The 62,520-nt window shown below is 45.4% G+C and overlaps 1 protein-coding gene across 1 annotated transcript; it reads right to left on the minus strand.

Moving 5' to 3' along the window:
• Positions 1–5,268: 5,268 nt before the first annotated feature.
• On the minus strand, positions 5,269–35,941 carry LOC141154971 (cytochrome P450 2C20-like). Its single transcript, XM_073641552.1, has 10 exons — positions 35,812–35,941; positions 24,246–24,438; positions 22,616–22,778; positions 21,789–21,938; positions 8,556–8,716; positions 8,241–8,417; positions 8,016–8,157; positions 6,574–6,761; positions 6,158–6,299; positions 5,269–5,520 (listed from the first exon to the last, which is right to left on the minus strand). The coding sequence occupies exons 2-10, from the start codon at positions 24,423–24,425 to the stop codon at positions 5,339–5,341; spliced, it is 1,485 nt and encodes a 494-aa protein (XP_073497653.1). The 5' UTR covers positions 24,426–24,438; positions 35,812–35,941; the 3' UTR covers positions 5,269–5,338.
• Between the last annotated feature and the right edge of the window lie 26,579 nt (positions 35,942–62,520).

Below are 62,520 nucleotides of genomic sequence, written 5' to 3' on the forward strand. Positions count from 1 at the left end.
CCCCACAAGTGACCCCATTTTGGAAACTAGACCCCCCAAGGCACCTATATAGATGCATAGTGAGCACTTGGAACCCCCAGGTGCTTCACAAATTGATTCGTAAAAATGAAAAAGTGTTTTTTTTTCCACTTTTTCATTTTTACAAATCAATTTGTGAAGCACCTGGGGGTTCCAAGTGCTCACTATGCATCTAGATAGGTGCTTTGGGGGGTCTAGTTTCGAAAATGGGGTCACTTGTGGGGGAGCTCCAATATTTAGACACACAGGGGCTCTCTAAACGCGACATGGTGTCCGCTAACAAAGTTGAACCATGTTGCGTTTGGAGAGCCCCTGTGTGCCTAAACATTGGAGCTCCCCCACAAGTGACCCCATTTTGGAAACTAGACCACCCAAGGCACCTATCTAGATGCATAGTGAGCACTTCACAAATTGATTCGTAAAAATGAAAAAGTGTTTTTTTTCCACTTTTTCATTTTTACGAATCAATTTGTGAAGCACCTGGGGGTTTCAAGTGCTCACTATGCATCTAGATAGGTGCCTTTGGGGGTCTAGTTTCCAAAATGGGGTCACTTGTGGGGGAGCTCCAATATTTAGACACACAGGGGCTCTCCAATCGCGACAAGGTGTCCGCTAACAAAGTTGAACTATGTTGCGTTTGAAGAGCCCCTGTGTGCCTAAACATTGGAGCTCCCCCACAAGTGTCCCCATTTTGGAAACTAGACCACCCAAGGCACCTATCTAGATGCATAGTGAGCACTTCACAAATTGATAAGTAAAAATGAAAAAGTAAAAAAAAAACACTTTTTCATTTTTACGAATCAATTTGTGAAGCACCTGGGGGTTCCAAGTGCTCACTATGCATCCAGATAGGTGCCTTGGGGGGTCTACTTTCCAAAATGAGGTCAATTGTGGGGGAGCTCCAATGTTTAGGCACACAGGGGCTCTCCAAACGCAACATGGTGTCCGCTAACAATTTGAGCCGACTTTCCATTCAATTTGTTAGCGGACATTATGTTTCATTTGGAGAGTCCCTGTGTGCCTAAACATTGGAGCTCCCCCACAAGTGACCCCATTTTGGAAACTAGACCCCCCAAGGCACCTATCTAGATGCATAGCGAGCACTTGGAACCCCCAGATGCTTCACAAATTGATAAGTAAAAATGAAAAAGTGAAAAAATAACACTTTTTCATTTTTACGAATCAATTTGTGAAGCACCTGGGGGTTCCAAGAGCTCACTATGCATCTAGATAGGTGCCTTGGGGGGTCTAGTTTCCAAAACGGGATCACTTGTGGGGGAGCTGCAATGTTTAGACACACAGGGCATCTCCAAACGCAACATGGTGTCCGCTAACAATTTGAGCCGATTTTCCATTCAATTTTTTAGCAGACACCATGTTGCATTTGGAGAGTCCCTGTATGCCTAAACATTGGAGCTCCCCTACAAGTGACCCCATTTTGGAAACTAGACCCCCCCAAGGCACCTATCTATATGCATAGTGAGCACTTGGAACCCCCAGGTGCTTCACAAATTGAGTCGTAAAAATGAAAAAGTGGAAAAAAAAATACTTTTTCATTTTTACGAATCAATTTGTGAAGCACCTGGGGGTTCCAAGTGCTCACTATGCATCTAGATAGGTGCCTTGGGGTGTCTAGTTTCCGAAATGAGGTCACTTGTGGGGGAGCTCCAATGTTTAGGCTCATCAGGGACTCTCCAAACGCGACATGGCATCCGCATCAAGCAAATTTTACAATCAAAAAGTCAAAGGGCGCTCTTTCCCTTCCGAGCCCTGCCGTGCGCCCAAACAGTGGTTTTTCCCCACATATGGGGTATCTGCGTGCCCAGGGGAAATTGCACAACAAATTTTGGGGTCCATTTTTTCTTTGTACCCCTGTGAAAATAAGAAAAATTGGGTCTAAAGTAACATTTTTGTGAAAAAAGTTAAATGTTCATTTTTTTCTTCCACATTCCAAAAATTCCTATGAAGCACCCGAAGGGTTAATAAAGTTCTTGAATGTGGTTTTGAGCACCATGAGGGGTGCAGTTTTTATAATGGTGTCACTTTTGGGTATTTTCTGTCATAAAGACCTCTCAAAGTGACTTCAAATGTGATGTGGTCCCTAAAAAAATGGTTTTGTAAATTTTGTTGGAAAAATGAGAAATCGCTGGTCAACTTTTAACCCTTATAGCTCCCTAACAAAAAAAAATTTTGGTTCCAAAATTGTGGTGATGTAAAGTAAACATGTGGGAAATGTTATTTATTAAGTATTTTGTGTGACATATCTCTCTGATTTAAGGGCATAAAAATTCAAATTTTGAAAATTGCAAAATTTTCAAAATTTTTGCCAAATTTCCATTTTTTCACAAATAAACGCAAGTGATATCGAAGAAATTTTACCAAAATCATGAAGTACAATATGTCACGAAAAAACAATCTCAGAATCAGGGGGATCCATTGAAGTGTTCCAGAGTAATTACCTCATAAAATGACAGTGGTCAGAATTGTAAAAATTGGCCTGGTCATTAACGTGCAAACCACCCTCGGGGGTTAAGGGGTTAAACAGATATATTGGTGTCTGACCAGTCAGGGAGACACTATTACAATTTTTTTTATGGCATTTGACCCGTGGAACTGCAAAACCACAGTTATATTTTTCTGGCCTACACCAGACTCTTTTAAACAGATATATTGGTGTCTGAACAGTCACAGACACACTCAATTTTTTTTTGGAGGGGGGGGGGAATACGAAAAGGTTAATAAGACGCGTATTTGGACAGTCTGACTGAGGAAAAAAAAAATACAGGATTTAGATGAAAAAAAATAAAATTTTCCTGGCCCCTGAGACCGGGGGATAAGTCTAGCAATTTGACCAACAGGAGCACACGGGACTGTAATGCAGCGTTTGATGGTATAACCACTGCGTCTCCTATACAGCCTGCCTGCCTGATATCTGGGATGGATATTAGTCCTGAGAAGGACTGTTTGTTTGATTTGGCAGTCTTTAGAGACCCTACACTAACTATTTCAGAGTATAAATCTCTCCTTACTCAGCAGCACTGACCCTACACTGGCTGATCCGGAGTGACTGTGTCCAAAATGGCGGCGCCCGGTTTTAAATACTCGAGGTGACGCTGTGCAGCCAGCCAATCACTGTAATGGCCACAAACAACATGGCTGCAGCATTACAGTGACTGGCTGGCAATCCCTGCATGTTCATTGGCTCTGTAAAGAGCGCCAAACGTTCAGGGCGGAGTCCCGAGCTCCCGCCCGAGTAACCCGGAAATGCTCGGTACTCGCCAAACATCCCGAGTCGTGAGATGCTCGGGTGAGTACCGAGCAGTGTCAAGCATGCTCGCTCAGCACCAATTATTACTAATTATTACTAATTATTATTAGTTCTACCTTCGTCTCATCAGACCAGAGAATCTTATTTCTCATAGTCTGGGAGTCCTTCATGTGTTTTTGAGCAAGCTCTATGTGGGCTTTCATATGTCATGCACTGAGGAGAGGCTTCGGTCAGGCTGCTCTGCCATAAAGGCCCGACTGGTGGAGGACTGTAGTGATAGTTTACTTTGTGAAACTTTCTCCCTTCTCCCTACTGCATCTCTTGAGCTCAGCCATCTTGATCTTGGGGTTCTTCATTACCTCTCTCATCAAGGCTTTTCTCCCACGATTGCTCAGATAGGCTGGACGGCCAGGTCTAGGAAGACTTATGATGGTCCCAAACTTCTTCCATTTAAGGTTTATGGAGGCCACTGTGCTCTTAGGAACCTTGAGTAATGCAGAAATTCTTTTGTAACCTTGGCCAGATCTGTGTCTTGCCACATTTCTGTCTCTGAGCTCCTTGGGCAGTTCCTTTGAGCACATGATTCTCATTTGGTCTGACATGCACTGTGAGCTGTGAGGTCTTATATAGACAGGTGTGTGCCTTTCCAAATCAAGTCCTATCAGTTTAATTAAACACAGATGGACTTTAATGAATGAGTAGAATCATCTCAAGGAGGATCACAAGGAAATGGACAGCATGTGACTTATATATGAGAGTTGGAGAAAAGGGTCTGAATACTTATGACCATGTGATATTTCAGTTTTTCTTTTCGATTAAATTTGCAAAAATTTCTACATTTCTGTTTTTTTCAGTCAAGATGGGGTGCAGAGTGTACTTTAATGAGAAAAAAAATGAACTTTTTAGAATTTACCAAATGGCTGCAATGAAACAAAGATTGAGAAATGTAATGGGGTCTGAATACTTTCTATACCCACGCTATGAATTGGCCAAATTATGTGCCAAGTAATTTTTTTTTTCCCTATTTTCTAGAGCAGTAATGGAATTCAAATTTCATATATTTCATGTTTGCATGCTATAGCGCTACTTTATTTGTTAGTTATGTATGGAGAAGACTGCTCTTACTATGCACCTGTACACACCAGTTTTCTGCTTGGAAGTGACGGTCAGTTTTTTGTATAAATCCTGGAACCATGACCTGATACAGCTGAGAACCTGATGTACAAGATGTGAGTGTATGTTGCATACATTAAATAAAATTCTTTATAAATATACATGAACACTGACCTGGATAAAATAGTCCTAATCATACCCTTGGGCTTTTATCTAATTGTCCATGCAAAGAAGACAGAAGTGAAGCGAATATTCACCCCCAATATGGAGTTTATAATTGGATAGTGCGGTTGGGTCCATCAGTTTTGTTACATCGCTCACCAACAAATATATTATTTTGTCCTTATATCAGCAGACTTATTAAAGTTATGCCTAAGCTTCAGGTTGAACAGAAACACATTATAAAAGGTCAGGTATGGCCTCAACTGTACCTCTATATTCCTCCAATTCTTTACAGAGATTTTTAACAAAATCCAAGAGAAAAACATTTTCTGTCAGATTCCATAGGTATGGAGGTATCCTCCCATAGAGAAAATACTTATAAACGAGGACTTCTGTTAGGCCATGTTCTCATGTTCAGTATTTGGTCAGTATTTTCATAAGTACTGAAAAATTCTCTGTGTATCACTGTTGAGTTCTCCTAGGTGTGTATGAATCACAGAGCATTTAAATATGTGGGGACCTGCAAAATTCAATAAATTTGTTTTGAAGTCGATCCCCTGCAGATCAGTCCGCTAATCTGTGTGGCTGCCATGTGCCGTTAATCTGTGTTGGATTTCAATGAGATCACACACCAATGGGTCATACGGTAAACTTTTAACATCCAGTAGGTTTTTCATGAAAAAAAATATCCTTTTAAAACAAACATCTTTTAATCTTAATTTATTACAATGGTTAATGGAAAAGCAAATAAGGAAAGGTTTACTAGAAACACGTCTGTCATCTGGGGGTCACATACATCTGGTAGGTTCTTGGTAGTAGTCCATTTTTATTTGGTTGTGGGGTGATTTCAATATTTTCGGGATCTACTACTGATTTTAGGTTAAATCTTTGTAATATAGTAGTCAGAAAGAGAAATATTTCCATCCGTGCCAGACCCTCTCCAATGCAACTTCTTTTGCCTGTGAGAAGGGGATACATAAAAGATAAATAGCCAATCTGACATTTATTTATACATACTTTAAAGGCCTGAACCTTGCAGCGATAATTTGCATTAGAAAGTGTAATACTCCTGATAGCTTAATACCTAGTGTGAAGAAAAATTTTCACCTTGTGATACTTGCCCCAATTGCTGCTCCAGCTCCAAGGCTTTGATGATTAAAGGGGATCTATCAGGGCAAGATGATTTGTTAAACTAAGCAATTGTCATGTAGGGCAGTTTTACTCAAGAATAAATATACTTTTCTCCCCTAAATTCATTGGACTTGTGCCAAAAAAAGACTTATAAAGTGTTATGCAAATTAGGCTCTCGTTGCTTTACCCAGAGTTTGTTTGCCCAACTCTAACCCATGCCCACTTGATTGATAGTGCTGGTGTCACTTGAGTGAGCACTGTCTTGAGTGAGCACTGCTGAAATCCTGCACATAAGAGCTGTCAATCACAGACAACCTACAGTACTTTGACCACCACCATGATACTCTCTTCTCATTGAACTATTTGATCATTCCAGACAGTCAATATCATTGTGATGATGAAACTGGGGAAGCATAGAAAAACAAATGGATTATCCACTTGTGTAACAGTAATCATAAACATTACCTAATGAGAAAGGAACAAAAGCTTCGTTCTTCCGGAAGCTGCCATCATCATTCAGAAAGTTTGTGGGATCAAAATTTTCTGGGTTCTTAAAACATTTGTGATCTTTCAATACAGATGTTAACATAGGGAAGACTAGGATGTCCTGCAAACATGGATAACAAAACATGAATTTTGCATCCCAAATAAAAGAACAATTGTCAACACCAGGATCGTATAGGGTTTCCTTTCACATGATGTTCTTGTTCATTTTACTGTCAATTTGTCAGCCTATGGTTCATGGTTTTCTTACTTTGACCTTCATAAAACATTTTTCTTTGGATGTAAGTCAGACCCATGGACAAAATAAAATAAACGTTGCTAGAAAATGCCACACATCCCACACCCCACATTGTGCTCGCAGTTCTCTTGCTTCTGACCTTGGGAATGTGGTATCCTCGAAATGTTGTGTCCTCAACTGTTGACCGTACCAGTCCCAATGGTATGATGTCCGCAAACCTCAGAGTTTCATGTATAACAGCATCAGTGTAAGGCATCTGGACTCGATCTTCTACAGAAGGACATTGATTCTGGCCAATCACGTGATCCATCTCCTCATGAATCATACCTTTATGGGCACATATTAAAATTCATGGTTTAAAGGGTTAACCAAGATTTAAAAATTTTCAGAACCTATTATTGTCATGATATATTACCGTGAAACATTGTAGGATTATACTGTAGAGAACTTAGGAAATACCCAGAAATTATGAAATACACCACCCAGTCTTCCATTGTGCCGCAGTCAACAAGTACTAAACAGTTTCTGTTGATTTGAGGGTTCAACGACCATTCTCCATGGCATGGCATATGGCAATTATCGCATATGGCAATTGAATACAATATCTACCGTACTTGGATTTCAGAATATCTATGTTAACAGCATTATCATCCAAGATGATTCAGATGAAGTTAAAATAAAATTCCCTCAGTTATTCTACAAATGGAGGCTTGAATTAAAGTTCAACTAAAATAGTTTTCTGTTTGTAGAAATGAGAGATTATTGGAAAAGCTAAGGCTCAAAGTTTGGGACTTTAAGGAAATAATTTAAGACCTATATTTTTACTATAGTTTTTTAATACACATGAGTTTAATTAATTAAAATCCTAATTGTTTCAAGGGTCCCTCACTTAAGAGTAAATTGATCATAAAGTGTCACCCTGCTGGAACCTGTAGCTGTTTATGGAAGGGAGACCCTGCAGTGAGTGCTTAATTTTTGTTTGGCTCCACCACAAAGAAAATGTGCCCATTCCAATCAATGGATAGTCCAATGACAGGGTGCTCTGTTGCCGAATCATCACTTCTGATCAGAACCGGCGAGGGAGCACATTGTCACTGTGCACTGACAAGTACAGTGCATGGTGACAAGATCCTACTGAGCATAAGTCAAAATTGACAACCAAAGCATGATCACTAGAGCAGGGACCAGCCTAGCCTCTTTAAAAATTGTCACTAATAATGGTTTAATGCTTAGAGGGGGCTCCCTGATGATGAGTCATTTGAGTATCCCAACATGTACTGAATGAAGCATCATCAAAGAGGAAGTAGTAGGAAACAAAAATAAAGCAGTTTGAATAGTGTGGGAAGGATAGGGATTTTTTTAAATTAAAGATATTAGAAAAAAGATTAAACTATCACATTAAATATATAGAGACATAGCAGTAAAACTAAGTTTCAGACCATTCATTTAATGCTGGACATGACAGGTCTTAAAGGGTATGAGACTCTCTTATTAAGACCTACCTTCTCCCCTCCATAAAATTAGTGATATTCACAAAAGCTTTAACAAACCTCTGTTAAGATACTAAGATGAAGTGCTTACCTTCGACTTCTGGGTATTTGAGGAGATAAAGTAAACCATATCTCAAGACTGTACTTGTTGTATCTGTGCCACCAAAAAAGAGGTCCATGACTGTGCCAAATAAATTATCAGAGTGGAATTCAGTTTGCGGATTGTTCTTCTCCTGCAAGGTCATAGAGTATTTGTAATTATCAGTCGGTTGGCATTGTGATTGGTCATTTTTTTAAATAAAATGAAATATATCACCTCCTCCATCTTTATTAGGAAGCAGTCAATGAAATCCCGAGGACAATTTGGGTCAAGTGTCGCTTTGTGACTTTCCAAGGACTCAAAGACGAAGGCTCTCAGTTTCTCAATATGTGTGAATACCTTTTGGTGGGGCCCGGGGACATATCTGAAAGTCTTGGGGAAGAGATTTAGAAGCTAAAAAAAAGGGGGAATACAGGAGGGTCAGTAAGTTTATTTTGAATAGCTACCATTTTTGATGTTAGATATTTTGCAATTGTTTGCTACGGTAGAGCAAAGAGATGGTACCAAGAGTGTTGTCAAATATTAACTTACCATTCCCCAAGAGGAAGACATAAGAAGAAGCACTTCTTTTAGTAAGGAAATAAGTGTCTTAAATTTGACATCTTCATAGTCAAAACGTTCTCCAAACACAATGGAGCAGATAACATTGGAGACAGCCAAGGTCAGCATGTGTGTTGGGTCAAAGGGGGTGCCTGCAAGGAGATGTCCATATGTGTTGAATCAATGACCCTAGGAATGGAGATGTTTTCCTCCTTACCTTCACTTTTGGTTTGACATATACTGAGATATGTTACACAAGATAACCAGAATTAAGAAAAACAAATATCAAGGTACTCTGTCATGAATGCTTTATGTATCACCATCCAGAGATGGTGATGTGGAGTGCAGCATGTCAAGTATTTTTTTAGCATGCTACAATATTGTGTTAAACTTCCTGATATAGGAGGTACATTAACCTTATATTTTGGGTCCCGGTCTTTGTTGCAACCACTTAAATGCTGCTGTTAAACTTTGAAATTATCACAATAATGAGGCAGACGGACTCATTGTGTATTCATCTGGCCTCTGCTGGTGGTGTCCATCTTTAGGACTCCAGTTCAAAACCCTTACCATGGCACACAAGTCATCCACAATCTGTCTTCTCCATACATCTGTGTCCTAGTCTCCAGGTACTTACCTGCACACAGACTCCGATCATCACAAGATCGCTACTCACCTCTTATCTCCTCTTCCCACAATCGCATTCAAGATTTCTCCCGTACATCCCCCGTACTCTGGAATGCTCTACCTCAACACATCAGACTGTCGCCTACCGTGGATATCTTCAAAAAGAAGCTGATGACCCACCTCTTCCAACAAGTCTACAACCTGCAGTAACCACCACTCCATCATACCGCTGCACGACCAGCTCTACCCCAACCTACTGTATCCTCGCCCATCCCTTGTAGATTGTGATCCCTCACGGGCAGGGTCCTCTCTCCTCCTGTACCAGTCGCTGACTAGTATTTTTAAAAATTATTGTAATTGCTTGTGCAATTTGGGCTCACACCCTTCCGCCTCAAATAAACTCGAGCAAAATCTGAGCTCCTAAATCTAAATGTCTCTATGTCTCTCATCCATTTCTGCCCGGTGTAGATTCCAAAACAGTGTCATTTGGGCTTGTGTGTTCTGTTCTATCACCTTTGGGGGTTCTGCTAATGGTGCCCACAATCTATTCAAATAAAATCAAAATCTACATTTCAAAAGCCAAACTCACTCCTTTCTGAGCCCTGCTATGTGCCCAAATAGTAGTGTAAAACTACATATTGTAGAAAGTGCATAATAAACTGTAAATATGAAAAATTTGGGGTTGAGACAATATTTTAGTGGAACAACATAATTTTTACATTTTTTCATTCAGTTTTGCGTTAATTTTTGTGAGGGCCCTGAAGGGATAGCAAATGTCCTGACAGCAGTTTTGAATAATTTAATGGGATGATAATTCTAAAATTGTATCACTTCTGGGAGTTTCCCAATATACAGTGGGGAAAATAAGTATTTGATACACTGCCGATTTTGCAAGCCTTCCCGCCTACAAAGAATGGAGAGGTCTGCAATTTTTATCCTATGTACACATTGTATGATTTTTAAAAAATTGCATTGTATTTTATTGCATGAAATAAGTATTTGATCACCTACCAACCAGCAAGAATTCTGGTTCTCATAGATCTGTTAATTTTTCGTTAAGAAGCTCTCCTACTTTGCACTCATTACCTGTATTAATTGAAGCTGTTTGAACTTTTTACCTGTATAAAAGACACCTGTCAACATAATCAATCACAATCCTACCTCTCCATCATGGCCAAGACCAAAGAGATGTGCAAGGACACCAGGGACAAAATTGTAGACCTGCACAAGGCTGGGATGGGCTAAAGGAGTCAGACAATAGGCAAGCAGCTTGGTGAGAAGGCAACAACTGTTGGCACAATTATTAGAAAATAGAAGAAACACAAGATGACTGTCAATCTTCCTCGGTCTGGGGCTCCATGCAAGATATCTCGCCTCGTCGGATATTAATGATTCTGAGGTAGGTCAGGAATTAACCTAGAAATACATGGGAGGACCTGGTCAATGACCTGAAGAGAGCTTAGACCACAGTCTCAATCATTACCGTTAGCAACACACTACACCATCATGGATTAAAATCCTGCAGGGCATACAATGCCACCGTGCTCACACCAGCCCATTTTCAGGCCCGTTTGAAGTTTGCCAATGACCATCTGGATGATCCAAAGGAGCATGGGAGAAGGTCATGTGGTCAGATGAGATCAAAATAGAACTTTTTGGTATCAACTCCACTCGCCGTGTTTGGAGCAAGAAGAAGGATGGATACAACCCCAAAAACAAAGTCCAATTCGTGAAGCATGGTGGTGAATCATAATACTTTGTGGTGCCTTTCTTCAAAGGTGAGATGACAACTTCACCGTATTGAAGGGAGGATGGATGGAGTCATGTTTTGGGAGATTTTGACCAACAACCTGCTTCCTCCATTAAGAGCATTGAAGATGGGTCTTAGCTGGGTCTTACAGCATGACAATGACAAAAATCTCACATCCAGATCAACTATGGGTACATCCCCACGATAAGGAACCAGCATCGTTTTGAAAGCAGAGTATTTTCGCTGCGTCCAAAGCGCTGTGTTCTAATGTCGCTCTTGTTTTGTCAGTACATTTGGATCCACCTTATGTAATGACATTCAATCAATCAAAATCTGCAGCGGAGACATGAGTCTCCACTACAGAAATTGACATGCTACGGCTTGTAAACCAGAACTAGAGAAGAGCGGTGTTCGACTAGAACTGTTCGCCAATCTCAAATTCTAGCTGTTTTGGGCGGTGTTCGAGTTGTTCGACGAACCCGAACGGTTTGCAAAAAATTCGGCTGTTCGAGGTTATGTTCGATAAATGTTCGTGCACCAAAAGCGTGTCCTGCATGTCTGGCGCTATTTAGAGCACTAATCATGCAGGGATTGTCTGCTACTCACTGTAATGCCACAGCCATGGTGGTTGTGGCATTACAGTGATTGAGCAAATCGATGGGAACAGTGCTCACAGTGAAACATGAAAAGCCGGCAATTCAGCAGCGGCATACACCGGTACCCGATAATTTAGAACAGAAAGAATAGAGAATCACACATAGATTTGATAGATAGAAACATGTCAGTCACATATGTATGAAGTACAGTGACAGTGTTGCTTACTGTACTTGTCATTTAGTTTAAAAGATTTATTAAAAAACATAATAGTGTTTTCATGCACCGTCTCTTTAAAAAAGCCTTCCGGCATTTCAGCAGCGGTACCCGACAATTTAGAATAGAAGGAATAGAGAATCACACATAGATTAGATAGATAGAAACATGTCAGTCACATATATATAAAGTACAGTGACAGTGTTGATTACTGTACTTGTCATTTAGTGTTAAAATAAAGGATTTATTTAAAAAAAATTGGCGCCGGGTTCCCCATAATTTTAGGCTCTAGAGGAGGTTAAGCAGATGGCTGGGGCAGATGTTTGAAGCCTGGGAAGGGGGTAATACCCACGGAGCTTTCCAGGCTACTAATATCAGCCCCCAGCTGAATGCCTAGCCTTTACTAGCTATTAAAATGGGGGACCCCCCAAAAAAATTACGTGGGGTCCCCCCTATTTAAATAGCTAGCAAAGGCTAGGCAGACAGCTGGGGGCTGATATTAATAGCCCAGGAAGGGTGCCATGAATATTGGCCCCCTCCCAGGCTAGAAACACCAGCCGTCAGCCGCCCCAGAAATGGCGCATTCATAGGATGCGCCAATTCTGGTACTTAGCCTCGCTCTTCCCACTGCCCTGTAGCGGTGGCAGTGGGGTAATAGGGCTGGAGTTGATGTCAGCTTATAATGCCAGCTGACATCAAGCCCAGGTTAGTAATGGAGAGGCGTCTATAAGACACTCCCATTACTAACCCCATAGTCAAAGTTACAAAAAAACACAAACACCCAGAATAATGTCCTTTAATTGAAATAAAGACACAATTCTTTATTGTTCTAAATTAAACCATACTTACCATCACGCCCATTCCAGCTGAAGCCAACGATCTCTTGCAATAAAAGAAAAATAATTAAGCAACATCATCCTTACCTTTCCATGGTTCCCACGACAGCTTCAGCTCTGCAACATCAAGATGACAGGCTGGACCGCAGCAGAACGCTGCCATCCAGCTTGCCATGCCGCACACACTGAGAAGCGCAGGCATGCTTGCTCTCCTCAGTGTCTCGCTGTGACGGCATCCAGATGAGCCGAGTTCATGTCCAATGAACTCGGCTCACCTCATGCACGTCACTGACAGCGTGGGAAAATTCTCCTGCACTCAGCGCTTCAGCGTGAGAATTCTCCCACGCTGTCAGTGACGTGCATCAGGTGAGTTCATGTCCAATGAACTCAGCTCACGTCATGCACGTCACTGACAGCGTGGGAAAATTATCCTGCACTCAGCGCTTCAGCGTGAGAATTCTCCCACGCTGTCAGTGACGTGCATGAGGTGAGCCGAGTTCATTAGACATGAACTTGGCTCATCTGGATGCCGTCACAGCGAGACACTGAGGAGCGCAAGCATGCCTGCGCTTCTCAGTGTCTGTCGCATGGCAAGCTGGATGGCAGAGTTCTGCTGCGGTCCAGCCTGTCATCTCGATGTAGCAGAGCTGAAGCTGTCGTGGGAACTATGGAAAGGTAAGGATGATGTTGCTTTATTATTTTTCTTTTATTGCAGGAGATAGTTGGCTTCAGCTGGAATGGGCGTAATGGTAAGTATGGTTTAATTTAGAACAATAAAGAACTGTGTGTTTATTTCAATGAAAGGACTTTTTTCTTGGTGTTGTGTTTTTTTTAAATTCTTTACTAGAAATTCATGTTGGTCATGTCTAATATTGGCGTGACCCCATGAATTTCGGGCTTAGGGCCAGCTGATAATACCAAGCTGGCCCTAACCCCTTTATTACCCAGTGAGCCACCGCACCAGGGCCCTGGATGAGTTGGGTACAGCGCCAGTAGTGTAGGAGCAGTCAGGGGAGGGACTCTGGGCATAGGAGGAGCCCATGGTTGCATTGGTACCTGGGCTCGGGTGTCACAGGGAGTATATAAGGTGGGCACCATCTTGAGACAGGGTCGGTTCTGAGAGAGAGTTCAGCCAGAGAGGGCTGACAGGGAGCTGTGGCTCCGGCTGGGCCCAGCTCCAGAGCCAGGCCTGGAGTGAAGGCCTGAGGCAGAGAGAGGAAGGAGAAGAAGGAACAGGAACACCAAGAGAAGCCCAGAGACGCATGAGTAGAGGGAACCCTGAGATCCCACAAGAGAACAAGAACGGGTGAAGGGTTGGCAGAGAAGGGTACCGGATCCCAAGCTGGTGGAGGCAAATCATCCTTAGCCAGGAACCGGAGGTCGTGGTCAAGCTTTGGCACGACCCCTCGCCACATCCACCAGGAAAGCACGCCACATAGGGTCAGGAAAACCGGAGAGAGGTTTTGCCCCATAAGGCCCGAGGAAGCCGGACATAGGTGGGTCCCTGGTGAGGATGGCCAGTAGGAAGGAAGAGAGGGGAGCTCAGGACCACGCTCTGGAACTGCCTGGGAGTTGGCCGAGTCCCGCACCTGGTGGACGCAGCACGGCTCGGGTGGTCACTCTTGGCCGAAGTGACCGGAGCAACACCTGTGAGTAAAAGCCTTGAAACTGCACCACACGTCTCTGAGCTTCCTTGCTGCACCATCACTACCACTATCATCCACTTCTGCTGCCCTGAGGGCATACCCCTCACGTTGGGGGTTATACCATCCACGCTGCACATCCGTACCACCGGCCTCAGCGGACTGTCCTGCAGCGGCGGCTTCATAGCCGCATTCAACGGGTGGCGTAGTCGAACATTCTAACATCTACTGCTAAAGACTGCCGCTCAGTTTGACTCCCTGGGCACGGACCGGGTCACCGCCACGAGACTACTACCCCCATCTGATCCGGCTCCGGGTAAGCCCCCGTGCGCGCGATGCCGCACGACACAGCAGGCCCAGGGGCGCGTCAACTTTGGCGTAGTCGGCAGGATCTCGTGCCCGCAACCACCGGGTACTGCGTGCCTGAAAAAGACTGTTCAAACTTACCAGTGGTGAAGATTCCCGCCATCCGTGGAGGTTTCCCGCCATCCGGCGCCATCTTCTACTTTCTTCCCGCCATCCGCGAAGTTTTCCCGCCATCCGGCGCCATCTTCTGCCTTCTTCCCGCCATCCGTGGAGTTTTCCCGCCATTGGGCGCCATCTTGAAGACGCCGCGCGGGAAGAAGAGGGGCGTGGACTCTGAAAGCGCGCGAGAACTGAAGCTCCGCCTCACATCCGGACATTGCGTAAGGTCCTGGAAGGAGCCCAGCAGACGCCGACGTCACAGGAGCGCGACGGAAGGTCCTCAACCCTGACGATCCACTGCGGAGCCGCGGCCTACGGAAGAGGATCTCCGGAAGGTAGGCCACGGTCCACCAGGGGGGAGGAGGACACCAGGAACGGACAGCAAGATGGCGGACCGGCAGCAGACTAAGTTGCCTAGCATCGGCAGTGCCCCAGTCGTCGCCGGCCCCGACCAGCGCCAGGAGAAGACGCGTGACGCAGGAGCGGTCGCGGGAGCAGGTAAGAGGAGTCTCCCTGTCCCGGACGCTGCCAGCGTCAGCCTGCTCCCGGGCCCCCTGGTGGAGCCGCCGATCCCGGGCGCTGCAGACACCGACCTGCTTCAGACCCCGCCACAAGCCCTGCAGCCGAGCCCTCCAGCCCTGGGCACCGCCACCACCAGCCCAGGCCCAAAGTCTCACCCTCTGACCCCGGGCGTCATCAACAGCGGCCTTCTCCAGACCCTGCCGCAAGGCTTCACCCGGCATGAGTGTGCCGAAGGACCGTACGCCCTTCACGTACACCGGCTAACTGAGGAGGAGTTGCAGTATGAGGAAAGCCAAGAGGACCCGGACGGGTCTGAAGACTACCCTCAGGAGGGAGCACGGAGAGAACACCGCTACTGAAGGGAAGTAGCATAAACAAAGTACTGTATATAGTTACCCGTCAGGGTGTGGAAACTGTTGCTAAATGGAGTGTGGTCCCCGTTGGGACTAGTGTGAAACTGTTTAAAAGAACTGTTTCCTGTGTGCCCCTATCCCTTACCAGGCTGAGGACTGTGAGCAGCCATTCCCCTATCCCCACTGGCCAAGGACTGAGAGCGGCCATACCCTGTAAATAGTTGCGCTTCCTAAAGCGCCCCCTTCTGGTTTTATAAGGAACTGTTTTTTCTATTAGTGACTGTTGCACTTAACCCGGTCACAAGTTGCACCGTGGCCGGAAGAACAAGAACGTTTTATATAAAAGAGTTTTATATTGAAAATTTATACTGCTAAAATGATAATATAAGAAGTTACCCGTAACGTTATATTTTCTGATAATGTTTTTTATAATGTTTTATATGTTAGTGTGTACTTTAAAAATTTTATATGTTTTGTTTTATTCTTTTACAGCCCGAGGACGTGCTGTGGTTTACCAGGGGGGAATGTAGCACCCCGAGGACTCGGCTGCTACAGGGGTATTGCACCTCAGACCAGAGGTGTGGTATTCCACTCCCGGGTAAGGATGGAGGGTGGGACTGAGCTCAGCTTGTTGCATGCACTACACTCATCCCATTTCCGGGGGACAGAACAACGGTACTCCCACCAGATAGATGTGCAGGTACGACAGCGTCTGTCCCTGGCTGGAGTGGGAGGGGGGGAGGAACATCCCAGTAGTGTAGGAGCAGTCAGGGGAGGGACTCTGGGCATAGGAGGAGCCCATGGTTGCATTGTGACCTGGGCTCGGGTGTCACAGGGAGTATATAAGGTGGGCACCATCTTGAGACAGGGTCGGTTCTGAGAGAGAGTTCAGCCAGAGAGGGCTGACAGGGAGCTGTGGCTCCGGCTGGGCCCAGCTCCAGAGCCAGGCCTGGAGTGAAGGCCTGAGGCAGAGAGAGGAAGGAGAAGAAGGAACAGGAACACCAAGAGAAGCCCAGAGACGCATGAGTAGAGGGAACCCTGAGATCCCACAAGAGAACAAGAACGGGTGAAGGGTTGGCAGAGAAGGGTACCGGATCCCAAGCTGGTGGAGGCAAATCATCCTTAGCCAGGAACCGGAGGTCGTGATCAAGCTTTGGCACGACCCCTCGCCACATCCACCAGGAAGGCACGCCACATAGGGTCAGGAAAACCGGAGAGAGGTTTTGCCCCATAAGGCCCGAGGAAGCCGGACATAGGTGGGTCCCTGGTGAGGACGGCCAGTTGGAAGGAAGAGAGGGGAGCTCAGGACCACGCTCTGGAACTGCCTGGGAGTTGGCCGAGTCCCGCACCTGGTGGACGCAGCACGGCTCGGGTGGTCACTCTTGGCCGAAGTGACCGGAGCAACACCTGTGAGTAAAAGCCTTGAAACTGCACCACACGTCTCTGAGCTTCCTTGCTGCACCATCTCTACCACTATCATCCACTTCTGCTGCCCTGAGGCCATACCCCTCCCGTTGGGGGTTATACCATCCACGCTGCACATCCGTACCACCGGCCTCAGCGGACTGTCCTGCAGCGGCGGCTTCATAGCCGCATTCAACGGGTGGCGTAGTCGAACATTCTAACATCTACTGCTAAAGACTGCCGCTCAGTTTGACTCCCTGGGCACGGACCGGGTCACCGCCACGAGACTACTACCCCCATCTGATCCGGCTCCGGGTAAGCCCCCGTGCGCGCGATGCCGCACGACACAGCAGGCCCAGGGGCGCGTCAGAGGAGTGGGCCAAAATCCCTGCTGCACTGAGTGAAAACTTGGTCAAGTACTACAGGAAATGTCTGACCTCTGTAATTGCAAACCAAGCATTCTGTACCAAATATTAAGTTCTGTTTTTCTATTGTATCAAATTCTTATTTCATGCAATAAAGTGCAATTTAATTATTTAAAAATCATAAAATGTGATTTTCTGTTTTTTATTTTTAGATTCTGTTTTTCACAGGTGAAGTGTACCTATGATAAAAATTACGGACCTCTTCATTCTTTGTAGGTGAGAAAACTTACGCTGCCAATTTTGCATCAAATCATTATTTTCCTCATTATTCAGGCCCCTAAAAACTGAATAGTTCCATAAAATTAGGATTTCTAAATTTCCTTACAAAAAAAAAAGTTGTTGGTAACCTTATCTCTTAACATCCTTTCTAATAAATTTCTAATACAAAAAAATTGCAAAAAGTTAAAAATGATGCTAACATAAGCAAAATGTTATTTAGAAATTTTTTTTTGGTGTGACGAGACAACCAAGTTCAAGGCTATAAAGATTGCATGGTTCAAATCTGCAACTTCAATTTCTTGTGTTAAATATGCGTTTTATTTGCGGATTTTCCCCTTTCCTAATTTGACTTGAATGAGATAAGGAAAATCCTCAGGTAAAAAAGGCATCAGAAACATACTAAAAACACAAGCAATCCGCACATGACTTTATCAGTAAAGTTTTATTAAAGCTAAGAAACAGGAATAATCCAAAAATTGAAACATGATATACCAAACTGAGACAAAAACCATGTCAAAAACCGCAGCAAAAAAAATGCATGTAAAAAACGTACACAAAAAAAGCAATGAACAAAATGCAAGTAACCTAATTTAACTGCAGAAGATCTACAACTTCAAAAAGTCACCAAATACTCATCGTGGGAAATGTAGCTTAAGAAATTAAAAAAAAAAATCAACATATTTGGTAATGCTGCATCAATAAAAGTTCAATCTAAATATAAAACTATTGTATGGTAAATCCCTTAAAGTGAAAAAAAAATTAAAACACCAGTATTACTATATTTTAATTGCATGCCCTCAAAAAATATAGTGAAAAGCCATCAAAAATGTACAGTATAAATCTTAACATGGTACCAATAGAACATTCCCACTAATAGGAGCTCTATGGAACGCTCGCTCCATCTGCAACAAACTTTCCTACATTCACAATCTCTTCATCACTAACAAGCTTTCCTTCCTCGGCATCACTGAAACCTGGCTCACCCCCTCCGACACAGCCTCTCCTGCTGCACTTTCGTATGGCGGATCCCACCTCTCCCATACCCCCCTCCCCACCGGCAAGCACGGTGGAGGAATAGGTTTCCTCCTCTGAGAAAACTGCTCCATCACCCATATCCCACTGCCGCCCTCAATTACTCCCCCCTCTTGTGAAGTGCACTGCGAGCGCATCTACTCCCCATCCAACCTCCAACTGGCTGTCATCTACCGCCCCCAGGATCAACCACCACTTTCTTTGACCACTTCACCACTTGGCTACTTCATTTCCTCTCCGTTGACATCCCCACTATCCTCATGGGCGACTTTAACATCCCCATTGACACTTCCCTCTCAGCTGCCTCTAAGCTTCTATCCCTCACTTCCTCCTTTGGTCTTACTCAGTGGTCTTCCACACCCACCCACAAAGACGGCCACACACTGGACCTCATCTTCACCCGCCTCTGTTCCTTATCTAACCTCTCTAACTTACCTCTCCCTCTTTCTGACCACAACCTACTCACATTCTCTTCTCTTTCCTCTTCAGGGCAACAATCCCCACTCCACAAACTTGCATACCCTCACAGAAATCTCAAACACCTTGACCTACACTCACTCTCTGAATCCCTCCTCCCTTTTACAGACATTAGTTCCTTACATGATGCAGATGTTGCTGCCACTTTATACAATACCACAACCGCTGCAGCTCTCGATTCAGTCGCCCCCCTCACACATACCAAGGCTCGCACAATCAACAGACAACCCTGGCACACCAGCCTAACTAAAGAACTGCAACGGGCCTCCAGGGTTGCTGAGCGTAGATGGAAAAGGTCCCACTCCTATGAGCACTTCATCGCATTCAAACAGTCCCTCACTACCTTCAAGTCCACACTCACTGCAGCAAAACAAATATACTTCACATCTCTCATATCCTCCCTGTCTCACAACCCCAAACAACTATTCACCACCTTCAATTCTCTCCTCCGTCCCTCAGTGCCTCCTACCTCTCCTCTTATTTCAGCCGAAGACTTTGCCTCATTCTTCAAGCAGAAGATTCACACCATCAGACAAAGCTTTTGCCTAAAGCCCCCACAGCCCCTCCCCACACCTACTCAACCCTCTTCCTCCAAAACCACCCTCTCCACCATTTCTGAAGATCAACTTTCCTCCTTACTCTCCAAATCACACCTCACCACCTGTAAACTTGACCCAATCCCGTCCCACCTCATCCCAAACCTTACCACTATCTTCATCCCAGCCCTAGCCCACCTCTTCAACCTGTCACTAACAACTGGTGTCTTCCCCTCATGCTTCAAACATGCCTCAATCACCCCCATCCTCAAAAAGCCCTCCCTTGACCCATCCTCTGTGTCTAGCTATCGCCCCATATCACTTCTCCCCTATGCCTCAAAACTACCGGAACAACACGTCCATTCTGATCTCCTCTCCTACCTCTCCTCCTGCTCCCTCTTCGACCGCCTACAATCTGGTTTCCGACCACACCATTCTACTGAAACTACACTGACTAAAGTCACCAACGATCTACTAACCGCCAAATCTAAGCGACACTACTCTATCCTCCTCCTCCTAGAACTGTCATCTGCCTTTGACACAGTGGACCATTCCCTCTTACTACAGACTCTCATCTATCGGCATCACAGACTTGGCCCTATCCTGGATCTCCTCATACCTAAAAGACCGGACATTCAGTGTCTCCCACTCACACACCACCTCCTCATCTCGCCCCCTATCTGTCGGTGTCCCCCAAGGTCCAGTTTAGGACCGCTGCTTTTCTCCATCTACACCTTCTGCCTGGGACAGCTCATAGAGTCTCACAGCTTTCATTATCACCTCTATGCTGATGACACACAGATCTACCTCTCTGGACCCGATATCACCTCCTTACTAACCAAAATCCCACAATGTCTGTCTGCTATTTCATCCTTCTTCTCTGTCAGATTTCTAAAACTTAACATGGACAAAATAGAATTCATCATCTTTCCGCCATCTCATTCAACCCCCCCAACTGACCTATCTATCAACGTCAATGGCTGCCCACTCTCCCCAGTCCCTCAAGCTCGCTGCCTTGGGGTAACCCTGGACTCTGAACTCTCCTTCAAACCACATATCCAAGCCCTTTCCACTTCCTGCCGACTCCAACTCAAAAATATCTCCCGGATCCGCACATTCCTCAACCATGAATCTGCAAAAACACTAGTACACGCCCTCATCATCTCCCGCCTTGACTACTGCAACCTCCTGCTCTGTGGCCTCCCCTCTAACACTCTTGCACCCCTCCAATCTATCCTAAACTCTGCTGCTCGACTAATCAACCTGTCCCCCCGCTATTACCCAGCCTCTCCTCTCTGTCAATCTCTTCACTGGCTCCCCATTGCTCAGAGACTCCAGTTCAAAACCCTAACCATGAGATACAAAGCCATTGACAACCTGTCTCCTCCATATATCTCTGACCTAGTCTCCCGTTACATACCCGCACGCAACCTGCGATCCTCACAAGAACTCCTTCTCTACTCCCCTCTTATTTCCTCCTCCCACAATTGCATACAAGATTTCTCCCGTGCTTCACCCCTACTCTGGAACTCTGTACCCCAACGTATCAGACTCTCGCCTACCGTGGAAACCTTCAAAACGAACCTGAAGACCCACCTCTTCCGACAAGCCTACAACCTGCAGTAACCACCGCTCCACCATACCGCTGCACGACCAGCTCTACCCTCACCTACTGTATCCTCACCCATCCCTTATAGATTGTGATCCCTTGCGGGCAGGGTCCTCGCTCCTCCTGTACCAGTCGCTGTCACATTGTATTCAAGATTATTGTAATTGTTCTTGTATTATACCCCTTTTTCACATGTAAAGTGCCATGGAATAAATGGCGCTATAATAATAAATAATAATAATAATAATAATAATAACATTTGTCCACCAAATAAAAAACAAGTCCTCGTTTAGGTCTAAGAAATTTATAAAAAATTAGTCGTCTTAGAAACTCGTAACCTCAACCATATTTTTTATACAAATGAAAAAAAAAAAACTAAACTGCAAAAGCTCATCGTACTGTAAAAAACAAGCCCTAATATAGTTATGTCGAAGGAAAAAAAGTTTCTTGGAAAAGGGGTTAAGACCAATCACTAGTATGCGCTCACAGGCTTATTTTTACTTTTTGTTGGCTCACCTCCAGTTTTCTCAAGCTGTTCCATCAGGTGACGCGCTTCTTCTTGTATACATTCTTCAATGCTTCTCTTCCCCATTCCAAAATTTCTAAGAGTGGTAAGGGAAAACCTGCGTAACTGTTTCCATGTATCACCGTTGGTGAATACCACTCCTGAGATTATAAAGCAATAGTTATAGTTAATAACAATAAAAAATGTGTTTCTTTAAAATTAATAACCATCTTCTAATATGGTGGATTTTTTTGGTACAAAATTCTCTGATTTAGGAGATATGAGCAAAATTGGATTTCTTTAAAATTTACCAAAATTTTATGGATTCAAGCAAGTTCAAACTTTGACCTATAAATTTACTTTGCATTTATCCCCCCGTCCAAGAAAAGTAATGGGCAATTGGCATCCATTTTGCTTTTAAGAGCATGAGCCGAAGTGCCCACTGGAAGACCAGCAGGTAAAAGAAGAAAAAAATAGGGGATGATTGTGGGACTGGGCAGGTAGAAGAGATTAGTGGGGAGGGCTGAGAAGAGTGAGTATAAGATTTTATATTTTTATCCTCTTTCCTGTAGATTTAAGTCACACCGAATTTATTGAATGTGAGTTGATTCTAGCCACTGAATTGAGCAAATTTGACCAAACTGAATTTGAGAATCACTCAACATCAACATTTTAGCAGTTTTTTTGTGTTTTCTATACAGTGTCGTAAATCCCCTGCACATTTATGGTTATAATATAGAAAGTCCAGGCTGTATAACATTTTTAAATTATGCAAACCCTCTTACTGTGATTTGGCTACTCAAAATCTAATTGTCTCTCTGGAAGATCTATTACTCACCGCAGTCATTGGTGAGCAGTGTAGCCAGTTCAAAATGTCCTCTTTTACTGAACATATTTCCATTCTCTATCAAAGCTTCTTTCACACAATCATGGCCAACAAGGACCACTGCAGGCAAGTAGGACATGTAGATGGTGAACACCGGACCATAGGTCTCACTCAGCTGGAAGAGACACAATAAAAATAAATTCTCCAGTTCAAGACCAGGCAAAATTTTTTTTTCGTACATGTGGTTTTAAAAGAGTGCAATCTTCTCGAGCACTCTACTGCTCTGTCTCCTGTCTTCCTGATCTAAACTGAGTACTCTACCATGCTGTTGGCAGACACAGATTTTCATATGTAATAGGGGAAGTGCAGAGAGACTGAAACTTGTCGGATCAAGCTATCTGACGCTTACAGGCTGTAATCGATAGAACGACATCAAATCGATAGAACGACATCAAATTTCAATAAGCAGTACATTGCAAAAGAGCTCAGTTTCACAAACAGTATCCTACAACATCCATCTATGAAGATGAGAATAACCCTCTGAGTCAAAGTCAAGATAGAGGGATTGCTGGATGTGTCATATGAGGAGGGCAGGTTCAGCTGCACATTATTTACTCAAAATGACATTTCCAGCTTGAAAAATCTCTCCAAAGTGCCAAGCACCAGGAGTCTCTCTTTTGTTTTACTTGATGTTCACTGCCGCTTGTTTTTAAGCGTAATCCTTAACACATACTTATATACATCAGACTGCACTTGGATAACATCTGAGTTTAGTCTGATTTCTGCCGCCTCACAGAATGGAGAATTTTTTTCTCTATCATCTTCTCATCCGAGAGAATTGGATTACATTATTCTGACAGTCTGACCAGAGTGTGATTTGCATAATCACCCCGATTCTCACGGATGAGAGAATCTACAGCCATATATACCTGCCATTATACTGACAAGTTTCCTAATACATTGTGCATGTGGCATTGTATTATATTGGGTTTAGATCTATTGCACACTAGAGGTAATTGTTAGGCCTTCACATATAGCCACCATTAGCTGACCACGACAGCATTGCAGGGAGCCAATGGAGTGACAGAGTCCATACAGATTGCAGCTTATAAGGAGTTGTTTGAGCTGCTGCCAACACTGACAACACTCAAATCCTTCTCACTATATCTTTGCTATCAGGGGATCATGAATGTTGCTTGGCAGTGGGAGCCCCAGGATCACGATCCCATGGTTAATAGTAACTGCCTTTTTATGTCCTATTAGAAAGTGGCAAGTCCTTTATGACATGAAAAGCAGGGGCAAACATACCATTGGGACATTGTTTGTCAATTGTGGCTAATCACACATAACGAAATTCAACCTCAAAAACCACATTCTCTCATTCCATTAAAACCTTCAAAAGACAAAGGCTACGGAAAAACCTTTGCAATGAAGCAAAGTCTGGACCAACGTGACATCCATGAGAAGAAAAAGATGGTGAAACTATTACCACCTGGAGCCACATTGGGTCTCAAAAGGGTAAGTAAAACTGTAAAAATAAGTATTCTGTACACGGATTAGTGAGATTGTGGGATGTAGCATAAGTACTATGACATACAGAAATACAGGACATGTTGTGCAAACAGCGTAAACCCAGACTCACCTTCATCAGAGACTGGGGCATTTCTTTAGTGCTCACATGCAGCATGGTGCCCAGTAATGGCAGCGGCGGTGGTCCAGGGGGCATATTTTTCCGCTTTAGATTTCTCCTCCATGTGAAGAAATACAGGACGAGGCTGATCAAGACGACGAGGAATAGAGTCCCAGATACTTCCAGCTCCATTGTGGTCTGTAATCTAAGTAAAGGGAGAGGCACTTATATGTACACAACGTGTAACCTTTACACTTTCTCGTCCTCTGTGCGATATAAACACTCAGGATCTCAGCACATTGACAAGAGGTTTACGTCTCTCTCAATAAGGACTAACACAAGGCGTGAGTGGAGTGAGTGAGTGGAGTTCGCCTAAACATATCATCTCTCCTTGTGGAGCAAAAGGTTTTTGTAAACCATATTAAATTGCATCTATATCTAATAAAAACACAACTGAATACAATATAATGTAAATTGGCTCTATAATCACAGCCTGTCATATATACACTGTATTTTGCGGACTATAAGACGCACCGGACTAGAAGATGTTACCCCAAACTTTGTGGTGGAAAATAGGAAAAAATCAATGTTAAATAAACTGGTGGTGCATCTTATAGTCCGTTTTAATGGTACCTTACCGGGGTGGGGGGTCGCTGCTTCAGGAGGCCAGCGGTGACCGGAGTGGGGCGATGCTGCGGGCCCTGAGCTCTCATAAGATGTCGGCACCAGTGAGCGGAGACCCCTTTCTCATTGATTTTCCTGCAGTGGGCTTCGGGCTCACCGGTGCAGACATCTTATGAGAGTCCAACTCCTGCCAATACATAACACACACATATTTATGTAACACCTGCAGTGGGAGCTATGTGTATAGAGACTACTGATGTTAGGATTATACAGACATTAACAGCAGTAGACATTAACCCCTTCACGACATGTGACATACATGTACGGCACATGTTGTGTATCTCCCATTGGCGCGTGCTCCAGCGATGAGCCCACACCTTTCCGGGGACATGAAAGCTGATCTGATCAGCTGTCATGTGCCCCTACTTCAAAATGAAACAATAAAAAAATCAAATATACACATAATTGGTATCGCCACGTTCAGAATCGCCCGATCTATCAATATATAAAAAGAATTAATCTGATCGGTAAACGGCACAATGAGAAAAATAATCTAAACGTCAGAATTACATTTTATTGGTCGCCGCAATATTGCAATAAAATGCAATAACGGGTGATCAAAACATTGCTTCTACCCTAAAATGGTATCAATAGAAATGTTAGCTTGGCACGCAAAAAAAAAGCCCTCACCCGGCCCCAGATCCTGAAAAATGGAGACGCTACGGGTCTCGGAAAATAACAATTTTCTTTTTTAACAAACTTTGGATTTTTTTTTACTACTTAATTAAAAAATAATCTATACATGTTTAGTATCTACGAACTCGTAACGCCCTAGGGAATCATGACGATAGGTCAGTTTTAGCATCTAGTGAACAGGGTAAAAAAAAAACAACTGTGGAATTGCAATTTCTTTTTGCAATTTCCCCGCACTTGGAATTTTTTTCTCATTTTCCAGTACACGATATGGTAAAACCAATTGTGTCGTTCAAAAGTACAACTCGTCCAGCAAAAAAATAAGCACTCACATGGCTATATTGACAAAAAAATAAGAAAGTGCTCTGTGAAGAAGAGGAGCAAAAAACGAAAGGGCAAAAATGGAAAGTGGCCCAGGTGAAGGGGTTTAAGCTTCTTTTGCTGCACTGCCCTGGACTACAACTTCCATCAAACTTTACTCCTCTTTTCTTCATAGAAGAGGAGGAGCTATCTGTAGACAGAGAGATGTGTGCGATCCACCATTACAGACTGGTGAAAGCTTGATCCTGGAGAGTAGAGGACAGAGGCACAGACTAAGTGCTAATCGCCCAGCTACTCAGCGTGTAAGGGGATAAGATAACCCTGCAGCTGAACCCCATCTACAGACCAACCAGGTTACCAGAAGATGTCCACAGCCGTCTGGCTTATCTAAGGGAACGAGTCTACATTCCATCCTCCGTGCTCCAAGCTTACGGCCCCTGTAGCCCCAAGCTAGATCATTGCATGACCCCAGACCTACTACTGCTGGGATTTGGGAGTTAATAAGAAAACTGTTGTTGAGGAGATATGACTAGGACTTATGAGTCTACTGCCAAGAGGTTCATGAGAGAACTGTTACTGAAGGGATTTTACATTAAAGTGCACAGCAAATGAGGGGAACAGTATTTACCTGCCCAGGTCACAGAACTAATGGACTATCAGGATGCAGCAAACCCATATAATAAAGATGGCGTCAACAAAGATGCAAAATACTGATGAGACCACAGCCTACCAATTCATGGAGGGAGTGATTGCTTAGTATTAAAATTGCACACAAAAAAGGATTGTATAGGGAGTTGGTCACACACATGGAGTGCACAGTATCTGGCTTACAACCTACTAGTGACACCCATACTATTAGATTAGTCAAACAGCCCACTCTAATGACATGTTCACACATTCAGTATTTGGTCAATATTTTAAATTAGAATTTGTGAGCAAAAATTAGCTATGGAACAATCAGGGGAGAAGTATAATAGAAACATAACACCACTTCAGTATTTCTCACTAGAGATGAGCGTTGTTCTACTCGAACTGTTCGCCAATCTCAAATTCGAGCTGTTTTGGGCGGTGTTCGAGCCGGTCGGCGAACACGAACAATTTGAGAAAAATTCGGCTGTTCGAGGTTATGTTCGATAACTGTTTGTGCACCAAAATCATAACTGGATTTTTTCTCAGTAATGATGAAAATTAATGTTAATACGCAGTTTGAGTGTACAGCGGGGCGGGGGGAGGGGCAGGGGATGGATCTCTGCAGGAACAATGAAGATCTCCATTTTTTTTTCTCTTTCCCGCATTTGCAGTGGGGAGGTGCAATCTGTCAGCCTATCAGCAGCGCACACACGGAGCGAAGTGCTTTTTTTCACACAAGCAAGGGCATGTGTGATTGGCAGTGTATGTCACATGTCCTTGCCCTATAAGACCAAGCCATTTTCCCCGTCGCCACCATTTTCTCACTGCTGCAGCTGCGTGTTAGACGGCACCGCTGTTGCTGTGTGCGCTATACCTTGTTAATTTCAAGCCAATTTTCGCACAAATATACAGATAGCTTGGGAGTAGGGAATAGTTGTGATTGCAGTCCTTTTAAGGACTAGGTTACAGCATTTCCTACGACTTTTATCAGGCAGGTCTGTGCTCTTAAATAGATAGATTGTGGGAGTAAAGACTAATTGTAATTGGAGTCCTTTTCAGGACTAGGTTACATCAGTTCCTATCAGTTTTTGCCAGGCAGGTCTGTGCCAGTGCTGTGCAAGTTTTTTTCACAGCATTTGGCTGAATCTAGCAAAGCTAATCCTTTTTGGCCTATTGCAGAGTGCGTTAGTCAGTGGAGTAGCCTATCTGTGTTGCAAGATATACCACCTGTGTATAGAATACCAATTTTTTTACTGCACCTAGTGAAGTAAAATCTTTTGGGCATAGCATCATTCTATTAGTCCATCTATACTGACCTCCATCAGGTTGCAAACTGAATATAATTTTTTTCTGCATCTAGCTCTGAAAAAATATTTGGGCTTCTAGCAGTGTGTGGGACTTGGTCTATTAGTCCATCTATACTGACCTCCATCAGGTTGCAAATTAAGAATAATTTTTTTCTTCATTTAGCTCTGAAAAAATATTTGGGCTTCTAGCAGTGTGTGGGACTTGTTCTATTAGTCCTTCTATACTGACCTCCAGCAGGTTGCAAATTGAATATAATTTTTTTCTGCATCTAGCTCTGAAAAAATATTTGGGCTTCTAGCGGTGTGTGGGACTTGGTCTATTAGTCCATCTATACTGACCTCCATCAGGTTGCAAATTAAAAATAATTTTTTTCTGCATCTAGCTCTGAAAAAATATTTGGGCTTCTAGCAGTGTGTGGGACTTGGTCTATTAGTCCATCTATACTGACCTCCATCAGGTTGCAAATTAAAAATAATTTTTTTCTTCATTTATCTCTGAAAAAATATTTGGGCTTCTAGCAGCGTGTGGGACTTGTTCTATTAGTCCATCTATACTGACCTCCATCAGGTTGCAAATTAAAAATAATTTTTTTCTGCATCTAGCTCTGAAAAAATATTTGGGCTTCTAGCAGTGTGTGGGACTTGGTCTATTAGTCCATCTATACTGACCTCCATCAGGTTGCAAATTAAAAATAATTTTTTTCTGCATCTAGCTCTGAAAAAATATTTGGGCTTCTAGCAGTGTGTGGGACTTGGTCTATTAGTCCATCTATACTGACCTCCATCAGGTTGCAAATTAAAAATAATTTTTTTCTTCATTTAGCTCTGAAAAAATATTTGGGCTTCTAGCAGTGTGTGGGACTTGGTCTATTAGTCCATCTATACTGACCTCCATCAGGTTGCAAATTAAAAATAATTTTTTTCTTCATTTAGCTCTGAAAAAATATTTGGGCTTCTAGCAGTGTGTGGGACTTGTTCTATTAGTCCTTCTATACTGACCTCCAGCAGGTTGCAAATTGAATATAATTTTTTTCTGCATCTAGCTCTGAAAAAATATTTGGGCTTCTAGCGGTGTGTGGGACTTGGTCTATTAGTCCATCTATACTGACCTCCATCAGGTTGCAAATTAAAAATAATTTTTTTCTGCATCTAGCTCTGAAAAAATATTTGGGCTTCTAGCGGTGTGTGGGACTTGGTCTATTAGTCCATCTATACTGACCTCCATCAGGTTGCAAATTAAAAATAATTTTTTTCTGCATCTAGCTCTGAAAAAATATTTGGGCTTCTAGCAGTGTGTGGGACTTGGTCTATTAGTCCATCTATACTGACCTCCATCAGGTTGCAAATTAAAAATATTTTTTTTCTTCATTTAGCTCTGAAAAAATATTTGGGCTTCTAGCAGTGTGTGGGACTTGTTCTATTAGTCCTTCTATACTAACCTCCAGCAGGTTGCAAATTGAATATAATTTTTTTCTGCATCTAGCTCTGAAAAAATATTTGGGCTTCTAGCGGTGTGTGGGACTTGGTCTATTAGTCCATCTATACTGACCTCCATCAGGTTGCAAATTAAAAATAATTTTTTTCTGCATCTAGCTCTGAAAAAATATTTGGGCTTCTAGCGGTGTGTGGGACTTGGTCTATTAGTCCATCTATACTGACCTCCATCAGGTTGCAAATTGAATAAAAAAATTTTCTGCATCTAGCTCTGAAAAAATATTTGGGCTTCTAGCGGTGTGTGGGACTTGGTCTATTAGTCCATCTATACTGACCTCCATCAGGTTGCAAATTAAAAATAATTTTTTTCTGCATCTAACCCAGCCAATAGTTTTGGCCTAATACCACAGTTTGGCCACTCAGCTCTGCTCGGTTACCATCCATTGTTTTTTTGTGCAAACAACTCCAGAGTTGTGAATTAGTTAACCACCAAAATGAGTGGAAAAAGGCCTGCTGCTGGTGGAAAGGGGAATAGGCGTGTTGGGAAGGGGAAAAAAGGTTGTGTCCGTGGGGTAGGTGCAGAAGAAAGACCATCTTCCAGCCAAACTAAAATGTCTACTTCTTTTAGCGGACAATGTGATAAGATCCCTTTCTTACGGCCACGCCAATCGCTACAAATTCCAGATGAGGCACAAAAACAGCAGGTGCTTCAACGGATATCAAGTGCTCCTTTAAGTGGGCTCTCCTCCACATCAACTTCAACATCACAAATACTCCAGTCCTCAAAGGTGTCACCCAAATCGCACTTGCTTCCTCACAGCTCCCAAATCTCCAGCTGCCCGTCTGAGTATGAGGTAGAACAGATGGTTGAGTCTGCAGAGCTGTTTACTCATACTATAGCCTGGGAATCAGAGGTCGACTCCAGCGCTTCTGTGAATCCAGACGAGGAAATGATCTGCACTGATGCCCAGAATCTTTATGAGTCGGATCCAGGACCAGACGCAGAAGGTTCTGACCATAATGTAGACCCTCATTCCCAAACTGTAACTCCTGTTGGTGGAGACAATGAGGAAGACGATGATAAGACTCAAATACCTGATTGGAGCGACAACTTTAGTTTTTTGTCAGGGCAGGAACAGGTTGGCTCTGAGGACGACGGGTGTGATAATGCACAGGGTGATGATTATGAGGTCGGAGATCCCACTTACTGTCAACCCACAGTCAGCCAAGAGATGAGGTCAGTAGAGGAGGTGGAGGAAGATGCTAGTGACGACGAGGTCAGGTTGCGCCTTCCTGGACAGAGACGTAGTACTGGAAGCACGTCAACAACTGCATCCTCAAACACAACTCTGCCTCTCACCACAAGTCGTGGTGGCTCTTCAGGTCGCATGGGTGCTAAGCCTTGCATAGCCTGGGCATTTTTTCAGATCGATAAAGATGACCCAACTCGTGTTATCTGTAACATTTGTCAGCAAAAGCTAAGTAGAGGCCAAAAAATACATAGTTTGAGTACTTCATGCATGAACCGGCACATGGACATGAAGCATAAGTTGCAGTGGGAAGCTCAGTGTGCTACAATGCGGTCTAGCCGGCCGGGCCAACCACCGTCTGCCATATCTTGTGCATCCGCGGCCTCTTCATCCTCTGTGACTGGGGGGACAGCAGTCACACCTGTTTTGGGGCGCAGACCTGCCACCTCTTTACCCGCAACAGCCAGCGTGATTGGCAGGTCATCATTTTCTTTGGAGGTGGTAACACCAGCTGGTCTTGAGCGCTGTCCGACATCGATAGCACCACCTTTGGATCAAGGCAACCTAACATGTCCGCCTGCATCTTCCTCACAGACCGGCAGTTTGCCGGGGACACCCTTATCAACCCCGTCTAAGCACAATAGCCAGCCCTCGGTCCCTCAGATGTGGACAAGTAAAAGACCATTTCCTCCTAGCCATGAGAAAGCTAAGAGGTTGAATTTCACCATCTGCAAGCTCTTGGCTACAGAAATGCTGCCTTTCCGCCTGGTGGACACAGAGGATTTTCGAGACCTTATGTCCGTCGCAGTGCCCCAGTACCAGATGCCCAGTCGGCACTACTTCTCAAAGAAAGGTGTGCCTGCGCTCCACCAGCATGTCGCACACAACATCACCGCTTCTTTGAGAAACTCTGTGTGTGACAGGGTGCATTTCACCACAGACACTTGGACGAGTAGGCATGGACAGGGGCGTTACATGTCGCTGACTGGGCACTGGGTAACTATGGTGACAGCAGGACAAGGGGCTGCTGTCCAAGTCTTGCCGTCCCCACGAGTTGTGCGTCAATCCTCTTTATGTCATTTTTCCTCCACTGCTTCTGCCTCCTCAACCTCCTCTCGGTCTTCCACCTGCACCCAAAGCCTGTCTGGTCATGCCACAAGCTTTCTAACTGCGCAGAAGGGATCCTGCACACCTCCTTACTATGCTGGCAGTAGGGCTCAACGTCATCAGGCGGTTTTTACATTGAAATGTCTGGGAAATGTGAGTCACACAGCTGAGGAGTTGTGGTCAGCTCTGGAGAACCAATTTCATGAATGGTTGTCTCCACTGGACCTGAAACCAGGGAAGGCCGTGTGCGACAATGCTGCAAACCTGGGTGCGGCCCTTCGCCGGGGCAATGTCACACACGTGCCTTGTATGGCTCACGTGTTGAACCTGGTTGTCCAGCAATTTTTAGCCCACTATCCCAGACTAGATGGCCTTCTGCAGAGGGCACGGTCGCTGTGTGCTCACTTCCGCCGTTTGCATCCCGCAGCTCAGCGACTTACATCTCTACAGAAGTCGTTGGGCCTGCCACTTCACCGGCTAAAATGCGATGTGCCTACCCGGTGGAATTCAACTCTGCACATGTTGCAGCGACTGTGGCAGCACCGACAAGCCCTGGTGCAATACGTTCTGACGTATAGCCTGGGCCAACGAGATTCAGAGGTGGGGCAAATCACGCTGGAGGAGTGGTCTCAGATCAGGGACCTATGCACCCTTCTGCACAGTTTTGAAATGGCGACGAAGATGTTTAGTGCTGACGATGCCATTATCAGCATGACTATTCCGGTGATTTACATGCTGGAGCACATGTTAAACAGAATTCGGAGTCAGGTGGTGGCACAAGAGGAGGTGGAGGAAGTAGAGGAGGAGGAGTTGTATGCGGAAGGGCTAACATCTGCAAGGTCCAGACGGTCGGCAGCACCAGGGCGGCAGGCATGTGAGGGTGGGGGAGATGATTTTACCAGGGCGCATGGTAGCAGCCAAACTAGTGAGGAAGGTGCAGGAGCCCAGGAAGAAGTGGAGGACGAACTGATGGAAGACTCATCAGATGAGGGAGACCTTGATCACATTTCTGTTGTGCGAGGTTGGGGGGAGAGGACAGAGGAAGGAAGCATGATTGTTACCTCGCCACCAACACAACAGGGACTTGGTGCTCCTGGATGCGCAACACACATGAGTGCCTTCTTGCTGCACTACCTGCAACATGACCCTCGAATTGTGAGAATTAGAAATAATCCTGACTACTGGGTTGCCACACTGTTAGATCCCCGGTACAAAAGTAAATTTGCAGAAATTATTCCTGCCATAGAAAGGGATGCACGCATGCAGGAGTATCAGCAGAGACTGTTGCAGAATCTTACATGTGCTTTTCCACAAAATACCAGTGGTGCACGTAGTGAATCTCACAGTTCCAACTTGCCAACCGTGGTCTGTATGGAATTGTTCAATAAAGGGCCCAAAATTAAGATAACATAGATGGGAGAGGTCTCTATGAATAGGAATTCCTAAGTATTTGATACCCTGTGAGGGCCAGGCAAAGGGAAAGTTGGACTGGATGGAATCCTATATGGATTTAGGGAGGGAGACATCGAGGGCCTCAGACTTCGCTGCATTGATTTTAAAATTTTACCATGTAAGAAAGTGATCTATTTCAGCCATAACAGCAGGGATGGATATATGTGATTGAGTGATATATACTAGGACATCATCAGCAAATAGAGAGCACTTGTACTCGGTGCCTCCCACCTCAATCCACCTAATATTGGGGTTATGGCGAATTGATGAGAGCAGGTGCTCCGTCACTAGGATGTATAAGAGAGGGGACAGAGGACATCCCTGCCTTGTCCCATTGGTGATTGTGAAAGGTGATGAAAATGTTCTGACGCACCCCCTGGGCCTTGGGACACCCGGAGCCGGACCCTTTTTGGTGGATGCTGGTGGTTGTAGTCTTCGTGGCGGTGATCCGGTTCCGTGGCTCAGGGCGGTCAAACCAGTGGCGGAACTATTTATGTGGTTTTGATGTTTAAATGTCCGACTACGCCACCCGTGGATTGCGGTCAGAGTGAACCGCCGCTACAGGGCAGACCGCTAAGGCTGGTGTTGTGGGTGCAGCAGAGCGTAGCATAACTCCCCACGGGAGGAGTATAGCCTCAGGGCAGTGTATGCGGAGGATGGGGGTGATGGTGCAGGGCAGCAGCAGTAACGACACGGAGTCAGTGATGCAGTTCAGGGCCTTTACTCACAGTTCTTATTATCCAGACCACGTCTGCAGGTAACGGCTGCCCACGTCGTACTGTGCTCACCAGGTGAGGGGCTCAGACAACTCCCAGATAACTTTGGAGCGCTTCACAGGACCCCCTTTGTGTGTCCTTTGTCTGGCCTTTCTTACCAACACTTCTGTCCGGCTGCCTCGGGCCTCCTCTTGGTAAACTTGGCGCCAGTTTCCCTGACCCTATGTGGTGCCTTCCTAGCGGGTGGAGCAAGGGGCTGCGCCACATAAAATGTCAGAGCCTCTGGTTTCTAGCTGAGGGTCGTTTCCTGCCTCCACTAGTTCGGGGACCGGTCTCCCCCTTTGGCCTGACCCCTCCACGCAGGTGGATTCGAGCGTGCGGTGGCGACTCGCCCGTCCGCACCCCTGGGATCCCTTCATTCCACGTTCCTGGAGCCTTCTCCGCTCCTCTTCCTTCCTTCTCCCTATTGCAGGCCTGGGCCTCTGTTACTAGGCCCGCCTCCGGAGCAGAGCTCATGCAGAGCCCCTGCTCCCTGCCACTTCTGCTCAGACTTCTCTGCACTGAACTAAGATGGTGCCCACCTTTTATACTCCCTTCTCAATGCACCCAGGAACTGCTTCCTCCCTGCTCCTGCACTGCAGGGTTCCCCTTCCTCAGTGTTCCCTCCCCCCACTCCAGCCAGGGACAGGGACTGTCGTGCCCATCTCAGGGGCATATTGGTCGCCCTGCCCCACGGCAATGTGGTGTAATGCATGCAGGTGTCAGGTCCTGATCCACACTCCATCCTTATCTGAGAGTGAGATATCACACCTCTGGGTGAGGTGCAATACGTCTGTAGCAACCGAGCCCTCGGTGCTACAGTTCCATTTATCTTCAGCCTAGGTGACGTATTGTGATACAGGGCCGTGATTTTGGCTATAAAAGGGTCCCCTAGACCCCTACCCCAAGCTTTTTAAGAGAATCATATATGGCGTGCCAGGAGACTCTATGGAATGCTTTCTCAGCATCCAACGAGAGTATCTACTTACAAATTTTTAACTGCATCTAGCCCAGGAAATACTTTGTGCCTAGTAGCAGTGTCTGCTAGTCAGCGGATTATCCCGGCTGTTAAGCAAGCTACACCACCTGTAGTTTGGACACTTAATTTTTTCAAAGGAAATGCTTCGGGACCACGGGATACTTAGTGAAGAGCATCAGGAGGCACCCCAAGGCATAGGGGCTGGGACTGGCACTAGGATGCCTTGCGGTGGACAGCCGAGCTCGATCCTTATAAAAGCTTTTTAACTGCAGCAGCTTTAGTGGACGCTACTGGAGCTGGAATTACGCGGCTGCTGGCATGAGACTTGCCCTCCAATAGATCCTTGTAAATGGATTTAAAGTGTATTCATTCAAATTAGAGGGACAATTTAAATTAAAAAGCTTAGAGCTGCCTCCACCACAGGGGGGCTCTCTCGACCCACCAGCGGACAGGCACCAGTATTGGGAGAGGGGGGCTGGCCGTCAGGGTTCACCGCGGCTCTGGCACAAACCCGGCGACACGGAGGTGGCACGGGCAGGAGCGGACTGGCCGTCTCGGCTTCTCACTTTTTGGATTTTAGAAGGGCATGACATGCCTATATCTGTGTCTCCGCCTCCTTTTACTCCTCCACCTCTTTTCTTTTCGCATGACTATATGTACTTGTCACTTTTCCATGTGTTAGTTGTGTCTTCTGAGCAGTTTGTCAGCTTTTGGACACCTTTGAAGGTGTTTTCTATGTGTTTCTATGTGTTTTTGTTTGCCTGCCATTGGTTTTAACGGTGTTCGAAGGTGTTCGACGAACAGTTCGACGAACAGTTCGGCGAACACACGGGTGTTCGACGAACCGAACCGAACTCGAACACTACGGGGGTGGCTCAACACTATTTCTCACCCACTCCTTGTTTTGGATGACAGATACTAACCAAATACGGAACATGTGAACATGGCCTTATGATAAGGAAAAGGATTTCCAAAACAGTAGTTTCTGAAAGAGAAAAAGGAAGCGTGGAGAGAGCTTGGACTCACCTGGATCTCAGGTACAAGAGGAAGAAGAAGCGTCAGCTGCGGAGTTATAGGGTTACTTGTGGCAGGCAATGGCTGCAGTACACTGGGCGAGACTCTTGTGTAGTGTCTGCCGCCCTCCCCATCCGAGCAGGAAGTAACATAATACTGATACAGTAGTGTTCAAAATAATAGCAGTGTGTTCAAAAACATGAGTTAAGCACAGAATTGTTATACTAGTTTTTATTTCCATGCATTGGGAACATTGCACGCTGTTTTCTAATTCAAGATATGAAGAGAATTGTATATAATTGTTAACTAGTTTACAGAAAACAAAAAATGAACATTGGGGTGTTTTAAAAAATAGCAGTGTCTGCATTTATCTTTACAAGCTCACATATGTACACTTTTTTTTAGGATTTAGCATTCCTGTGAATCACTAACCTAATATTTAGTTGTATACCCACAGTTTTTTAGAACTGCCTCACATCTTTGTTGCATAGAGTCAACCAACTTCTGGCACCTGTCAACTGTTATTCCAGCCCAGGATGATTTGACTACATCTCACAATTTTTTGGCATTTATTGGCTTTGCCTCAGTAACGGCACACCCCACAAGTGTTCTATCGGATTAAGGTCCGGGGATTTGCCTGGCCACTCCATAACCTCAATTTTGTTGGACTGGAACAAAGATTTTGCTCATTTACTGGTGTGATTAGGGCATATCCTCTTCAGCGAAGGCAGCATGACCTCTTCAAGTATTTTAATATATGCAAACTGGTCCATGATCCCTGGTATGCGGTAAATAAGTCCGGTACCGTAGTAAGAGAAACATGCCCATGTCATGATGCTTCACCACCATGCTTCACTGTCTTTAGAGTGTACTGTGGATTGAATGCAGAGTTTGGGGGTCATCTGATGAACTTTCTGCGGCACTTGGACCCAAAAAGAACAAACTTACATCAGTCCACAAAATATTTCTCCATTTCTCTTTAAGCCAGTTGATGTGTTCTTTGGCAAATTGTGTCCGCTCAGTACGTGACTTTTTTTTTTTTTTTTTTTTTAACATTGGGACTTTGCGGTGACTTCTTGCTATGAGATTAGCTTCACACAGGCGTCTTCTAACTGTCACAATACTCACAGTTAACTTGAGACTGTCTTTGATCATCCTGGAGCTGATCATTGGCTGAGCCTTTGCCATTCTGGCTATTCTTCGATCCCTTCGAATGATAGTTTATCGTTTTCTTCAAAGTCTCTCTAGCTTTGCTTTCCATTTTAAAGTATTGGAGATCATTGTAGCTGAACAGCCTACATTGTCTGCAGATCTTTATAAGTTTTACCCTGTCCAATCAACTTTTTAATCAAAGTATGGTTTCAAACGACCCATATTTCTCATACTTTCAAGGAGAAATGCATGTACATGTGCTGGCTTCACCATTAAATAAGGGTCACCTGATTCACACCTGTTTCTTCACAGAATGATTGACCTTTCTAATTGAACTCCACACTGCTATTATTTTGAACACACACCTTTCAATTAATTATTAGAGATGAGCAAATATGTTCACAAAACAATCGTCAATTTCAAATTCGGCACGAATATGGCACATTTGGATTCGCGATCACACACAAGAACATTTTTTCTTAAAATCTGCAAAATTAGGTAAACAGTTGGTAAAAGTGCGGGAAATTATTGCGTTGCCACTAAAGTATTTTTAACACTTTGGCTAGGATAGTGGTGGGGGGATGTGTTTGATGAGGGGAGGGTGTGGGGAGAGCTCAGATGACGGGCTTGCTTTTAATCTTTTTTTTTCTCCCTAACTTAATGTGCACAAATTGCTGATAGCCAATCATATCGCAGGAACCATCCACAATGTCCAGACCCAAGTTCTTGTGCCATTGGTTGCTGAAATCACATGTCCCTCTCTATATAAAGAGTAGATATGTTGTTTTAGCGCCATTTTCTCAGTGGAACAGCACAGAGAGAATGCTCCTAGTCTGGTCCTGGATTCATTAGAGATTTTAGCTAGTTAGCTAGGCGATTGCTTCTAAGTAAAATAGTTTAGATAATTAGTGTCCTGTGTGGCTGTGAAATTGACCTTCCAGCAGATTTATTTTTCTGTGTGCCATTAGTGAAGTCCAGACAAAGACAGCAGGGCTCGTTTCATAGAAGTCTGTTGTACACTGCTTCTATTGTACTCCATGCACGAGTACAGCTTTAAAAATCTATTTTTTTCTGTGACTGTGATTCAGCACTAGAGATGAGCGAATATGTTTGAAAAATGATTGTAATTTCAAATTTGGCATGAATATGGCACATTCGGATTCGTGATCGGACACATTAGCATTTTTCTTAAAATCTGCAAAAATCTGTAAAAATCGATAAAAGTGCGGAAATGATTGTGTTGCTACTAAACTATTTTTATCACTTTGGTTAGGGTAGTGATGGTGTATAATGAGCAGGGGGGACATGTTTGATGAAGGGAGGTGGTGGGGAGAGCTCAGAGGAGCGGCGTGCTTGTAATCTTTTTTTATTTTTATTCCCCCCCTAACTTTTTGTGCAAATTGCAGCTAGCCAATCAGAGCACAGGAAGCATCCACAATATCCAGACACAAGAGCTTGTGCTATTGGCTGCTGAAATCACATGTCCCTTTCTATATAAAGAGCAGCCTTGTTCTTTTAGTGCCATTTTGTCACTATAAGAGATGAGAGAGGGACTCCTGGTCTATTCCTGGATTCATTAGAGATTTTATCTAGTTAACTAGGTGGTTGCTTCTAAGTCAGATAGTTTAGATCGCTAGTGTCCTGTGTGGCTCGGAAATCGACCTTCCAGCAGATTTTTTTTTCTTGTACCATTAGTGAGGTAAAGAAAAAGACAGCAGAGCACGTCATAGAAGTCTGTTCTGCATTGCTTACATGTATGAGTGCACCTATTTTTTTCTCTTCCTAACGGGATACAGCATGCCATATCCCACCTTGTCATTTTGTGGAGGTGAAATTCAGCTGTGTGGAGATGAAAATAACTATTTTTTTTCTGTTGCTAACGTGATATAGCAAGCGATATCTCACCTTGTCATTTTGTGGTGATTTAATTCAGCTTTAATGCAGAGCTGGTGCAGGGTAAAAAATCTATTGTTTTTCTGTGACAAATGTGATACAGCAGGCTAGATCTGAGTTTGAAATTTCTTGGAGCATATATTCTATGTTATACAGGCCTCATCCATACTAAAAAATACTTTCTTTGGTTACTAACGTCATACAGCAGGATAGATGTCAGTTTGAAATTGTTTGGAGCATATCTTCCATGTTATACAGGCCTCATCCACACTAAAAAATACTTTCTTCTGTTCCTTATATGATACAGAAAGCCATATCTCACCTTGTCATTTAGTGCCGCTGAAATTATTCTATCTCTACTCTAGTGAAATTGATGCCACTTCGGTGGTGTCTGCCACAAATTTTTGGAAATGTGAACACTCCTAGTTGGGTCTCCATATGCAAGGTTGGCTGCAGTGGAAGAGGTGTTGGTTAGTGATGAGCTCCTGCTCGGTACTCGCCCGAGCATCTTACTGCTCCAGATGCTCGGCGAGACTTCCAGGATGTTGGGGTGGGAGCTCGAGTCCCCGCCCCATGTTTGGTGCTGTTTTAACAGTGAATAAACATGCAGGGATTGCCTGCCACTCACTGTAATGCCGCAGCCATGTTGGTTGTGGCTTTACAATGATTGGCTGGCCGCATAGCGTCATTTGGTCTATATCAATCAGATCCGGTGACCCTATCCTTGTCACAGTCTACATTTATAACAGGCAGAGTAGAGAGCTGCTGCTGAGCTAGGGAGAGATTTAGCAGTTTATTATTCAAGTATTAGGTATTCCACCGCTCTGTATATATGCACACCTGAACGAACAGTCCTTCTAAGGACAAATCCAGCTGCATATATTATTAATGCTGGTGTTAGCAGGAGTTAGGCAGGGAGAGTTTGTGGAGAGTGTATGAGCAGAATAGGGTCCGTTGCATGTTCTGTCTGGTCTACTGCTGTAACAGATATCCATAGCTATAGGTATCAGGGCTAATTTTTTTTTTGCTCTTAATCCTGATCATTTGCTTAACAATACAGTACACCACTTTACTGCTCCATTTGCTTGTTAGTGTAACGGGTCTGGGAGGCGGAACCTCTGGGCTACAATACAAGGGGGCGGTCCTTGTAAGGGAGCGGGTGGCGACCAGGCAGGCAGTCACAGGAGGTGACCTGGACAGTCTCTGAGTGAACGGGACAGTCTCTGAGTGAACGGGACAGTCTCTGAGTGAACGGGGCTGGAGGTCACGGCAAGTGACCAGGGCAGTCTCTAGGTATAGGGTTGGTACGACCTGTGGCGGCTGAAGATAGACGAGAGCTCCCAGGTGAGCAGGCGAGAGTCTCTGGATGAACGGGTGGTCACAGCATGTGACGGCGGAGCCTCCAGGAAGACCAGCGGACAGGCGACAGATGAGCGCTCCCAGGTGAGCGGGCAGAAGTCTCTGGACAGGCGGGTGGTCACAGCACGTGATGGCAGAGCCTCCGGGTAGGCAAACAGACAGGTAGCAGATGAGCGCTCCCAGGTGAGCGGGCAGGAGTCACTGGACAGGCAGGTGGTCACAGCACGTGACGGCGGAGCCTCCAGGTAGGCTAGCAGGCAGATAGCAGATGTGCGCTCCCAGGTGAGCGGGCAAGCTGGTCCATAGTCAGACTGACAGGAGTTGGTAGGCAGACCGTCGGACCTCAGGCAGGCAGGCAGGTAGCTGATGTGCGCTCCCAGGTGAGCGGGCAAGAGTCTCTGGAATAGCTGGTGGTCACAGCACGTGACAGCGGAGCCTCCGGGCAGGCAAGTAGGCAGGTAGCGGAGAAGCGCTCCCAGGTGAGCGGGCAGGCTGGTCCTTAGACAGACTGACAGGAGTAGTAAGGCAGACCGTCGGACCTCAGACTAGCAGACAGGTAGCAAGTAATCAGGCAGGAATCTGACAGGTAACTGGCAGGTAACTGGCAACGGGACCTGAGGGCTGAAGCACAGGTGAGACACAGGTGCAAACAACATTGCTCGGGCACCTCCATTTTGGAGGAGGTGCCTTATATATGATGAAGTCCTCCGGCCATTGGCCGGGGACTCCTTAGGACGACGCGCGCGGCCCCTTTAAGAGGAGGGGAGCGCGCGCGCGCCCTAAGCACAGGGGCCGGGAAGGAGCGCGCGCTGAGAGCAGAGCGGGAGGAGGACGCCGGGAAGGAGCGCGCGCTGACAGCAGAGCGGGAGAGGGACGCCGGGCACGGGGCAGAGCGGTGAGGGGAGCAGCGTCCCTGCCTAGCAGAGGGCAGGGACGCCGGCACTACAGTACCCCCCCCTTTAGGCCCCCCCTTTTTTAGGCCAGACAGAAATTTAGCTAGGATGAGAGAGGCATGGATGTTCTCCCGGGGCTCCCACGTTCTCTCCTCAGGACCAAACCCCTTCCAATCTACCAGAAAAAAGGTCTTTCCTCTTACCCTTTTGGTGGCAAGAATGTTCTCTACCTCAAACTCGTCCTCAGCGGAAACCGGAGCAGGAGGCGTACCTGTAGACTTGGAAAAAGAGTTAAGTACCACAGATTTGAGGAGAGATACATGGAAGGAGTTAGGGATCCGTAAGTTGGCCGGGAGTTTCAATTTATAGGCCACCGGGTTGATCTGACTGGTGACCTCCAGAGGTCCGATGAACCGAGGCCCTAACTTGTAAGAAGGTATCTTGAGTCGAACATATTTAGATGAGAGCCAGACCTTATCTCCTGGACGAAATTGAGGAGGATCCAGGCGTTTTTTGTCAGCGTGTCTTTTCATCCGTTCGGACGACTGAAGGAGTGCGGATCGGGTACTCTCCCAAATGGAGGAAAATTTGCTAACGAGAGATTCCGCAGCCGGGTTGTCCACCGAGGTGGAGACAGGAAAAGGAATCCGAGGATGCTGACCAAAGACTACAAAAAACGGGGATTTGGAGGAGGATTCGCTCTCGTGATTATTGTAAGAGAACTCAGCCCATGGTAGGAGATCCACCCAGTCAGAATGGTGGGCATTAACGAAGTGCCGGAGGTAACTGGTCAGGTTCTGATTGATCCGCTCCACTTGACCATTGGACTGTGGGTGGTAAGCGGAAGAGAAGTCCAGGGTGACGTCTAGTAGTTTACAAGTGGCTCTCCAGAAGCGTGAGGTGAACTGTACCCCACGATCCGACACGATGTGGAGGGGCAGGCCATGAAGACGGAAGATGTGACGAATAAAGTCTCTAGCTAGCTCGGGTGCAGACGGGAGGCCTGGTAGAGGAACGAAATGAGCCATCTTGGAGAAGCGGTCAGCGACCACCCAAATGACCGTACAACCGGCAGAGAGTGGGAGGTCAGTTATGAAGTCCATTGCAATATGCTGCCAGGGGGCAGCAGGTACTGGGAGCGGAAGGAGGCGACCGGCTGGCAGATGTCTCGGAACCTTGTTGCGGGCGCAGGACACACAGGCAGAAACAAAGTCTATTACATCCTTGTGCAGGGTAGGCCACCAGTAGTGACGGGAAATAAGCTGGAGGGTCTTCTTCTGACCAGCGTGGCCAGCCAGTTTAGACGAGTGACCCCAGTGAAGGATCTTCTCCCGATCAGGTACTGATACGAACGTCTTTCCGGGAGGGAGACGATTTAGACTCACGGGAGCCACCTGCATTACTCTGGCGGGATCGATGATGTGTTTCGGATCTTCCTCGAGATCAGATACCAGAAAGGATCGAGACAAGGCGTCCGCCTTGACGTTTTTGTCAGCCGGGCGAAAATGAAGGACAAAATCAAAACGAGCAAAAAACAAGGACCACCGGGCTTGGCGCGGGTTAAATCTCTGGGCATGCTGGAGGTAAGCCAAGTTCTTGTGGTCAGTGTAAATTATTACCGGGTGAAGAGCCCCCTCAAGCAGGTAACGCCACTCCTCCAATGCCAGTTTGATGGCCAATAACTCTCGATCTCCTATGGAATAATTGCGCTCTGAGGAGGAGAAGAGTTTAGAGAAGAAGCCGCAAGTTACCATCCTCCCGGAAGAAGATTTTTGAGTATGTACCGCTCCAGCTCCAGAGGAGGAGGCGTCCACTTCCAGGAAGAACTGCTTGTTGCCGTCCGGGCGATGCAGCACCGGGGCGGAAGAGAAGGCCTGTTTTAAGGAAAGAAAGGCTTCTTCTGCTTCGGGCGGCCACTGTTTGGGATTAGTACCCTTACGGGTGAGCGCGGAAATTGGGGCAGTCCGGGAAGAGAAGTGTGGTATGAAGAGGCGGTAGTAGTTGGCGAAGCCCAGGAACCGCTGAATGGCTTTCAACCCCTCCGGTCGGGGCCATTTCTCGATGGCAGACAGTTTCTCTGGATCCATTCGTAGGCCGGTCTGAGAAATAATGTAGCCCAAAAACGGAAGCGAGGTCTGCTCAAAGAGGCACTTCTCGTATTTAGCGAAGAGGTGATTCTGCCTGAGCCTGAGCAGGACCTGACGAACGTCCCTCCGGTGAGTCTGGAGATCCGGAGAGAAGACCAAGATGTCGTCCAGGTACACCACTACGCAGGAGTAGAGAAGGTCCCGGAAGATGTCATTGACCAACTCTTGAAAGACGGCAGGAGCGTTACAGAGACCAAAGGGCATTACCAGGTATTCATAGTGGCCGTCCCGGGTGTTGAATGCCGTCTTCCATTCATCCCCCTGACGGATACGAACCAGGTTGTACGCCCCACGGAGGTCTAGTTTGGTGAAGATTCTAGCCCCCCTCAGACGATCAAATAATTCTGGAATAAGCGGAAGGGGGTACTTATTCTTCACCGTGATCTGGTTTAGGCCTCTATAGTCTATACAGGGACGGAGAGAGCCGTCCTTCTTTTTGACGAAAAAGAAGCCTGCTCCTGCCGGGGAGGTAGATTTCCGGATGAATCCCCTGGCCAGATTCTCCTCAATATATTCGGACATCGACCGGGTCTCAGCAGCAGATAAAGGATAAATACGCCCACGGGGAGGAGTAGTACCGGGTAACAGGTCGATGGGACAGTCGTATGGTCTATGAGGGGGTAATGTCTCTGCCTCCTTTTTATTAAAGACATCAGCATAAGACCAATAAGGAATCGGAAGTCCAGGTAGATTAGCTGGGGTAGGAGAGGGACGGACGGGATGGACGGGAACCAGGCAGGTCTTATGACAGTCTTGTCCCCAGCGAAGGACTTCTCCGGTTTGCCAGTCAAGCACGGGTGCATGTTTCTGGAGCCAAGGCAGACCTAGCAAGAGGGCGTGAGAGAGTCCAGGCAGAACATGAAAGGAGATACTTTCAGAATGCAGCATTCCCACCTGCAGAGTAATGGATTCGGTGATGAGTTGGATGGGGCGTGGTAAGAGCCCCCCATCTACGGCAGCCACAGACAAGGGTACAGCCAGAGGTTTGGTGGGGATGCGGTATTTCTCTACCAGGGACTGTGAAATAAGATTCCCGGCTGCTCCAGAGTCCAGTTGGGCTAGTTAGAAATAACGGTTCTCCCCGTAGACGATTGAAACTGACAACAGCAGGGATGGAGAGGATTTATTCTTGTCTAGGTGGACCTCTCTGAGCGAACCTAGACACAGGCGTTTCCCGACCTCTCCGGGCAGGCACGGATCCGGTGCTCCTTACTGCCACAGTAGAAGCAGGTCCCCTCGGCACGGCGTAAGTCCTGACGGGTCTTGACCATCTTGGTCTGGTCGACCTGCATAGGCTCAGGAGGGTGTACCTGGTTAGAGACAGAAGGAGTGACGGGTTTCTGAAAAGTAGGAGCTAGACGTAGTAACCTCCTCTCACGGGTGACCTCTCTGGCACGCTCCTGGAACCGTAGGTCAATCCGGGTGGCAAGAGTTATTAAGTCATCGAGAGTGGTAGGAATGTCCCGACCGGCAAGTTCATCTTTAATACGGCCGGACAGACCCTCCCAGAAGACGGAAACCAGAGCGTCGTTATCCCAGGCCAGCTCCGAGGCAAGGGTACGGAACCGTATGGCATATTGGCCCACGGTGAGGCTTTCCTGACGGAGGCGTAGCAATGATGATGCGGATGAGGTCTTCCGTCCGGGTTCGTCGAAGACTTTCCGGAAAGCCGTGAGAAAAGCAGGCAAGTTGGACACCAGGGGGTCTCCTCTCTCCCATAGAGGATTTAGCCAGGCCAGAGCCTCCCTGGTGAGATGGGACATGATGAATGCAATTTTGGCTCGGTCGGAGTTAAACTGGTGGGACAATAGTTCAAAGTGCAGGGTGCACTGATTTATGAAGCCCCGAGCCTGGACGGAGTCGCCTCCGAAGCGAGGAGGTGCAGAAAGCCGGGATCCGGGGTAGGATACCATGGTATTAGTGGGCAGCGGAGCTGCCGGATTGCGAGACATGGCACTGGCGGAGGTTGTCGGTGGAGCAGTCAGAGTGTCCAGGCGAGTATTGACATTCCGCAGGTGACCCAGGATGGACTCCTGTTGGGACCTTTGACGGGACAGTTCATGACACAGGTCCGAGAGCGAGGGAGCTTGGGTACCACCGGGTTCCATGGCCCGAGCAAACTGTAACGGTTCTGGGAGGCGGAACCTCTGGGCTACAATACAAGGGGGTGGTCCTTGTAAGGGAGCGGGTGGCGACCAGGCAGGCAGTCACAGGAGGTGACCTGGACAGTCTCTGAGTGAACGGGACAGTCTCTGAGTGAACGGGACAGTCTCTGAGTGAACGGGGCTGGAGGTCACGGCAAGTGACCGGGGCAGTCTCTAGGTATAGGGTTGGTACGACCTGTGGCGGCTGAAGATAGACGAGATCTCCCAGGTGAGCAGGCGAGAGTCTCTGGATGAACGGGTGGTCACAGCATGTGATGGCGGAGCCTCCAGGAAGACCAGCGGACAGGCGACAGATGAGCGCTCCCAGGTGAGCGGGCAGAAGTCTCTGGACAGGCGGGTGGTCACAGCACGTGACGGCAGAGCCTCCGGGTAGGCAAACAGACAGGTAGCAGATGAGCGCTCCCAGGTGAGCGGGCAGGAGTCACTGGACAGGCAGGTGGTCACAGCACGTGACGGCGGAGCCTCCAGGTAGGCTAGCAGGCAGATAGCAGATGTGCGCTCCCAGGTGAGCGGGCAAGCTGGTCCATAGACAGACTGACAGGAGTTGGTAGGCAGACCGTCGGACCTCAGGCAGGCAGGCAGGTAGCTGATGTGCGCTCCCAGGTGAGCGGGCAAGAGTCTCTGGAATAGCTGGTGGTCACAGCACGTGACAGCGGAGCCTCCGGGCAGGCAAGCAGGCAGGTAGCGGAGAAGCGCTCCCAGGTGAGCGGGCAGGCTGGTCCTTAGACAGACTGACAGGAGTAGTAAGGCAGACCGTCGGACCTCAGACTAGCAGACAGGTAGCAAGTAATCAGGCAGGAATCTGACAGGTAACTGGCAGGTAACTGGCAACGGGACCTGAGGGCTGAAGCACAGGTGAGACACAGGTGCAAACAACATTGCTCGGGCACCTCCATTTTGGAGGAGGTGCCTTATATATGATGAAGTCCTCCGGCCATTGGCCGGGGACTCCTTAGGACGACGCGCGCGGCCCCTTTAAGAGGAGGGGAGCGCGCGCGCGCGCGCCCTAAGCACAGGGGCCGGAAAGGAGCGCGCGCTGAGAGCAGAGCGGGAGGAGGACGCCGGGAAGGAGCGCGCGCTGACAGCAGAGCGGGAGAGGGACGCCGGGCACGGGGCAGAGCGGTGAGGGGAGCAGCGTCCCTGCCTAGCAGAGGGCAGGGACGCCGGCACTACAGTTAGCAGAATACAGACAGAATTTTATGATTTTATTTGCATTGTTGTATTGCGGAAGCAGAGAAAATTGTCCAACATCAGATGTGATCCGGTATTACTGCAGTAATAATCGTGACATTATGGGGAGCATGCCAGATATTACACTTCATTTAAAGTGTGCCTGTTGTGTGTTGTTCAAACCTATTCACAATGGTCGCTGACCAATATCATACTAGTAGGCCACTACCTAAAACCGTGGTCATCATACGTGATTCGATATTACGGCCGTAATACTTGTGACATTTTGGAGAGCGTGCCAGATATTACACTCCTTAACCCCTTAAGCCCCGAGGGTGGTTTGCACGTTAATGACCAGACCAATTTTTACAATTCTGACCACTGTCACTTTATGAGGTAATTACTCTAAAACGCTTCAACGGATCCCCCTGATTCTGAGATTGTTTTTTCGTGACATATTGTACTTCATGAAAAAAAAGTGGTGAAATAAAACGACTTTTTCATTTTTATGAATCAATTTGTGAAGCACCTGGGGGTTCCAAGTGCTCACTATTAGAGATGAGCGGTGTTCGACTAGAACTGTTCGCCAATCTCAAATTCGAGCTGTTTTGGGCGGTGTTCGAGTTGTTCGACGAACCCGAACGATTTGCAAAAAATTCGGCTGTTCGAGGTTATGTTCGATAACTGTTCGTGCACCAAAAGCGTGTCCTGCATGTCTGGCGCTATTTAGAGCACCAATCATGCAGGGATTGTCTGCCACTCACTGTAATGCCACAGCCATGGTGGTTGTGGCATTACAGTGATTGCCCAAATCGATGGGAACAGTGCCAACAGTGAAACATGAAAAGCGGCAATTCAGCAGCGGCATACACCGGTACCCGACAATTTAGAACCGAAAGAATAGAGCTTCACACATAGATTAGATAGATAGAAACATGTCAGTCACATATATATGAAGTACAGTGACAGTGTTGATTACTGTACTTGTCATTTAGCGTAAAGGATTTATCAAAAAAAATAATAGTGTTTTCATGCACCGTCTCTTTAAAAAAGTCGGCCGGCAATTCAGCATCTGTACCCGACAATTTATAACAGACAGAATAGAGCTTCACACATAGATTAGATAGATAGAAACATGTCAGTCACATATATATGAAGTACAGTGACAGTGTTGCTTACTGTACTTGTCATTTAGTGTAAAGGATTTATTAAAAAAAATAATAGTGTTTTCATGCACCGTCTCTTTAAAAAAGCCGGCCGGCAATTCAGCAGCGGTACCCGACAATTTAGAATAGAAGGAATAGAGAATCACACATAGATTAGATAGATAGAAACATGTCAGTCACATATATATGAAGTACAGTGACAGTGTTGCTTACTGTACTTGTCATTTAGTGTAAAGGATTTATTAAAAAAAATAATAGTGTTTTCATGCACCGTCTCTTTAAGAAAGCCGGCCGGCAATTCAGCATCTGTACCCAACAATTTATAACAGACAGAATAGAGCTTCACACATAGATTAGATAGATAGAAACATGTCAGTCACATATATAAGAAGTACAGTGACAGTGTTGGTTACTGTACTTGTCATTTAGTATTAAAATAAAGGATTTATTATTAAAAAAATTGGCGTGGGGTTCCCCTTAATTTTAGGCTCTAGCGGAGGTTAAGCAGACAGCTGGGGCAGATGTTTGAAGCCTGGGAAGGGGGTAATACCCACGGAGCTTCCCAGGCTACTAATATCAGCCCCCAGCTGAATACCTAGCTTTTACTAGCTATTAAAATGGGGGACCCCCCCAAAAAAATGACGTGGGGTCCCCCCCCTAGCAAAGGCTAGGCAGACAGCTGGGGGCTGATATTAATAGCCCAGGAAGGGAGCCATGAATATTGGCCCCCTCCCAGGCTAGAAACACCAGCCGTCAGCCGCCCCAGAAATGGCGCATTCATAGGATCCGTCAACTCTGGCACTTAGCCTCGCTCTTCCACGCTGCCCTGGTGCGGTGGCAGGGGGTAATAGGGTTGGGGTTGATGTCAGCTTATAATGCCAGCTGACATCAAGCCCAGGTTAGTAATGGAGAGGCGTCTATAAGACACCCCCATTACTAACCCCATAGTCAAAGTTAAAAAAACCACAAACACCCAGAATAAAGTCCTTTAATTGAAATAAAGACACAATTCTTTATTGTTCTAAATTAAACCATACTTACCATCACGCCCATTCCAGCTGAAGCCAACGATCTCCTGCAATAAAAGAAAAATAATAAAGCAACCTCATCCTTACCTTTCCATGGTTCCCACGACAGCTTCAGCTCTGCTACATCGAGATGACAGGCTGGACCGCAGCAGAACGCTGCCATCCAGCCTGTCATCCCGCAGACACTGAGAAGCGCAGGCTTGCTTGCGCTCTGCAGTGTCTGGCTGTGACGGCATAAAGATGAGCCGAGGTCATGTCCAATGAACTCGGCTCACCTCATGCACGTCACTGACAGCGTGGGAGAATTCTCCTGCACTCAGCACTTCAGCGTGAGAATTCTCCCACGCTGTCAGTGACGTACATGAGGTCAGCTGAGTTCATTGGACATGAATGAGCTCACCTCATGCACGTCACTGACAGCGTGGGAGAATTCTCACGCTGTAGCGCTGAGTGCAGGAGAATTTTCCCACGCTGTCAGTGACGTGCATGAGGTGAGCTGAGATCATTGGACATGAATGAGCTCACCTCATGCACGTCACTGACAGCGTGGGAAAATTCTCCTGCACTCAGCGCTTCAGCGTGAGAATTTTCCCACGCTGTCAGTGACGTGCATGAGGTGAGCTCATTCATGTCCAATGAACTCAGCTGACCTCATGTACGTCACTGACAGCGTGGGAGAATTTTCACGCTGAAGTGCTGAGTGCAGGAGAATTCTCCCACGCTGTCAGTGACGTGCATGAGGTGCGCCGAGTTCATTGGACATGAACTTGTCTCATCTTTATGCCGTCACAGCGAGACACTGAGGAGCGCAAGCATGCCTGCGCTTCTCAGTGCCCGCGGGATGACAGGCTGGATGGCAGCGTTCTGCAGGTCCAGCCTGTCATCTCGATGTAGCAGAGCTGAAGCTGTCGTGGGAGCCATGGAAAGGTAAGGATGAGGTTGCTTTATTATTTTACTTTTATTGCAGGAGATCGTTGGCTTCAGCTGGAATGGGCGTGATGGTAAGTATGGTTTAATTTAGAACATTAAAGGATTGTGTATTTATTTCAATTAAAGGACTTTATTCTGGGTGTTGTGTTTTTTTAAATACTTTACTAGAAATTCATGGTGGTCATGTCTAATATTGGCGTGACCCCATGAATTTCGGGCTTAGGGCCAGCTGATAATGCCAAGCTGGCCTTAACCCCTTTATTACCCAGTGAGCCACCGCACCAGGGCCCTGGATGAGTTGGGTACAGCGCCAGAAGATGGCGCTTCTATGAACGCGCCATCTTCTGGGGCGGCTGCGGACTGCAATTTGCAGCGGGTGGGGCCCAGAAAGCTTGGGCCTCCCTGCGCTGCAGATTCCAGCTCCCAGCTGCCTAGTTGTACCTGGCTGGGCACAAAAATAGGGCGAAGCCCCACGCATTTTATTTTTAAATTATTTCATGAAAATCATGGAATAATTAAGAGAAAAAGGGCTTCCCTATATTGTTGTGTCTGGCCAGGTACAAATAGGCAGCTGGTGGTTGGGGGCAGCCCGTTCCTGCCTGCTGTACCTGACTGGACACAAATATAGGGCGAAGCCCCACGTCAATTTTTTTTCAATTATTTCAGGAAATTCATGAAATAATGAAAAAAAAATTGATGTGGGGCTTCGCACTATATTTGTGTCCAGTCAGGTACAGCAGGCAGGAACGGGCTGCTCCCAACCACCAGCTGCCTATTTGTACCTAGCCGGACACAACAATATAGGGAAGCCCTTTTTATCTTAATTATTCCATGAATTTCATGAATTTAAAAAAAAAATACGTGGAGCTTCGCCCTATTTTTGTGTCCAGCCCGGTACAACTAGGCAGCTGGGGGCTGGAATCTGCAGCGCAGGGAGGCCCAAGCTTTCTGGGCCCCACCCGCTGCAAATTGCAGTCCGCAGCCGCCCCGGAAAATGGCGCGTTCATAGAAGCGCCATCTTCTGGCGCTGTACCCAACTCATCCAGGGCCCTGGTGCGGTGGCTCACTGGGTAATAAAGGGGTTAAGGCCAGCTTGGCATTATCAGCTGGCCCTAAGCCCGAAATTCATGGGGTCACGCCAATATTAGACATGACCACCATGAATTTCTAGTAAAGTATTTAAAAAAAACACAAACACCCAGAAAAAAGTCTTTTAATTGAAATAAACACACAATTCTTTATTGTTCTAAATTAAACCATACTTACCGTCACGCCCATTCCAGCTGAAGCCAATGATCTCCTGCAATAAAAGTAAAATAATAAAGCAACATCATCCTTACCTTTCCATGGTTCCCAGGACAGCTTCAGCTCTGCTACATCGAGATGACAGGCAGGACCGCTGCAGAACGCTGCCATCCAGCCTGTCATCCCGCAGACACTGAGAAGCGCAGGCATGCTTGCGCTACTCAGTGTCTGGCTGTGACGGCATCCAGATGAGCCGAGGTTATGTCCAATGAACTCGGCTCACCTCATGCACGTCATTGACAGCGTGGGAAAATTCTCACGCTGAAGCGCTGAGTGCAGGAGAATTTTCCCACGCTGTCAGTGACGTACATGAGGTGAGCCGAGTTCATTGTCGGCTCATCTGGATGCCGTCACAGTCAGACACTGAGGAGCGCAAGCATGCCTGCGCTTCTCAGTGTCTGCGGGATGACAGGCTGGATGGCAGCGTTCTGCTGCGGTCCAGCCTGTCATCTCGATGTAGCAGAGCTGGAGCCGTCCTGGGAACCATGGAAAGGTAAGGATGAGGTTGCTTTATTATTTTTCTTTTATTGCAGGAGATCGTTGGCTTCAGCTGGAATGGGCGTGATGGTAAGTATGGTTTAATTTAGAACAATAAAGAATTGTGTCTTTATTTCAATTAAAGGACTTTATTCTGGGTGTTTGTGTTTTTTTTTTAACTTTGACTATGGGGTTAGTAATGGTGGTGTCTTATAGACGCCTCTCCATTACTAACCTGGGCTTGATGTCAGCTGGCATTATAAGCTGACATCAACCCCAACCCTATTACCCCCTGCCACCGCACCAGGGCAGCGTGGAAGAGCGAGGCTAAGTGCCAGAATTGGCGCATCCTATGGATGCGCCATTTCTGGGGCGGCTGACGGCTGGTGTTTCTAGCCTGGGAGGGGGCCAATATTCATGGCTCCCTTCCTGGGCTATTAATATCAGCCCCCAGCTGTCTGCCTAGCCTTTGCTAGCTATTAAATTAGGGGGGACCCCACGTCATTTTTTTGGGGGGGGTCCTCCATTTTAATAGCTAGTAAAGGCTAGGTATTCAGCTGGGGGCTGATATTAGTAGCCTGGGAAGCTCCGTGGGTATTACCCCCTTCCCAGGCTTCAAACATCTGCCCCAGCTGTCTGCTTAACCTCCGCTAGAGACTAAAATTACGGGGAACCTCACGCCAATTTTTTTTAATAATAAATCCTTTATTTTAATACTAAATGACAAGTACAGTAACCAACACTATCACTGTACTTATTATATATGTGACTGACATGTTTCTATCTATCTAATCTATGTGTGAAGCTCTATTCTGTCTGTTATAAATTGTCGGGTACAGATGCTGAATTGCCGGCCGGCTTTTTTAAAGAGACGGTGCATGAAAACACTATTATTTTTTTTGATAAATCCTTTACACTAAATGACAATTACAGTAAGCAACACTGTCACTGTACTTCGTATATATGTGGCTGACATGTTTCTATCTATCTAATCTATGTGTGATTCTCTATTCCTTCTATTCTAAATTGTCGGGTACAGATGCTGAATTGCCAGCCGGCTTTTTTAAAGAGACGGTGCATGAAAACACTATTATTTTTTTTAATAAATCCTTTGCAGTAAATGACAAGTACAGTAAGCAACACTGTCACAGTACTTCATATATATGTGACTGACATGTTTCTATCTATCTAATCTATGTGTGAAGCTCTATTCTGTCTGTTATAAATTGTCGGGTACCGCTGCTGAATTGCCGGCCGGCTTTTTTAAAGAGACGGTGCACGAAAACACTATTATATTTTTTAATAAATCCTTTACACTAAATGACAAGTACAGTAAGCAACACTGTCACTGTACTTCATATATATGTGACTGACATGTTTCTATCTATCTAATCTATGTGTGAAGCTCTATTCTGTCTGTTATAAATTGTTGGGTACAGATGCTGAATTGCCGGCCGGCTTTTTTAAAGAGGCGGTGCATGAAAACACTATTATTTTTTTTGATAAATCCTTTACACTAAATGACAATTACAGTAAGCAACACTGTCACTGTACTTCGTATATATATGGCTGACATGTTTCTATCTATCTAATCTATGTGTGATTCTCTATTCCTTCTATTCTAAATTGTCGGGTACAGATGCTGAATTGCCGGCCGGCTTTTTTAAAGAGACGGTGCATGAAAACACTATTATTTTTTTAAATAAATCCTTTGCAGTAAATGACAAGTACAGTAAGCAACACTGTCACAGTACTTCATATATATGTGACTGACATGTTTCTATCTATCTAATCTATGTGTGAAGCTCTATTCTGTCTGTTATAAATTGTCGGGTACCGCTGCTGAATTGCCGGCCGGCTTTTTTAAAGAGACGGTGCACGAAAACACTATTATATTTTTTAATAAATCCTTTACACTAAATGACAAGTACAGTAAGCAACACTGTCACTGTACTTCATATATATGTGACTGACATGTTTCTATCTATCTAATCTATGTGTGAAGCTCTATTCTGTCTGTTATAAATTGTTGGGTACAGATGCTGAATTGCCGGCCGGCTTTTTTAAAGAGGCGGTGCATGAAAACACTATTATTTTTTTTGATAAATCCTTTACACTAAATGACAATTACAGTAAGCAACATTGTCACTGTACTTCGTATATATGTGGCTGACATGTTTCTATCTATCTAATCTATGTGTGATTCTCTATTCCTTCTATTCTAAATTGTCGGGTACAGATGCTGAATTGCCGGCCGGCTTTTTTAAAGAGACGGTGCATGAAAACACTATTATTTTTTTAAATAAATCCTTTGCAGTAAATGACAAGTACAGTAAGCAACACTGTCACAGTACTTCATATATATGTGACTGACATGTTTCTATCTATCTAATCTATGTGTGAAGCTCTATTCTGTCTGTTATAAATTGTCGGGTACCGCTGCTGAATTGCCGGCCGGCTTTTTTAAAGAGACGGTGCACGAAAACACTATTATATTTTTTAATAAATCCTTTACACTAAATGACAAGTACAGTAAGCAACACTGTCACTGTACTTCATATATATATGTGACTGACATGTTTCTATCTATCTAATCTATGTGTGATGCTCTATTCCTTCATGTCTAAATTGTCGGGTACCGGTGTATGCCGCTGCTGAATTGCCGGCCGGCTTTTTTAAAGAAAGCGTCTTCTGAGCAGTTTGTGAGCTTTTGGACACCTTTGAAGGTGTTTTCTATGTGTTCCTATGTGTTTTTGTTTGCCTGCCATTGGTTTTAACGGTGTTCGACGGTGTTCTAAGGTGTTCGACGAACAGTTCGACGAACAGTTCCTCGAACATCCCGGTGTTCGACGAACCGAACCGAACCCGAACACTACGGGGGTGGCTCAACACTACTCACTATGCATCTAGATAGGTGCCTTGGGGGGTCTAGTTTCCAAAATGGGGTCACTTGTGGGGGAGCTCCAATGTTTGGGCACACAGTGACTCTTCAAATGCAACATGGTGTCCGCTAACAAATTGTCGGCTCAAATTGATTCATAAAAATGAAAAAACACTTTTTCATTTTATGAATCAATTTGTGAAGCACCTGTAGGTTCCAAGTGCTCACTATGTATCTAGATAGGTGCCTTGGGGGGTCTAGTTTTCAAAATGAGGTCACTTTTTGGGAAGCTCCAATGTTTGGGCACACAGGGCCTCTCCAAACGCAACATGGTGTCCGCTAACAATTTGAGCCGATTTTCCATTCAATTTGTTAGCGGACACCATGTCGCGTTTCGAGAGCCCGTGATGTGCCTAAACAGTGGAGCTCCCGCACAAGTGACCCCATTTTGGAAACTATACCTCTCAAGGATTTTATTAAGGTGTATAGTGAACATTTTGAACCCAGAGGTACGACACAGAATTTGATAACATTAGGTCATCATATTGAATAAGTTGTCATTAGTCTTGAGCGCAAGTGCTCGCTACTTGAGTTTGCATCGGGTACTCAGGTATGCACCATGTACAGCGTGTGCTCGAGTGACATGCTCGAGTCACCGCCCGCATGTTTCACGGTTATTAGACACCCAAAAAAAAACATGCGGGGATCGCTCGTGCATGGCAGGCAATCCCCGTAAAGTTTTTTTGGCCTTGAAGTATTTGAGGCGGAGACTCGAGCATGTCACTCAAATACCCACGATACTCAATGCATACCAGAGCACCCGATGCAAATTCAAGTAGCGAGCACTTGCGCTCAACACTAGTCGCCATATCGTCATCTTTTTTTCTTACTTTTGAAAAAAATCCCAACCCCATCACAACCCTAACCCCAAACCCAGCCCTAACCCTAGCCCAACCCTAACCCGAGAGTTTATTTTTGACGCCGTTCCTCGTGCGGTATAAGTGATTAGACGACTTTATTCTTCGGGTCGGTGCGATTACAGTGATACCAGAATCATATGGGGTTTTTATGACTGACAGCTATCACACACTAAAAGACTCATTTTTTGTAAAATCTAGTTTTTGCATCGCCATATTTTGAGAGCTATAATTTTTCCAGATTTTGGCAGACAGTCATGTGATGGCTTGTTTTTTGCGGGATGAGTTGACGTTGTTATTGGTGCCATTTTCAGGCACGTGACATTTTTTGATCGCTTTCTATTCCGATTTTTGGGAGGCAGAATAAACAAAAACCAACAATTCAGGAATTGTTTTTTTTGTTTTTTTTAAATTCTGTTCCGCGTGTGGTAAAATTGATAAGGTAGCTTTATTCTTCCGATCAGTACGTTAACAGCGGTACCACATTTATATCTTTTTTCTATGTTTTGCACTTTTACATAATTAAAGCAATTTTATAGAAAAAAATATTTTTAGCATAGCTTTATTCTGAGAGCTATAACTTTTTTATTTTTCAGCTGATGGAGCTGTATGTTGGCTTGTTTTTTGCGGGACGAGATGACGTTTTCAGCGGTACCATTTTTATTTATATTTGTCTTTTTGATCGCGTTTTATTCCATTTTTTGTTTGGCGGTATGGTGATAAAGCATTGTTTTTTGCTTCGTTTTTTTTTTTTTTTTTTTTTTACCGTGTTCACTGAAGGGGTTAACTAGTGGGACAGTTTTATAGGTCAGGTTGTTCCGGACGCGGCGATACCAAATATGTGTACTTTTATTGTTTTTTTTTTTTTTATAATAATATTTATTGATGGGTACATTTTATTTTTATTTTTGGTGGATTATTTTTTTAATTTTTTTTTTTATATTTTTGCAATTTTTTTTTTATTTTTTTTTTCACTTTCTGAAAGTTTATATGCTTTATTACTTTGTCCCACTATGGGACTTTCACTTTTTTTTCTCTGATCGCCTGCATGGCACAGGAATGCAGCACCATCCCTGTGCCATGCAGGCTATCAGCGCTGGACAGGGAGAAGATTGTTTGAAGATGCACTGCGCATGTCCAAACAATCTTCCTGCTTGTCTGGTGACCCCGATGTTGTCATGACGACATCGGGTCGTCATGGCAACACCCGGGAAGCCGCTTGAGACAGCGCTGGAAGCCGGAAGAGGAGGTGAGTATCTGCGATCACCTCCCCTTGCCCCCGCAATGCTGCGATCGACTTCGATCGCAGCATCCCGGGGGTTAATGTGCTGAGAGCGGTTCAGGACCGCTCCCTGCACATAGTATCGGGTGTCAGCTGTGACAATCAGCTGACACCCGGCGGCGATCGCGCCCGCACAGCCTGTGTGCGAGCGCGATCGCCATGACGTACTAATACGGGTCTGGCTCTTAAGTCCCAGGGCACAGACGTATATTAGTACGTCAGATGGTATTAAGGGGTTACAGTCTGCTAGTTGGGTGTTGTTAAAGCCTATTTACACTTTGTTGCTGACCAATACCATATCTGTGAACAACATTGTCAGGGTATTACGCCTTTTTTACGGACTGACAAAACATACAAAAATAAACCTAAGATGGATTTCCCTGGACGAAATGTTAAGAAACATTCTTTGTCGGGTCATGACTTGTATACAAGGCCAAGAAAAAAAAAAAAGAAGTATGGTCTATGGAAGTGATTTATGAGACCAAAATGAACACTCATCTTGAGCTGATGATACCACCTAGCAGCTCCTGTCCCTATTGTAAATGCATCTAACAGTGGTATCAATAGGGAAGAGAATAAATTTGTATTTTTTTCTGCAGCAGCAGCACGCAGTATAAGGCAATAATACCTGACTGGATTGGTGTAATACGCTATTCATATTGCGATAGCTCAACAGAAAACAAATTTCAGATAAGACAGGTAATATTCTAGAATACAGAATCTAATTGAATTGTCCTTCTCATTATTATGGCGTGGGTCTCCTATACTGTTATTGCATATGTAGCAATATCAAGGGCTGCCAAAAATTAGGACGCACTCCAAAACACATTTGAAGACACGTTAAAAAAAACAAACTATAAAAACACAGCAGGATCTTAAAACCAGACTCGCCAATATAATTTCAATGTAATCATATTTTAAAGCTCCTGCGCCTCCTCCTCCTCTTTGGCCTCCATCTCCGAAATGTCAGCATCAGTAGCAAGCTGGAAACACTGCAGCACTGCCTCAGCCAAGCGGAAACAGGTTGTGTGAGGATAATATGCTAAGGTGAAAAACCGCACACCGCTGCAGAGTTGTTTAAAGCTGTAACAGAGCAGGCAGATCAGTGGCTCTCACCGCTGAACATACAGCCAGGCATGGTCGTATGTGACAATGGCCGGAACCTGGTAGCAGAGAAATAACAGCAGGAGTAGATATGGTTTCCCTCTATGTCAGTCCTTTCACCAAGCTAAAGAATATGGCTGTGGTGAAAGACAACTCTCACCGAGAAGCAGCCCTGGCTAAGAAAAGTCTGTGTGAAGGTTCCCGGACACTCTGTGGCTGCTATTTTTACTGTGGACTGGCTCCAGCAACCTCTAAGACTTAAGAGCAATCTGGCACCTAAGCAAAGCCCAATTCTGTTCTCCCTCTGATATCTAACAAACAGGGCATGCTGTAGAAACTTGCACCTACTGCCACTCAGTGTCTTCAGCTCCTTCTTGAGAAACTAATGTTTGGGCAGCCAGTCTACCAAATAAAACTGATCCCAAACCATGGCGTGCTTTAATTCACTGGATGTTCCTGGCTGGTTGGAGACAAGCTCTTTCCCACAGAAAAGTACCAGTGTCACGGAATGACAAGGGGACAGCACAGCACAGGGATACAATGGAAGATAGAGAGGGAAGGAGGGCCATAGCAGTAGGGAACAAGGGAAGAGACACCTCCTGACACCAACCTGTGTCAGTCTCTAAGATAAGGGGGTATCATCCGTAGACCGGTCCTTCGTCCTATAGGTGAATACATGCCTAAAGCCCCCGTCTCACATAGCGATATCGCTAGCGATATCGCTGCTGAGTCACGATTTTGGTGACTCACCAGCGACCTCACCAGCGATGTCGCTGTGTGTGACACTTTGCAACGATCAGGCCCCTGCTGTGAGGTCGCTGATCGCTGCAAAGTGTCCTGGACCATTTTTTGGTCGTTGGCCTCCCGCTGGCCAGCACACATCGCTGTGTGTGACCAGCGGGACCAACGATCTGGCTGGTAACTATGGTAAACAGCGGGTTACTAGGGGCACGCGCGCACTTAGTAACCCGCTGTTTACCATGGATACCACTCTGCTACGGTGCTCGGAGGCTCCCGCGCACCGTAGCAGAGTGGTATCCATGGTAAACAGCGGGTTATTAGGGGCACACGCGCACTTAGTAACCCGATGTTTACCATAGTTACCAGCCTGCTCTTGCTTGCAGCAGGCTGGTAACTGGAGCAGGACATCGTGGAACGATACTTTCCACGATATCGCTGCTCCCCTGATCGCTGGTGAGCCTGCCTGTTTGACAGCTCACCAGCGATGTATTAGCGATGCAGCAACGATCCCTGACAGGTCGTATCATTGTCGGGATCGCTGCTGCATCGCTTAGTGTGACGGGGCCTTAAGCCCTTGCTGGTCCTGGACTTAACCTGGCTAGTGCTCAGGCCAGCGAGACACTAGTCTCACCACTACAATAGGACAACACAAGGAAGGAAAGAAAAACAATGGGAAGATAACAACGAAAAATACACTTATCTCTCCAACAGAAAACTTCACAGCTGCAGTAGCAACGAACACCACAAGTTCTCCAGAGACTGGCTCCTTCAAAGAGGTCAGCATAGAATGAACTATAACTGGTTGTCAGCTGATGAATCATGTGGCTATTTAAAGGGAGTTGGGAGTGTCACCAACCAACATCAGCTCACCATTAACAAAAGGCTGCCAGCAAGAGACTAACATTAACCCTTGCTGGACCAAAAGGAAAAAACTACATTTAAATTCCAAAATAAATCAGCTTGCTGGCTGTCACAAATAATTTGGAGATTCGTAGCAGCTCTATCAAGATGGTGGCCTCTATCCTCATGAAGGAGTTTGCTCGTTGTCTACGAGACTGACCACCACTGCTGTCTACCTTGTGAACATTGTGTTGAAGCTTGATTGACCCAGGGCCCGCAATCCTCTGCGTTGGGAGTACATGTTCTGTCTCAGTGTCCGACTGGGTCCTGGCTTCCACAATATTAACCCAGTGTGCCGTCAGTGAGATGTACCATCCCTGGCCACAAGCACTTGTCCACGTGTCTGTGGTTAGGCGGTCCTTCCCAATAACTGTGTTGGTTTGGTGAGGGTACGGGTAATGTTCTGGGACCCGTGCTTGTGTAAGGTGGGGACGCCACACCGAGAGAAATAGTGGTGGTTGGGGACCGAGTACCAAGGGACTGCAGCCGCCATGAAGTTGCTGAAAGCTTCCGCCTCTACGAGCCTAAAAGGCAAAATTTCTAGTGCATTCCCATTGACTTACATTGGGCTTATTGCTCGAGTCGTGCACCCGAGCATTACGATTTGCTCGACCCGAGCAGCGAGCACCCGAGAATTTTAGTGCTTCTCATCACTAGTCTGTAGGCTTCCGCCAAATGGTCTGTTTTTTTATGGAGGACCAGGCTACCACCCTTGTCTGCATTTCTGATTACTGTGTCAGACTAGGCATGGATCTCATTCAAAGCAGCCCATTCATTGGAGGTTAGATTCTTATCTGATGTTTGATACTTTAACACTTGTTCATTCTTGATTACCAAGTCATAGAACAAAGTAATGACATTACCAGGGCTTACACGTGGCATAAATCGAGATTTTGTCCCCCCTGTAAAAGGTCGCGTGTCATAACTGCAGGCAGATGCTCGTAAAAAATCTGAATCAGTGTCATCTACGCTGACAATTAAATCAATGTAGTCTTGGAATTTAGGGTTCAAGTTCTCTAAAATGCTACAGCCCAAAATATTTGGGAGAACAGGTATTTCTCCTTGGAATAAAGTTTGCTTGCCACGATTACTCGAATTATTCTGCTTGAACACTTTGAATAAATGCATCTTCCTTGTGGCTGTAAATAAGTCGATTTTAAATGTAGTTAAATCATATCAAGTAGGAATGCATAAATTAAGGCCCTTTGCTAAAAGAGATAAATGATTATGATTCAGTTCATGATCAGTGAGAATGACTACATTATACATCTTACCGGAATCTAGTCCCTCCATCATACTTGCTTCCATTTTGCTCCCATGTTTGTGAACTCTCCCCTTCTCGCTCATCACGTGCGTTTCCTAAAGAGAGCTGTTGGTTAACGGAAGTGCTGGGAGTATTAGTGAACTCCATATTGCGGTCAGTTGTAAATTTGTCAGTGGCGCTGGAATCTGAGTCTGTGGTCCATCCATCTAAGTTGGAATGTTTTTTCTTGAAAACGCTTTGAGTTTTGTTGCTTTTATTGTAGGCATTAAAAATTCTCTTGTTTTTTTTTGTACATTTTATGTTGTTTTTATTCCAAAATATTTGTAGGTTGTTAAAGTCATACTTATCCCTGAGGAATTTTTCTTTCCTTGCTTCAGTTCAGCCTATTCGGGGACCAATTTTTTATCCAGTTTTGTAAAAAAAAAAAAGTTTGACTGTGCTTCTGTGAGTCTAGTGTTTAATTCATTTGTGGATTTTTCTAGTTGAAGAAGCAGATCGGAATATTCCTTCTCATTCCTAGCTAGAACCAAATGCACTCATTTCTGGGAACATTCTAAATGAATTTGTTCCCATTCTGTGCAAAAAGCAGGATCATCCTGGGACTGTGAGATCTTTTTGAATACACACAATCCTCGCGATACTCGGGCTGAATCCTCATAGGATTTGAGGGATTTAATTGTACAAAACAGTTGGTTTTCTTTTTCTGCCAGAAACATAATTTTATTTTCCAGCGATTTTATACTCATTACTCATGACTCATCTCTGTAATTGCAATCTAAAAAGAACCCCCCCCCCCCCCCGCATCCAGCCTTACTGCTAATAAACCGCACTGCTCCATTTGCAATTCATATTGTAGCATTTGCAGGGGCGGATGCTGCTTGTCTTGAAATCACAGGAGCATTGCGGCCAAGCACACGTGGACTCGTAGAAGCGCATTCCAGTGAGAAACGGACATAGTCAGCTCTGCACTCCCCCGCACTCCTCTGCTCACCGCCTCTCCTGATGTCTTTGTCATTATAACAACTGTTTTTTCTGCAAGCCTATGGTGAGTGCCACTTTTCTTCTATTCATAACTAACAAATAAAGTTGCACTCTGTAGTTCTACAGCATGTAAACATGAAATTTGAATTATATTACTGCTCTACAAAATAATTAAGATACTTAGCGCATAATTTGACCAATTTATGATTGCACAGCAGGCACAGCAAGGCGACCTTGTTTTCTGGGAACCTATACTAATGTGATTCTTCTCCAAGGCTGATGCCTACATTTATATCAGTAGAAAAACCCACAAGAAGCAAAATAAACAAAAACCCTGTAAATAAATTAAAAGCAAGTACATTTAAACAAAATAGGGTTCTTAGTAACACTGTTTTTGATATATACAGAGAGCCTGTGTATATTATGTATATTATAAATAAACACTCCACTCATAAACAGGTGGTATTTCATGTTTGCATGCTATAGCACTACAGAGTGCAACTTTGTAAGTTATGTTTGGAAAAGGCTACTCTTAGTTTGCACCTGTACACACCAGTTTTCTGCTTGGAAGTGACGGTCAGTTTTTTTGCATAAATCCTGGAAACATGATCTGATGCAGCTGAGAACCTGATGTACAAGATGTGAGCGCATATTGTATACATTAAATAAAATTCTTTATAAATATACATGAACACTGAATTGGATAATACCGTGCTAATCATACCCTTGTGCTTTTATCCAATTGCACAAGCAACGAAGATAGAAGTGAAGCGAATATTCACCCCTAATATGGAATCTATATTTGGATGGTGCCATTGGGTCCATCAGTTTTGTTACATCGCTCACCAACAAATATATTATTTTGTCCTTATATCAGGAGACTTATTAAAGTTCTGCACAAGCTTCAGGTTGTACAGAAACATATTATAAAAGGTCAGGTATGGCCTCAACTTTACATCAATAATC

This window comes from Phyllobates terribilis, unplaced genomic scaffold (assembly GCF_046119375.1).
Source record: "Phyllobates terribilis strain yellow unplaced genomic scaffold, ASM4611937v1 Scaffold_7__3_contigs__length_470593459, whole genome shotgun sequence".
Classification (NCBI taxonomy): domain Eukaryota; kingdom Metazoa; phylum Chordata; class Amphibia; order Anura; family Dendrobatidae; genus Phyllobates; species Phyllobates terribilis.

Coding starts and splice junctions, on each gene's coding strand:
- LOC141154971 (XM_073641552.1), bottom strand. CDS start 24,425: ATGGAGCTGGAAGTATCTGGGACTCTATTCCTCGTCGTCTTGATCAGC. Junction 22,779..24,245: donor TGCCCCAGTCTCTGATGAAG/GTGAGTCTGGGT, acceptor TGTCTCTTCCAG/CTGAGTGAGACCTATGGTCC. Junction 6,762..8,015: donor CAAATACCCAGAAGTCGAAG/GTAAGCACTTCA, acceptor GTGCCCATAAAG/GTATGATTCATGAGGAGATG.